General features: G+C 36.8%; 3 protein-coding genes across 3 annotated transcripts; 2 read left to right on the top strand and 1 right to left on the bottom strand.

The window, feature by feature from the left end:
- The first annotated feature begins 30,841 nt into the window (after positions 1-30,841).
- Positions 30,842-37,647, top strand: LOC107804079 (F-box protein PP2-A15). The gene is made up of 3 exons (XM_016627895.2): positions 30,842-31,413; positions 32,265-32,383; positions 36,819-37,647. The coding sequence occupies exons 1-3, from the start codon at positions 31,105-31,107 to the stop codon at positions 37,273-37,275; spliced, it is 885 nt and encodes a 294-aa protein (XP_016483381.1). The 5' UTR covers positions 30,842-31,104; the 3' UTR covers positions 37,276-37,647.
- A 1,504-nt stretch (positions 37,648-39,151) lies between these two features.
- Positions 39,152-42,656, bottom strand: LOC107804080 (large ribosomal subunit protein eL24-like). The gene is made up of 5 exons (XM_016627896.2): positions 42,516-42,656; positions 40,973-41,048; positions 40,744-40,845; positions 40,318-40,466; positions 39,152-39,624 (listed from the first exon to the last, which is right to left on the bottom strand). The coding sequence occupies exons 1-5, from the start codon at positions 42,524-42,526 to the stop codon at positions 39,468-39,470; spliced, it is 495 nt and encodes a 164-aa protein (XP_016483382.1). The 5' UTR covers positions 42,527-42,656; the 3' UTR covers positions 39,152-39,467.
- Positions 42,657-57,664: 15,008 nt separating this feature from the next.
- LOC142178285 (uncharacterized) lies at positions 57,665-58,306 on the top strand. Its single transcript, XM_075247614.1, has one exon. It carries the CDS (start codon positions 57,665-57,667, stop codon positions 58,304-58,306), a length of 642 nt encoding a protein of 213 aa, XP_075103715.1.
- Positions 58,307-72,089: the final 13,783 nt, after the last annotated feature.

Below are 72,089 nucleotides of genomic sequence, written 5' to 3'. Positions count from 1 at the left end.
TTTTTTTAAAAAAAAAAATACTTTTACTTATTTTTTTTTTCTAAAAGAAAAGAGAAAGTAAAATGTATAGCTAAAAATATTAGTGAACTACTTTTAGACTTAAATATTATATACATAAGAAAAATAAATATTTACACTGTCGTTTAAATTATACTAAGAAAAAAAAATATTATAGCTTACATTTAAAATTAGAAGAAACCAAATATATATTTTATTCTTCTATTTAAAAATAGGAACAAAAGTTATACTCTAAGAATGTAAATATTTTTTGTAGTTTTTAATTTTCTTAAATAAAACCTATTAAGAGTAAGATAAAAGTTTACAATATCAAAATTATACGTGAAAGAAATATTTACACTAAAATAGTATAGAATTTGGGTGTGGTAAAAAATTAGTTGTTCACAACATGCCCCTCTTTGCTTGAAAACATAAAGAGTTTTCATGCAAAGAAAATGAACAAAGTGACTTTTTGACCTCACAATTATTTAAAAAGGAAAAGAAGATAAACAAAAAAGTTGCGACCGAGCCTTGGTTTTAAGCAACCTACATATCTCGGGTTATAAGGGAATCAGGTCATGTGTAGTTCAAGTGAAAGAAGAGTGATGAAGTATGCTTAAAGGGAGAGTCGAGTGAAATTCCGTCGAGATTCCGATCTGCGGTTCCTACTATTACATCAAAATGAAAAGAAAATTACATACTCTTTAAATCTAAGAGTTACAAAATTTCTATCTAAATGCCATCGGGAGTCTTGTCTTGATTCTTGACTTGCTTCCCCTGTTGAATTTTAGACTGAACTTGAAGCTCTCTATGTAACAAACTATGAAATATTCCCATAGCTTGTTTCTTGATCAGATGATGAGAAGATGGATCTTGAGATCCTATGTCTCTGCATGCATTAAGTCAAAGTTGGTTCGGCTAGTATTTGAGATCAAACGTTCTACTTTCTCTGGCGAGAGATAGAATTTTATTCTTGCACATCCAATCCGTACTTTGCAGAAAAACCTACAAGCCATCACAAACAAACAAAACGAACAAAAATGTTCTGCCCCAGTTTGCACTAGAAAAGTTTTGTGAGTTATTGAAAACACAATAAACTATCTTTGCTATTGCAGAATAAAGAATTGAAAAAGAAATGGAATTTGCTTCTTTTTTTTTTTTAATAATAAGGGATGTCGTACCTTATGTTAACAAGAAGGAAGGCAACCAGGGGATGTAGTACTCTGTGTTGACAATAAGATGAGTCTCGTGGCACTCTAGGATGCTACTAGGGAATGTAATACCCTATGTTGGTAAAAGTAATGCAGCCAGGGGATGCAGTACCCTTTGTTGGCAATAATATGAGGCTCGAGGCACTCATAAGATGCTACTAGGGAATGTCGTACCCTATGTTTGCAATAAAATGAGGCTCGTGGCGCTCTGAGATGCTATTAGGGAATGTCGTACCCTATGTTTGCAATAAGAAATGTAACTAGGGGATATATTACCTTGTGTTGGCAATAAGGTGAGGCTTTTGGCACTCTAGGATGCTACTAGGGAATGTCGTACCCTATGTTTGCAATAACAAATGCAACCAGGGGATATAGTACCCTGTGTTGGCAATACGGTGAGGCTTTTGGCTCTTTAAGATCCTACTAGGGGATGTCGTACCCTATGTAGGCAAAAAATAATGTGACCAGAGGATGTAGTACCCTGTGTTGACAATAAGATGAGGCTCGTGACACTCTAAGATGTTACTAGGGAATGTCGTACCCTATGTTGGAAGGAAGTAATGCAGCCATGGGATGTAGTACCCTGTATTGGCAATAAGGTGAGTCTCTTGGCACTCTGGGATACTACTAGGGAATGTAGTACCTTCTGTTGGCAGAAAGTAATGCAGCCAGTGGATGTAGTGCCATGTGTTAGCAATAGGATGAGGATCTTGGCACTCTAAGATTCTACTAGGGAATGACGTACTCTATGTAGGCAGAACAATGAGGCTCGTGGCACTTTAAGATGCTACTAGGGAATGTCGTACTCTATGTTGGCAATAAAATGCAACCAGGGAATGTAGTACCCTGTGTTGGTAGATAGTAATGCAGCCAGGGGATGTAGAACCTTGTGTTGGCAATAAGATAAGGCTCGTGGCGCTCTGATATGCTATTAGGGAATGTCGTACCCAATGTTGGCAATACATATGAGGCTCGTGGCACTCTGTGATATTACTAGGGAATGTCGTACCCTATGTTGGTAGAAAGTAATGCAGCCAGGGGATGTAGTACCCTGTGTTGGCAATATGATGAGGCTCGTCGCACTCTAGGATGCTACTAGGGAAATCGTACCCTATGTTGGAAATAAAATGAGGCTCGTGATACTCTGAGATGATACTAGGGAATGTCATACCCTATGTTGGCAACAAGTAATGCAACCAGGGGATGTAGTACCATGTATTGGTAATAAGGTGAGGCTGGTGGCACTCTGAGATGCTACTTGGGAATGTCGTACCATATGTTGGCAGAAAGTAATGCAGCCAGGCGATGTAGTACCCTATGTTGACAAAAAGAGGAGGCATTGTGGTGCTATGAGATGTTATTAGGGAATTTATGTTGGCAGAACATGAGGCTCGAGGTACTCTGAGATGCTACTAGGGAATGTCGTACCCTATGTTAGCAATAAGAAATGAGGCTCGTGGCACTCTGAGATGCTACTAGGGAATATCGTACCCTATGTCAGCAATAAGAAATACAACCAGGGTATGTAGTACCCCGTGTTGGCAATAAGGTGAGGCTCTTAGCTCTCTGTGATGCTACTAGGGAATGTCGTACCCTATGTTGGCAATAAAATATAATCAGGGGATGCAGCACCCTGTATTGAAGATAGGGTATTGGTTCCCTATAATGAACCTAAAAATAATACGATTACATGTATATTGGAAGAAAATCAGGGATTTGAGAACTTCACTTAGTGATGTTCGTCTTTTCACGAATTATTTCTTAAAATTGTTGTGTTCCTATTCTGAACAAAGAAAGATTTGTTAGTTTTACAATGGAGGTCGGTTTGTGACCTTGATTATTTCAATCTCTTGATCTCGGCTCATCTTCTTTAATGATTTCAACTGCAACTGATTATTTCCTGAATTTCAACTGTATTTTTTACCCTAGAAAACCTTTGGCTTTTCCAAACTTTGCCATGACGGTTGGTCACGTAGGACTTAACCTTTTTCAACTTTATTTTGCCTTTGTGAGCACTTCGCTTTTGGCTTCTTTCAAAGTTTTCCATTTCAACGCATCGGCCAATTATGGCCAGTCAGAGTCGACTTGATGCCCTTACCGAGGCTGGGCGCCTTTTAAATATATCAGCTCACTTCAAACGAGAACCTTGTAAATCGGCCTTGCCATCTTTTCTTTGCCTTATTTTTAGAACAAAGTTAGACCAAAAGGGATTCAAAGAAAAAAACAAACAATGGAATAGATAATGAGTTTAAAACAAGAGGTGTCCCTTTTGGGGAATAGAAAAACGGACTTATCTGGGAGTACATGCGGATTTCAATGAACATGACATGCCTTTTGGACTGGAAGCCTGATCTGTGTAAACTGTCTGTCTCTCAAAAACTCATCACAACTTTTGACTTGAAACCGAAAAGCCTTGCTCATGACTGTGTTGATGTCATGGTTGTGTGGATCCTCTTTTCGATCAACAGTGCCCTTTGTGGGTTTTCATTAGTTGACCTCTCTCATTTCTTTTCTTGACATCGCCTTATAGTGCCCTTTGTGGGTTTTCACTAACGAGACTCTCTCATTTTTTTGTTTTATACTAAAAGTGAAATGTTTTATATAGTGCAGTGTGTGAGTAGTGGAGGAAAAGTGTAACTAGTGCACTGTGTGTGCATTGTATCGTGTATGTTTGTCCGCAAAGTGAGTGAGACGTGAGGGGTTGAGGGGAAGGGACGTGATGTAACTAAGATTAAGAGAAAAAATTTTGTATTACTTATTTTGTTACCTTTTGTTTTTTGTATTTTCGTTAGTTGCTTCTTTCTTCTTTTTTTTTAAAACACTTTTACTTATTATTTTTTTTTCTAAATGAAGAAAAGAGAAAGTAAAATGTATAGCTAAAAATATTAGTCAGCTACTTTTAGACTTAAATATTATATCCATAAGAAAACTAAATATTTATATTGTAGTTTAAATTATACTAAAAAAAGAATACTATAGCTTACATTTAAAATTAGAAGAAACCAAATATATATTGTATTCTTCTATTTAAAAATAGGAACAAAAGTTATACTCTAAGAATGTGAATATTTTTTGTAGTTTTTAATTTTCTTAAATAAAACCTATTAAAAGTAAGATAAAAGTTTACAATATCAAAATTATACCTAAAGAAAATATTTACACTAAAATAATATAGAATTTAGATGTGGTAAAAAATTAGTTGTTCACAACCTGCTATTCGAAAACTCCTGCCTCGGCCTTCTATCCGCTCGTAGGGAAAAAATCGGCCCCTCTAAGTCTGTCTATCTATGTCAATATCATCTTTTATTTTTTCTCTATTCTTCTCCGGTCCTTTGGTCGACGATGGGAAGCCAACCTGATCGTCTTCGATCCTTATTTTGACTCGTACTGGTAGTGGACATTCTCCCAAGTCGTCGCTTGGAACTCGAGCAGACTTTCCTTCAACTTCCGGGACATGTCTGAACTTCTCGGATTTAAACCTTTGGTGAATGCTTCAGTTGCCCCTTCATCCGGGACCGCAGGTAGTAACATCTTTTCCTTCTAGAACCGAGTGACGTACTCTCGTAATAACTCGGACTCTCCCTACGCAATCCTGAATATGTCGATCTTTCGGGCCTACACCTTTCTGGAACCGGCATGAGCATTGGTGAAAGAATCCGTGAGCACCTCAAAGGAATCTATGGAATGCTCGGGCAATGGTGAATACCACGTTAGAGCTCCCCTCGTGAGAGTCTCACCAAATTTCTTCAGCAACACAGACTCAATTTCGTGAGGAGCCAAATCATTTCCTTTTAGTGTTGTTTTATATGTGGTAATGTGCTCCGGCGGATCTGAAGTCTCATCATACTTCGGTACTTCGGGCATTTTGAACCGATTCGGGATTAGTTCCGGAGCCGCACTCGGCTTGTACGGTAACTGAATATACTTCTTCGAGTCCGCGCCCTTCTATACTGGTGGTGCACCCTGGATTTGATCCATGCGGACGTTTACTTCCTTCATGAACCGCAAAAGTTCCTCCTTGAACAGATCGTTATCATTGTTGAGGCCGGATCTACTCCCTGCGGCCCAATCGGAGCCAACTTCGCCCCTGAGAGTGTTGTTGTCGACTCTTCGCGTCATTTCGTTTGCGGGAACCTCGGGATGAATTGGATCTCGCCTGTTTGTATTATTTGAAGCACCTGATAGCGTCTGCTTTAGTTCCGTCATAACATGATCCTACCGCGTGAGATGCCCTAGAATGATTGCTTGTTGCTCTTGCAAGACCCTCATTGCACCCGCTACATGCTTCCCATCAGCATCGTCAGGAGTCCTCTCCCGAACCTGTCGAGGGTATCACCCGTCATGCGTCGGTGTGGCGTTGTTCTCCTCATTGCCAATGTCACTGATTGTGTCCTCGAAATGAGGTTGCTCCCTTTGAATTTCAGGGTTGCGTGTGCGGTTAATAGTGTTATCTGCCATTTATTTTGTGATTTTTGCTAAGACAAAAATAATCAAACTTGTTAGTACAAAAAGGCAAGGAGCAATTTAATTGCACGGCTGTCTAGGCCCCACGGTGGGCGCCAAACTGTTTACCCGAAAAATGGTACAGTTAAATTTATTCGTGATTTCTAGGCAAGTGAATTAATTTGATCCAAAAAATAATGAAATAACTAATGAAATATGAAATACTTAGCCTTAGAATGTAGATGAAACATCAGAGCTAATGAGTTCGGGAACAAGGTTTCCGAGCACAACAATAATAAGATCAAAAGCGAGAGAATCAAATTGTATTAAAATGCTGTATAGAATGTAACATAAGTTAGCCAGAAAATTTGCGTCCTTACAATGATAATTGGACTCTCTATTTATAGTTATGCCTAGGGAAGGAAGTCCTAGAATCATACCCTCTTTAATGTCAATTATGAGAGTCATTGATAAAGATGTAAAGTTAGACATAAATGCCAAATTCCTTATAACGGGTCATCATCCTTAATGCTGCAAAATATTCCGTATTAAATGTTACCGGGCGCAAAACATTTAATACTCCTTTTATAATCGTGATTCCTTCCGGTGATAAGCGGAATAGTTATGTTCGGTGGCCATCTCCATCTTGTGTTCCACGTGTCATTCCTTTAAGCGGCCACGTGTCATATCGTATTTTTCCCTATACACCTCGGTGATCATTAATCTTCCAATTTAATAATATATTATACCAAGGGCATCATAAGATATTTTTCATTTTTGTTTTATATTCATGGATATCATAAGTTATTTCATCGTTCTAAAACGAAAATGTGGTCATCACAGCCGAAGCATCTGTTCTCCGCCTAGTTACGGTGCCACATGTATTTAAGGGATATCGGAAAATTACACCGTATAAATAGATATAAATATATTTTTTATGTATATATATTTTATGTTGACTCATCTCGTTTTTTTATGGATTTACTTTTTTATATTTTAACTTTTTTAGTAAAAATTCTGACTCCGATATTGCTTCCGTCCTTTGCTATTTTTGATGTGCCGTATCCGCCATTGTTCTAGTAGTTACAATTAATTTTTCTTTCTATTTAATTTTGAGGATAAATAAAACCCATAATTATCCTCGGTTGGAGATTTGGAGTTACCGTGGATCCGTTTCAGTCTTTTCAATGGAAATCGCTAGATTTTGTTTAATTGAAGGTTATTAAATTAAATAAAACAAGGATTAAACCGAAATAAAAATTACTTCGAAACACAAATTCATGTTGTTCTCTTGTTACAAAGTATAATTATAATGAATTAAAGTGAAATAGTATTTTTCAGAAAATTTTAAGTATCAAAAGGTAGAAGTAAGGGCCAAAAGTAAGAGAGCAGATAATGGAAGAATGGATCTAATACAACGAAAGTACAAGATGAATTGGAGAGAGAGAGAAAGACACACAACCTTCTTTAATAGCTAACTCAAACCTACGTTAATTAGCTTCGTTAACCACCCTTATTTTCCCGAAAAGGGAAAAAAAACTTAAATTTAATGGATTTAGCTTTTACATATTTTAATATTGAACCTGTTGTATTTAAAATTATGAATTCAAATTTAATATTTCATCCGTTTCAAATTTGATGAGATACTTTCCTTTTTAATCTGTTCCAAAATAAATGACACATTTCTAAATTTGGAAATAATTCAATTTTAAACTCATCATTTTATCCATTTTACCCTTAATGAGAAGATTTTATAACCACACAAATATCATGGCCCCACAAAGCTTTTACCCTTTAAGCTTTTAAGACCACAAGTTTCAAAAGTCTTTTTTTCTTAAATTCTGTGTTGAGTCAAACCACCCCATCTAAATTGAAACGGAGAGAGTAGTTGTTTGAAATTTTAATAGGTTTGTACATATAAGTTCATGCTACGTAACGAAATAAAAGCTACATCCGCCCCACCCTTATTCCCAACTAACTATGTAACAAATGCCCAACTAATTTCCACCTATATAATGACTAATATAACCTTATGTATCTACAATGACAATTTTTTTTTTCCAGGGAACATAGTATGCATTAATCAAACCCAATAATCAACGGTACAAAATAAGATGAAGCCTCATTGACTATCCAAACAGGAAAGCTCTCAAATGTCAAACCAAGAGACTTCACTGCGTAGTGACAAAGAAAACTTAGCTAACTTATGATTACAAGTATTAAAACATCTACTTAGATACTTAAAAGCTACATCAGTCAAATATTTCTTAAGAGTACAAACATCTTCGCAAACAATATTAACCTTCCATGAAGGACCTATGCATCTATTAAGCATTTGAATCATTATTAAGGAATCGAACAAGATATGTATATTCTTCCAACCATACTTCACCGTCAGTGGCGGATGCACGCTCACCGAAGCGGTGTCACGCGACACTGCTTTATCGAAAAATTTTACTAAATATATGTATTAATACTGTACGTAGACGGATAAGTAGAAAAAAATGACATCACTTAGAATAAATTGTGTCTTGGTGTGTTAGTTATATTCTTGATTTTGGTCTAGGAAGTCAAAGGTTCAAACCTCAACTAGCACATTTTTCTTTTGCAAATAGTTGAGAGAGCCTTTGTGGTTAAAAGTTATGATAATATGGAATTGAACTCAAGAGCTTTTCTAATTTAAGACTCAACAAAACCAATAGACTAAAGTTATTTCTTGTCTAAAATTATGATAATCAAAGTTATATTCCAGTTCTTCTATAAATTTCGACACTACTTACAAAAATTCTTGTGTACGCCTCTATTCACTGTCATTTGAATTGCTTTACTTATTGCCAACGCTTAAGTTATTTTGACTTTTCCAACAAAATAGATTGGAATATCATAAGTACGAAGCACATCACCATTAGCCTTTTAAGACTAGTATCCCAATACTCACAAACTTGCATTTACATAAAGCAAGACATTTTCGGGAGAAAAAGTTAGTAAAGGCATGTTAGCAGAAATGTCTATCATAGTGTTAACATGTTCTTTTGCAACTGTAAATTCATTAAAATCAAATAATGCTTTAGATAAAACATCATTTTTACTCCATATCACAGAATTAAAAATTTAATCATACAATGACTAGTTTACCATCCTTATCAGTAGTAATTGGCACGAACTCTCCACTAGCTATTTTTTTCCTCATCACATTGGATTGTTCTCAAGATTCCAAAAACACAAAGAATTTGCAATATATATGAATCTTTTTTTTTAAAACTTTTATCTTCTGTATAAAAGTGAAGTTCTCATCTCTAAATATGTCACAATATACTGTCATGTCATAGAAGAAATTAAAAAATGAGAGAACTAATGTAGTAACTTGAGGTAGACATCCGAGGCGGAGTCAAAATTTTAAGTTTATGGGTTCGAGATTTTAATCGTTTGAAGTTACTGTGTTCTATATTAGTAATTTATACATATTTAATGAAAATTTTAAGACAAATACATTATTCGAACTAAAACTACTGGGTTCGGCCGAACCCGCTCCCACTCTAACTCCGCCTCTGTTAGACATGCACCTTGCTTTCAAGAATTGATTCTGTCTTTTTTAAAAAGCTCTAACTGGAAATATAAAGTTCTTTATTAGCAGAGTCTATGTTTATAGTTTTTACTTCTTTTTCTTTTATATTTTTGTTGTCAAATAGTCCCGTATAGAAAAAAAAAATACAACGGTTTCCCTGTTTTGTAGTTCTGGCTGATTGGAGAGATTAGAAGTACAACAAGAACTGGGAAGGTTTCTCAATCTTCATCAAAGCAAATTTCCAGCTTAAGAAATAAAATAAAAATATAAAACAGCTGGGTTGTAATTTAAACACTTATTTCGTCTCTTTCAACGTTTTGGGGCATTTCTGAAAAATCTTCCAATGTTAAATATAAAAATTGATTTTGAAATAGTAGTAAACTAAATCCTGTTAATCTAAGCATAGTAATTAGTAAAGACTGACAGAACGACACTCTTTTGCGTCCCATATCGAGAATATACATCATAGAAAAATTCTTTATAAGCACAAACGGCGATATCAGTAGTCTGAGGAAATTAGGGTGTATATTTTGTCGGCTGCTTCGTTTTGAATTAATTTGGTTTGCTTTACAAAAATTTTTGGTGCATAAATTAATACATGATACCTAAACTGAAAATGTTTGGTCCTTTCAAGGAAAAAATATTAACTAGATAAAAAGAAAAAATGATTAAAAGCCTATTCAAATTTTAAAAAAAAATTGAGATCTAGAACAAGTAAACACAAGCAAATATACTTTTGTAATATAAGTAACTAATAAAATGAGATTGAGCAGAGAGAAAAAATACAAAGATGGAAATAAAAGAAATTAAGAAAAAGAGAAGTAAAGAAATTTTTTTTGGAAAGAGTGAAAACAGAAAGGTAAAATTAGCTTTGTTTTATGAGTGGACTGAGGGTCGTTCTTGGGCCTTGGACATAGCAAAGAGCAGTTTGACAATGGCACCTAAAGGCAAGTTATGAGTTAGAGTGCCACTTTTTCATTATATACGTTTCTTACATAAATTGCTAGTGGAATACATGAAATTATATCCGAACGACCAGGTCTCCACATAAAAAAAAAATTATATTTTTAGTTACTTCTAAAAATAATAGCTGATAATATATATATATATATAATAAAAAAAACAAATGCAATTAGTTTCAGAACGGCCAATTTTTTATTTTGCCCATTGGTAGAGCCATGAGTTTCAGACTTCATTTCAGGGTCCATGAGTTTCAGGTGTTTGCTTGGGTGTATTGAACCAAGCTAACAATTCAGCTCGCCAGATTAATGGTGCTTGTGCTAAATTCTTCCCTCTTGGAACTTCGAGAAATGTATTTTCAATCTCAAAATGCTAAGAATGACCATTTATTTTATGGATTTATGAAAGTCAGAAGATTTAATCTAAATAGATGCTCACCAACAGCTTGAATTATAAATAGCCAGTAAATATATAATATATGTATAATTCATATATTATATGTATATAACCATATATAATCAGTATATAACCTATGTATACAGATTAAGAAAAAATAAACGGTGAATCCAACCGGCTATTTGTGTCAAAATTCTTTAAGTTATATATACTATTAGTATATACATTTTTTTACACAGTACATTTTAATCTGTAATAGCAGGTAATTGCCATTTTTATCACACTAATGCTTATCAAGAAATTTATCAATAATTATCTAATAAATGACCTAATTTTATAAATATTTTTTATAATGTCAGGCACAGAACGACACTTTCGAAATGCAGCCTTGTATTTAAAAACAATAGTTTCAATTCCATTTGACTCGCGAAGTCAGAAACTCTCAAGCAGAAACCTCATCTTTTTTATCGTAGATATATTATACCTCAGAGTTCTACAATACGTTAGAAATATTGTATTAAAAGAATACTCTCATGGTATTTTACTCAGGTTTTTTTTGTTTGAGGAATTGTAATTTTTGCATAACTGATAAAGTTGATGTCATGTGACTAGGAGGTCACGGGTTCGAGCCGTGAAAATAACCTCTTGCAAAAATACAGGATAAGACTCCATACAATAGGAGCTTGTAATCCGGCCCTTCCGTGAACCTCGCGCATAGCGGAACTTAGTGCATCGGGCTGCCTTTTTCTTTTGAGACGTGGAGAAACCCAAAACCTACCCGGGAGGCCCCGTAATTACAGCTCAAGGCAACTTGCACAGGAATATAATTGGAGTGACTAGTGGAATGTGTTGTATTATCAAATATTCAAAAAACAACAACATACCCACTATAATTCTATATGTGTGATCTGGGGAGGGTAATGTGTATGCAGACCTTATCCCTGTCTGGAGAGATAGAGAGATTATTTCTGATAGACCTCCGGGCTCAAGATAAGGTGAAAAGGAAGAAAAGGAAAAAAGAAAAGAAGAAAGAGGGGAGAAAGAAGGAAGAGGGAGACAAAAGACCCTAAGGAGAAAGAGGATTGCATTATCAAATATTCAAATGCAATAATTTTAGTGGGTATCTTGAAAATGAAGTAATGCAACGAAAAGGAATTTGCATGAGAAATAAACGTGAGTGACATATGCTTCTTAAATAGGATATCAATGGACCCAATATTTTGGAGCAGAGGTCGATCCAGAATTTGAAGGTGTATTTTTACATGCAATCAAAATTTGCTTTGTATGTAAGATGTCACTATCAAAATATCAATATACTTTGCATATAGGATGTCACTACTAATATATCAATATTTTCTAAAAACATATACATGGATTCATGAAAATTTGTCGAACTTTTCGGTTGTCGGTGAACCCTCTCTTAATAACATAGGTCCATATCTTGGGAGGATTGTGTTACTTCACCACAGATTTTCACTACAAACAAACATCGTACAGACATGTTTTTGTCTAACGTAGTAGGGGTGTTCATGGTTCGGTTTGGGTCGATTTTTCCCTAAAAAGAAACCAAACCAAGTAAGTCGATTTTTCGGAACCAAATCAAACCAATTAAGTCGGTTTTTTATCGATTCGGTTTTTGTCGGTTTTTCGGTTTTTTCGATTATTTATCGGTTTTTTCTTAAATATGAGACATACACTACCAAATGCATATTCCGGCGACTACATTTATAACGTAACGCTATCAAACCAATTGCTCTTTGAGAAATCTATCATTTACCAAGATATTTTGATGATAATTGATTCAAATAGTGATGAATAACTTAAGTACTCAATTAAAAAACGATTATTTTTAACATAAAATAAATTTTTGTACTTAGTAAAAGAAAACTACCAATCAAACTAGAAGGCAAAGAATTAGATTATTATAATAGCAAAGAACTAGACTAAAAATACAAATGACTAATATGTACCATAAAATTTTAGAAATTTTATATAAAAATATACATATATAAATATATAGGTGTAATAATAAATTTAAACAGCTACTTTTATAGTCGGTTTGGTTCGGGTTTTTTCGATTATTTTTTGATTAAAACCAAAACCAAACCAAATTTGATCGGTTTTTAAAATTTAAAACCAAAACCAAACCAAACTTAAAAATATCAGTTTTTTTGATCGGTTTGGTTTGATTTTTTGGGTTTTTATGAACACCCCTACGTAGGTCCAAGGAAGAATAAAATAGACAAAACCTTACCCACTTTGATTATAGCAATCCCATCATTTGACACCAATATAATAAAATTATAACAACTTCTTTTTTCCAAGTCATTATATATGCAAATGAATATAACATAACCGGAAAACCCAATATTCTTAAGTTTTTCTCCTTCCATTTCTCTGTTTTTTGTCAAAATATTCGTAAAACTTGTCAGTTGTCATATTGCAGCAATCTGTCTGCTTTTAAAACGTAAACACAACTCCATTGTAGGTAGCTTAATTTAACAATATTTATTGATACCCAAATCAATAAAGATAAAAAATTAATACTAAAGGAGTTCAACGTGTATTTTACATGACTAAAATCAGTAAATTTAAGATGCCTAGCAAGTAAAGAAGCATTATTCAATGGCATGTTTCATGCATATTTAGAGGAAGTTAGTGAAATTACTAGTCCATTCCAAAAAAAAATGTCTGTTTTATATTATGAAATAATATATATAGTTTTGAAATTTTCATTTTACTCTTAGTAACATACTTTAATGGGCATAATAATTTCATGATATGCGTAAAACTAGTGTTAACTTCATCTTCGATGAACTACCAGTCACATATACTGCCATTTCTCCCACCATGTTTTTCACATTACACATGTCCAATCTCTTCGTTATTGATTTGCATGCAAAGAGAGCAATATATGGTACTAATTGGGTTTTAACAGTCGGCAACTATTATTTGTAAATCATCTCATTTTATCACTTATACTACGGGTATTACTTAAGAAGATCCATTCTTTTATTAATTCCTTAGCACCAAGGGAGACATTCATCTCCGTAATTCAAAATAAATTTTAAATTACAACTATTTACAAGAGGCCATGGTAAAAATTATACGGAGTATATTCTTTTTTGGGAAAACTATACACTCTAAAAATTAAAATAGCCCGCAATTTTTTTTTTGTATATTAATATATACTCTATAATATAAAAAATATGCATATTTTATGCATAATCAATATATATTTTTTGCGTATTAGTTAGCGGATATAATTTATTTTTGACCGACCGGCGGCCAAATGGGTAACTTGGCCTTCTTTTTTGTAAGTTTCTTTTGTCGCCGGTCCAAATCAGGTGATTTAAATCAGATTGTATAATAACAGATTTTCCTTGAACTCAACGTGTATCAGTCATTGCTCTCCAGTTTTGGGACGTGATCGTATTTTTGGGCCTCAAAATACATTTTTTCCAAAAAAGAGAGGAAATATAACGGCAAAAAAATAAAATGAGAATATCAATTTCCACAAAACATACTGTTTCATTTGCGGTGGCGTACAATGGTGGCATACAAATTTATATACGTAACTTTCTTGGTTGGGTAGAAAGCTTATGTGAAAGCAACAATTAAATTGACAAACTATCTGCCATTGTTAAGTCCATCCTACAAGGTTTAGAATTAAAGGCAAAAATGCAATTGAAAAATTTTAGAAGTCGGCACTTGAAAATTTTCAATAATAAGTATATAACTACATTTGGCACAAATCACAATCCCAATTAACAAACCTTTCCCTTTTCTTAATACCGTAATAGAACACGTACCCTAACAGACTCTAGCTTTAGACTGCCATTATTGTGAGACCATAATTATTTTTAAATAAAAGGACCACAATTAGTCTTAATCGGTTAACATAAAAATGTAATTTAAAAAAAAAAGATTACGTGATTGGTCAACTTTTATAAAAGTAGGATAAAGTCCAAAGGTTCATGTGCATTCCGTGAAATGTAGTCACAAATAATCGAGGAACAAAGTTTAGTACTAGATCTAATAATTAAAAAGTTTAATTCGAAACAAAAAAAGGTGCAATTTATTCTTTGGCATATATATATATATATATATATATATATATATATATATATTTACTTGGCTAATTGTTTTTTTTTAAATAATTAAAGTAATTGGTTTTTTTGATTTATTTGGCTAATTGGTTTCTTTTATCTTCTAAAATAATTTACAACGTTCATCGCGTGAAAATAACATGTCTGCATTAAAAATTAGAGCCTATCAAACATGCTTTATTCTCAATTGAAAAATATAACAAATATCTTTACATTAGAAGTTTTTTGGTGCATATATCCCTGAAAAGCATGTGGAATAAGAACTTTGTGGTGATTGGAGAATAGTAATGTGTTAATTTTCTTATAATTTCATTTTCATTAATCTTAAGTGTAACTTCTGCCCAATATTTTCCTTCAACTCCCTAGCACACTATTCAATCCAAAAAGTCCGAACCACTATTATTAACCTCTACGCCTACTTCGGTATCACGGAATCCGGGTTTTTAGGAAAAATTTTACGGTGCCTTACACTACCCCAACTGGCGGGGCTGCTGGAGTCTGATACTGGGGAGCCATCTGCTCTGGAGTGTGAGTAGTGGGAGTCTGTTATCCTCCCCAGCCTGAGAGATGGCTGGTGCCACAGGAAATGCACCGGCCTGGGCCACACTCTCCATAAGGCCCACCAAACAGACTAGAGCATCCTGAAGAAGTTGAGCCCAAGATTTATAGGTCCATTTGAGGTGTTGAGACGAGTTGGGGAGGTTGCTTATGAGCTTGCATTGCCTCCCAGTCTATCGGGAGTTCATCCGGTTTCCATGTATCTATGCTCCGGAAGTATCATGCCGACCTGTCACATGTGTTGGACTTCAGCACAGCTCAGCTAGATAAGAGTTTGGGTTATGAAGAGGAGCCAATTACCATTGTTGATAAATAGGTTCGCCATTTGAGGTCCAAAAGGATTTTTGCAGTAAAAGTATAGTGGAGGGGCCAACCAGTCGAGGAAGCGACTTGGGAGGCCGAGAAAAATATGCGGAGCAGATATCCATACTTATTCGGCACTCCAGGTACAATTCTAAACTCGTTCGAGGACGAACGTTTGTTTAAGAGGTGGAGAATGTAATGACCCAACCGGTCATTTTAACTTTTAGAACCCCGTTTCCTAAAATAAAACTTCTCGTATGTGCTTTTATTAATTTATGACTTGCGGGGATGGTTGGTTCGGGATTTGAAAGTGTTTGGGCTGAAATCGGAACACTTGGTTCCTTAAGTTAGCCTTAAAAGGCCAAGTTTGACTTCGGTCAACATTTTGAGAAAACGACCCCGGAATCGGGATTTGACTGTTCCAAAAGGTTCGTATGATGATTTCGGACTTGAGCGTATGTTTGAATCGGATTTTGGATAACCCGAGAGTATTTTAGCGCCTAATAGTGAAAACTCAACTATTTGAAGGTTTAAAGTTCTTTAAATTTGGTTTGAAGTAGGTTTTTGAGTAATTGAATTCCGTTTGGAATTCCGAGTTTGGGAATAATCCCGTATAGTAATTTAAGACTTGCACGCAAACTTTCGTGTCATTCCGAGTAGTTTAAGTATGTTTCGGCGCGTTGGTAGTAAATTGAAGAACTTGAAGTTCTTAAATTTGAATTAATTTGGTTTGGGGTATGATTCTTAAATTTGATATTGTTTTACACGTTCTGAGAGTTCGAGTGAGTCCGCTTTATGATTTTAAACTTGTTGGTATGTTCGGGCGGGGCACCGGGGGCCCCGAGTATTAACCGGACGAGGAGCGGACCAAGTTAGAAATTTGGAGCCAAAGCTTAAGCTTTCAGTTTCTGCTGCAACCGCATCTGCGCTTGGGAAGCCGCAGATGCGAAAAAAGGGAAAGGCTGGCACTGACCGCAGAAGCGACCAAGGAAGCGCACCTGTGAGCCCGCATGTGCGAAGACCATGACCGCAGAAGCAGAAAGGGCGCAGGTGCGATGGGCGTAGCCGCAGAAGCGGGACCGCATATGCGATCACAGCTCCGCAAGTGCGAAAATTACTGTTGGGCAGAACCTTAAAATGGACGAATCTCAGTCCATTTTTATTCATTTTTCTTCTATGTTTGGGCAATTTCAGAGCTCTTTGAGAGGAGATTTCAACTAGCAATTTGGAGGTAAGTTAATTCTACACACCTCGAGTTAAATACATAGATTATGGGTATATTATAACTAGTAAATCTTAGAAATCAAGGGTTTAGGTGAAAACCCTAGTTTTTTATAAAAATGAGATTTTAACCACGAAAATGGTTATGGAATTGGATAGAAATTATATATTTGAGTTCTTGAGATTATGGGTAATGTTTTCATCTAAAATTTTTCGAAATCCGGTCACGTGGGCCCGGGATAAATTTTTAGAATTTTACCATTTTGGATAGGGTAATTTATTTAATAGATGAATTTTGAATTATTGAACATATATTAATTATTGTGTATAATATTTGGATAGCTTCAGATTTTTCGGCATCGAATCGAGAATTTTACGCGACGCGGTAATCAGAAAGTGGACTTTGAGACAAGGTAAGTCTCTTGTCTAATCTTGTGAGGGAGAAATTACCTCATAGGTGATTAAATTAAATAATTATTGCTAATTGTGGGGGTTACGTACGCACGAGGCAACGAGAGTCCGTGCGTAGCTACTATTAGTGCTAAAGTCCGGGTAGTTTGGGACTCAAAGCATGAATTACTTGTGTAAATTGTATTCTTTGTTTAATTAATATTAATTGATATATATGAATATATTGTGAATTATTATTTTTTATTTTTTTTTAATAAAAATATTAAAGGATGAAAATCTCATACGCTTAATTTTCTGTTTAAATTAATTAATTGTTAAGAGAAATTGTTCTTCCTCCCGAATTTATCTTATAATAAATATACTCTCCTTTCAGAGGTACATAAGAAAATGTTCTCCTTTCTTGTGGAGCGGGCCGAACGTCTCGGCAGGATAGATGCATCTATGGATCGTGCCACACGTCCCTCGGCAGTGTACACGAAACTCTGGATCGGGTCGTACGACCTCGGCAGAAATCGTGCTTAATAATAATAATTACACGATACTTTGATAGTTTATTTCAGGTTGCGAAGCTAATTGATAAATTGGAGAATCCTTGGAATTTAAAGAATTATTATTTCTGCTTGCTAAGGAATTATTGGTTATTCCTGTAAATGAGATTAATTGATAAATCGAAAATTATTTGAATTGAAGAAATTTAATTAATATATTGAGAATTGTTGCATTTGAATGAATTTGATTATTTCTACTGGTTAAATAAATTATTGTAAATACTGTAAATCATGCTGATTTAGATATTCTAGTTTTATTTCAATTATTATTATTGACCCATAGTGAGTGTCAAAGTCGGCCATCTCGTCTCTACCACTTCGAGATTAGGCTTGATACTTACTAGGTACACGTTGTTTACGTACTCATACTACACTTGCTGCACTTTTTGTGCAGGATCTGAGGCAAGTACTAGTGGAGGGGCCTATCGTCTTACACCCACGTTATCCAGGGGCATAGTGGTGAGCTGCCTTTCTGAGTCGTTCTGCAGCTACCAGTGTCTCTCCGTAATTAAGATGAATAGATTTTTCCTTCCCCAACATACCATGCTTGAATTGCCCATCTTTTTAGTTTAGTTGGATCTACCAATTCAGTGCATGATATTATGTATTTTTGTTCAATTTCATTTAACAGGAAAAATGAATATTTCTTTTGTGTAATGGAAATATAAAAACTTGTATATGTGAAATTTAAGAGAATTAGTTTTAAATATAGAATGTGCTATAAGTGCTCAAATTATGGTTTAATATGAGATGAAATGGAGAAGGTGGGTGCAGACTTCATTTATGTGCGAAATGGGTAAGGATGCAACAACAACAACAACAACAACAACAACAACCCAGTAGAATCCCACTAGTGAGGTCTGGGGAGGGTAGAGTGTACGCAGACCTTACCCCTACCCCGAAGGGATAGTATATATATATATATATATATATATATATATATATATATATATATATATATATATATATATATGTGTGTGTGTGTGTGTGTGTGTGTGTGTGTGTGTGTGTGTGTGTGTGTAACAGAGGTACTTGTGAGTGCCGACTAGCGGCGGTGGTTGGTGGTATTTTTGGTTGATGGTGGTGGTTCTAGGTAGTATCTAGTGGTGATTGGCAGCGATAGCGATTATGGTTGAGGATGGTGGTGGTGAGTGGTGATAGTTAATAATGGTGGGTGGTAGCTGGTTGGGGTTGTGATTGAGAAATATGATGGTGGGTGGTTGTAGTTTATATTGGTGGTCGGTGTCGGGTATGGTTATTGATGGTGATAGGGTGGTTGGTGATATGGTAGTTGAGGTGAGTGAGTGTGTAGTTATGGTTGAGGATGATGGTGGTGGGTCATGGTAGGGTGGCAGCTATGGTTGGGGATAGTGGTAGTTAATAATGGTAGGCGGTAGCAGCAGTTAATAATGAATGTGGATGATAGCATCTTAATGAAATTAAGTCCTTATTATAGATCTTAATCATACAGACCTATTCAGACCCATTAAGTGGTTGTGAAGTAAAAAAAAATAAACACACTTAATAATTAAGATCTGAATGATTAAGATTCAGATTATAAAAACATACACACTTTATGTCTCAGATCTGAATGATTAAGATTCAGACCTCCATTAAGTACAAACAAATGAGGCATAAATCTATAACATTTTATTTCTTATAATGAAAGTAAACCCAAAAAAATCATGAAAAGGGCATGAGGTGATTTTCAGAATTATTTGCACTATTACAATGTTTATGTATAACAAAGAAAAAGTAACTTATACAATGGGGAATTACTTGCATTATTACAAGGTTTATGTATAACAAAGAAAAAATAATTTATAATACCTCTTAAAGTTTATGTGAACTCACATGTTGTACTTACTCTATGTATACGGGTAAAACCGAGCTCGATATTCGATCGAGCTTCCGAACTCCCTGATTAGGCCAGGGTCGAAATATCTGTGATTGGGTGAAGTCGAGCTCGAAGATCGATCTGACGTCTAACACCATCGGCCAAGATCGGCACATGGTGATTATGATCGAACCTAAAGCATTGTCAAAGTTAGCCATCGAAACCATCAGATTTGCCTTCGAGTTTACCGAAGGCGTAACCGGTACTACTTCTAACGGCTTCGAAGAAAGATTTGCCAACTCATCCAACAGGGGTCCGTAATTCTCGCCAATAACCAGTCGTTATGGCAAAAATTACGGAACAACTCAAAAAGGGAACTAACGGTCAACAAGTCAAGGACTTTTGCCTTTTATAGAACAATAAAATAATACCTTAACAGGCAGATCTCTCTTAATATATAAAGGGGACTTGACAATTCATTAGCAATATGGTAACATACTCTCATAAGCAATACATTACCATTAAACTTATTTCTTTGCTATCTCGGTGTCAATCAAAGTGCGTTCAACTCAAGGGTGACTTGCATTCTTAAGCTGAAATCATCCAATTCCTGTGGTTTGTAGTTATTTTATCGCTATTTAGTTTAATTGCAATCTAATTTATCGCTTTGTATCAAGTTAATCCATATGTCCTTATGACCACTAACAAATTCAATTGTTATCCGATTTTTAGGGTAAACAGTTTGGCGCCCACTCTGGAGCTAAGGATAATAGTAATTATTTGATACAAATCTCTATAACACACACTACTTTATACTAGGGTTGTTCATTTGGATCGGATATCCGAAATCCGAACCGATCCGCTCAATTTCGGATTTCGGATATTTGGATCGGATTTAGAATTGTGTTTATTAAAATCTTGGATATTCGAATCTGATTCGGATTGGTATAATAGTAACCCGATCCGATCCGAAATCCGAATTTGTTAGGGCATGTATAAATAATAAACTTTAACTTCGGATAGTGAGTACTTCCTTTACATCTTCCTCCAAGTTATTACCTTTACAATTGCTGGATTTAGCTATATTGACACCATAGTACTCTTATAATTGCAGAAACGTGAATGTTTCTTACTGTATTGCCTCTTTTACAAAGAAAATATACATACGAGTTTGCAACTTTGAGGCATAATAATTCGATCCGAAATCCAAAAATCCAATCCGATCCAAACTTTAAAATCCGATCTGATTCGATATTAATTCGGATCATATTTGGATTGCATTTTGTAGAATCCGAAATCTGAAATCCGAATCTGAAATGTGCTAAATCTGATTCGATTCGATCCATGCACAACCCTACTTTACACTTGCTCTTCGAAGTGTCTTTGATTTCGGGCTAAAAATGACAAACTCTCAATTAGCACCCCCTACATAGCGACAACAAATCCGGTCATCAAGGTGAGAATAACAACATGGCACCCGGGAATATTGGGCCACCCACTGATCCCGTTGGAATTTGGACCGAGGATCCGATTGATGTTAATTCTCATGTGGCTATCGAAGCAAACCTGCCTACCGACCCCGAAAATAGCGTTCGTGATGGGGCCCGATCGACAGCTCGAAACACACAAAACAATGAAGAAGACGGAATTAGACTACGGATGATTTTCGAAATACTGCAAGGTCAACAGGTGGCGATAGCTCAGTTACAGAACCAAAGCCAGGCATCGAGCAGTGTTAAACCCGATCCGCCCCGTGAAATCACCCGCAGAAATGAACCGGGCGCAGTAAGTTTAAATGAACAAGAATCAGGTACTAACCCTGAGATTATAAAGATGCTCGAGGAGTTGACAAGGCGGATAGAATCAAGGAAAAATAAAATCGAAGCGAACAATAAAAAGGTGGAAACCTACAATTCCAGGATAGATCAAATCCAGGAGCACCTCCGATATTAAAAGGACTGGATTCCAAGAAGTTCGTGCAAAAACCTTTTCCTACGAGCGCGGCTCCGAAGTCGATCCCCAAGAAATCTTGTATGCCCGAACTACCTAAGTATATGAAGAAGAAAAACATGTTCATTTCCAATGTCTCTTATTAGTGCTCTTCCTGCTCTATCTTTAGTACGGATTTCCCTTCTTCTTTTCACATTGTCAGGTCACTCCTCAATTGTCTGTCTGCTATTGCAAGTACTATTCTTTTTCCTTTTATAAATTTCCTTTTTGTTTTGTGAGGGAAGGGGAAAGGAACGAATCAAGTTATTGCATGGCAATAACACAGTTAACCCGAATCAATTAGGGCACGAATATAAATACAGTATACCGAGTAGGAAAAAAGGAAGATAACTATAAAAAAAAAAAACTAAAATGTCACATCTAAAATTCAAGGACGTTTATATTATTTTTTGAGTTAACATTGAGCTACATTGAAAGTTTCACTTATGTCAAAGAGATTCAACTATATACACAAAATCTATATTTATTTTTGTCCGATTTGCATATAATTTTTCGATATACATTTTTGTTATATTTGGACCGTATAATTTTCTGAGTTTCATATATATAAACCCCTTTGAATCATGTAGAAGAAGGCTAGATGAGTCTTTGGAGCAACGATAAAGTTGTCTACGTGTGACCTATAAGTCAAAGGTTCGAGCGGTGAAAACAGTCACTAATGTTTGTATTAATTAGGATAGATTATCTATATCACACCTCTTGAATGCGACCCTTCTCCAAATCTTATGTGAATACGTAATGCTTTGTGCATCGCAGTGTCCTCCACTTTGAATCATGTAGAAGCTAATGGAAGCGTTTTCTTTTGTAACTATATTGTGGTCGCACGCATGGCTACTTTGGTCCCCATTGTTTTAACTTTTTTAGCTAGGGCTCCTTTTTCCTGTACTTATGTTTTTTATTTAAGTCTTTCCTAATTCAAAGATTTGATGATAGCTAGTAGCACAAGCACTAGCCAAAAGAAAGAAAGAAAGAAAAGAAAAACCTATATTAAAATGGAAGCTCCCTCTCCTTTGTTTGTGGGGATTATTATGACATCAGTCTCATGCTGTCATGACGTTTGTTCTCCCTAAGCAACAAGTGATTAATATTTAATTAGTCTTGAGAAACCAACTCCTCGTGTCTTGGCTAATTACGAGCATGTAACCTCTTATACATGTGCCATCAAAGGGAACGACTTTGAAGATGATGAGATCGAATTTATCTTGCTAAAAAGGTTCGAAGAGACCCTGTCAAAAGGAGCTATGATATGGTATAAAAACCTTCCTCCTAATTATATTGATTAGTTTGCTATGCTTGCAAATTCCTTCCTAAAAGCACACGCTGGTGCTATAAAGGTCGAGACTAGGAAGTCAGACCTTTTCAAAGTGAAGCAGAAGGACAACGAGATTCTCAGAGAATTCGTGTCTCGATTCCAGATGGAACGGATGAATTTTTCCCCGGTCACGGATGATTGGGCCGTTCAAGCTTTCACTCAAGGACTCAACATTCTAAGCTCATTGGCTTCACAGCAGTTGAAGCAAAACCTGGTAGAATATCCAGCCGTCACTTGGATTGACGTCCATAACCGGTACCAATCAAAAATCAGGGTTGAGGATTATCAACTTGGGACCCCTTCCGGGTCCGTACACCCCATTAGGAACATTGACCGAACCAAAAGAGATATCGGTCATGAACCTCGGTCGAACAGGGAACGGTATCAGTCGTACGATAAGGATCGAAGAAGCAGCTGATCCGAACGGTGAACAACTACCAAACAACTGGAATGTAACTCACTTAAAGCGATATTACTGCTAAGGTACGACCTCGATCACCTTATTTTTCTCATTTACATTTTAAACTAATATTTATAGGTACCAAGGAATAAATTCCTAGACCTGAAAGTACGCGTTACACTCTTTTTTCCTTAATCCAATTTTTTCCCAACAAAGGATTTTTTTACGGCACGGTTTTTAATGAGGTAACAGTAGATCGTGCTAACTTAGAATCGGAGTTAACAATGTTCGAGGCTTCTCTACGACAAACCTCGAACACTAGTAGGCATAACTCATAGGGAATGATTTAATCTATGATGGCAAGGATGGCAATGATTTGATCTATTTTGAAAAAAATGGAAACTTCGAACTCAGATAATTCTAGGCTTGATTGATAGGATTCTCTGTAAAGGCCAAACGGTTAAATGAACCGTGCCCACACAGACCGCTCGATCCCTGGCACAAAATATGTATACATGTACAACTATTGCGCACAAGAATATAAAAGAATATTCTTCCTTGCACATAAACATCTTGTCCTTTAAAATATTTTTTTACATCTTTCAAGGAATTTCCTAAAGCTATCAAGCCCAAGGGCCACCTTAATCCGAGTTCGAACATTCACTCTCACTCGGGGACTGCCGACCGTACATCCTTCAAGGAATTTCCTAAAGCTATCGAGCCCAAGGGCCACCCTAATCCGAGTTCGAACATTCACTCTCACTCGGGGACTGCCAACCGTGCATCCTTCAAGGAATTTCCTAAAGAAAAAAAGCACAAGAGCCACCCTAATCCGAGTTCGAACATTCACTCTCACTCGGGGACTGCTGCTTAGGCATTGCCTAAATTAAAAGGCTAAGGCTATTCCGGGTTAACGAACCCTGAGGGCACAAAGTTTATTTAGCATTTCCCGAATTAAAAGGCTAAGGCCGTTCTGGGTCAACAAAACTCGAGGGCATGAAGCTTATTTGGCATTGCCCGAACTAAAGGCTAAGGCCATTCCGAGTTAACGAAACCCGAGGGCATGAAGCTTATTTGGCATTGCCCGATTAAAAGGATAAGGCCATTCCGGGTTAATGAAACCTGAGGGCATAAAGCTTATTTGGCATTGCCCGAATTAAAAGGCTAAGTCCATTCCAAGTTAATAACACTCGAGGGCATGAAGATTATTTGGCATTGCACAAACTAAAGGCTAAGGCCATTCCGGGTTAACGAACCCCAAGGGCACAAAGCTTATTTGGCATTGCCCGAATTAAAAGGCTAAGGCCGTTCCGGTTCAACAAAATCCGAGGGCATGAAGCTTATTTCGCATTGCCCGAACTAAAGGCTAAGGCCATTCCGGGTTAACGAAATCCGAGGGCATGGAGTTTATTTGATATTGTCTGAATTAAAAGGCTAAGGCCATTCCGGGTTAACGAAACCTGAGGGCATAAAGCTCAGTTGGCATTGCCTGAATTAAAAGGCTAAGGCCATTCCGAGTTAATAACACTCGAGGGCATGAAGCTTATTTGGCATTTCCCGAACTAAAGGATAAGGTCATTCCGGGTTAATGAAACCCGAGGGCATGAAGCTTATTTGGCATTGCCCGAAATAAAAGGCTAAGGCCATTCCGAGTTAATAACACTCGAGGGCATGAAGCTTATTTAGCATTGCCCGAACTAAAGGCTAAGGTCATTCTCGAGTTAACAAAACCCGAGGGAACAAAAGATTATTTGGCATTTCCCGAACTAAAAAGGCTACGACCATATTAACACGACTCGGAGACGTCCGAGACTCGTAACAAACACAAGGCCTTCGAAAATTCTCATAAACCGGTTCTAAAGGCTACTCTCGCCAAGCTATAAACCTAAATTATTTTGGGGAAAAGTTTTCGGTAACACTGAATCCCTACAATGCCTTCAAGTAACGTTAAAGGCAAGGTTTATTCGAATCTTTGAACATAACCTAATAATTTCATGCTAAGGCATTTCGACCTTTGCGAATACAAATAAAAAAGCAAAGGAAAAATTCAAAAATTATCAAAAAATAGAGAATTTGTATTTATAAATTGTTGTTTTTACAAAGGCCAAGCATACTCAACATAGAGTACTAAGTACAGAAAGAAACAAAATCAAACAGAAGCTGCCTGATCTTGGCCGGGGCCCGCCTCATCATCAGGATTCTCGGGGTCTTCTCAATCCTCGGATCTGCTTGTTTCCTCGGAATCCTCCTCCTCGGGATAGGCCAACTTCCTGGCCTCGGCTTCGAACACCTTGGCATCCTTGATATATCTCGACCGATAAGTCAAAGCCCCGAGCGTGAACTTCCTCGAGGGCTTGCCTTCGGGATTGCCACTTTATATGCTTGGCCATATTCGTTGTTTGGTCTTAAGCAGCTTCGGCATCAGCCTTGTATTGGGCCACCATTTCAGCAGCTTCGAACTTGGCCACGACGACCTCCGGCTTGGCTGTTTTTAGCTCCTTGACCAGATTATCTCGATCAGAGACGACCAAACCAAGCCGAGATTGGAGCTCCTTAACCTTTTTTGTTTGAACCTCGGCCTTTTCCTTTGTCGCTCTTAGCTGGATTTTGGCCGAAGTTAGTTGTGCCCGAACAACCTCTTTTTTCGAGGCCAAGTGATCCATTTTGCCTCTCTATTCATCGGTCTCAGCTTTGATTATGTCCATTTTAGCTCGTAGCTGAGCAATCCGATCGAGTTTTTGATGGACCTGTGGATTTTGACCATCAATCACCGAATCAAATTCATCATCACTTACTTCGAAAACTTTTACCTGCTCGACCAAGTCAGCATGATCCTTCTGGGCCACTTCTAGCTTGGCACCGAGGTTCTTAGTCTCCCCTTCGAGCTGCTCACTAAGAAGTTTAAAGGCATCTCTCTTCTCGGTAAGCTCTTGAACTCCGGCTTCGAGTCATTTCAGGTCATCACGGTACCTCAAAAAAGCCTCGTGATGAAGCACTGATGCCTACGAGCAAAATGGGAAATGCTAAAACATCTGCGAAATAATCTAAGTATAAATAAAAAAATCACTTAGGAAAGCAAGAAGTTACCCGGTTCAGCGCCTGTTGTGCTTCGTTGAAAAGACAGGGTGCATCCATCTCGTTCATCTTAGCTTGATCATCCTCGATCACCAGGCACCGAAGATAGTTGGCCACCCCTACGGGGGCGGAGAGAACCCAGGAATCCTCCGCAAGTGAAAAAACAATGGTGCACTTCCGATCAGGATATGCACTCGGGGCAGGGAATCGATCGACCAATTTCCGGCTCGAGGAAGGCCCGCTTGCTTATGAGGGAGAGCTCTTACTCGGTATCTCTAAATCGCCAAATCCAATTGCATCCTCCGTGGCCGTCGAATCCACACCGTCGAAAAAACCACGGAAGGGATCGTTCGATATATGAACCCCCTCAAGGGGATATTCTTTTGCGACTTGGGCCTCGTTAAACATAGACTCTGTGAACGAGGGCGAGTCAGCAATCTCTATAGGGTCGAGTGCTTCCTGCGGGGCTTTGCCAGCATCTCGGGGAGCCTCAGCTCCTGCCTCCACCTCGGTCTCCCTGACATGATGAAATTCGGCCTCGCCTCCCCCTGGTTCAGAAGCCCCTTGCCCTTCGAGCTGCGACGGCATACTGGCCACGAGATCAAAAGCCTCTCCTTCAACCTCAGACTCATCCCTCAGTCGATGGAGTGAATCCAGGGACAATGCTCGACCATTGGTGCTTCCCTTGGGTTAACGAGCCAATCTTTTCTTTGGCCTCTTCTTCTCAGGGCCTGGGGAACTCTGAGCCTTTTTCCTTTTCTTCTCTTTATCCTGCCCCGAGGCAGAGGGCTCAGTGAAGATATCATCATCACTAGACGGAGGCCTCATTTCAACGTCTTTTGGCAAACCTGCAAAAGAAAAGTAAAACAAGTTAAAAATCGACGGCGTGAAAGTAAGGTCGAATGTAACTTAAAGAAAAAATCTCACCATGAGAACGGGCCTCCCATTGCCCCTTCGAAAGCTCACGCCATGAGCGCTCAGAGATCTCTGTGTTGCGATACCCTCGACCCACTCCTTGAGTCAAGATACTACATCAGGCATCCGAGCAGTAGCTGCACCATCACAAAATATCGATGAGAAGGAAAGAAAAGGAAAAGCTATAAAATAAATCTTGAAGGCAAGGTTTTACTTACGTTTCATGTTCCATTTTTCAGGAAATGGCATATCCTTGGCAGGGATTAAATTCGAGGTCTTCACTCTAACAAATCGGCCCAACCAGCCTCGGTCCCGATCCTCGTCGATGCTCGAGAATGGGGCCTTACTGGCCCGACGTGCAAGCTTGATTAATCCCCTCGATAAAGTCGGGGACTATACAAACGCATTAAATGATCGATGGTGAAGGGACACCCCTCGATCTTGCTCACGAAGAAATGAAGAAGAATTACTATACTCCAAAATGAGGGGTGAATTTGACCAAGGGTCACCTCGTACCTCTTACAAAAGGCGACGATGACCGGTCCAAGGGGTCCAACGTGAAGGGATAAGTGTAAACACTCAAAAAACCCTCCACGTGGGTGGTAATGGCTTCCTCGGGCTTGGGTACCACCACATGATTGCCATCCCAGTTACAATCTTTTTTGACCTCAGAGAGGACGTCCTCGATGACCAAGCAGATATATCTCGAGACCGGCTCACACCGACCCGGCACCAAGGAGGTTTTCTCGACCTTAAAATCAGCATCGGTTGGGCACCCCGTAGGTACGAACAATTTTAGAGGGGGTGTCGGTGTTGGTTCCTCAGTAGCAGCAGGCGAAACATTTTCAGATGGTTTCGAGGAAGAAGGGGTTTCATTTTTAGGAGCTGATTTTGAAGTCTTTGCCATTTCTTATAAATAGTGGAGAAAAGAAAGTGTTGGTAAAAGAGGAGGCGAACTTAGCAGATAACTTATGTAAATTTTCAAAGAACTAGAAGAGAAGAAGTTTTGAGGCTAAGCTAGAAAACCAGAAGATGAAGGTGATGAAGCTTTCTTAAAACATAAGAGAAGAGTTTAAATGTAAAAGTTCTAATGAATGGATTAAAGGATATTTATAGGTTTCTCAAATGACGGTTCACATCTCAAAGTGGCCGACCATTAATTGACACACATTTAATGCCTTGAAGACTGGGCCGATGGGACATTTTAACTATTCTTGTCACTTATGTCATGAATTCGTCGTCATGATTTATCGGAATGGAAATCGGAAGCTCGTATCATTTCTCATCAATTGCTCTCCAAAAAACAAAGGGATTTTGACGTCATGTTTTTGTCACTTGCATCATGATATATCGAAGTGACAATCTGAGGCTCATGTCGTTCCTCGTCAGCTACTCTCCGAAGAACTAGGGGACTATCTGTATACTGGTAAAACCGAGCTCGATATTCGATCGAGCTTCCGAACTCCCTGATTAGGCCAGGGTCGAAAAATCTGTGATCATGTGAAGTCGAGCTCGAAGATTGATCTGACGTCTAACACCATCAGCCAAGATCGACACATGGTGATTATGATCGAACCCAAAACATTGTCAAAGTTAGCCATCGAAACCATCAGATTTGCCCTCGAGTTTACCGAAGGCGTAACCGGTCCTGCTTCCAACGGCCTCGAAGAAAGCTTTGCTAACTTATCCAATAGGGATCCGTTATTCTCGCCATTAACCCGTCATTATGGCAGAAATTATAGAACAACTCAAAAAGGGAACTAACGGTCAACAAAACAAGGACTTTTGCCTTTTATAGAACAATAAAATAATACCTTAAAAGGGAGATCTACCCTAATATATAAAGGGGACTTGAGAATTCATTAGCAACATGGTAACATACACTCATAAGCAATATTACCGTTATACGTATTTCTTTGCTATCTCGGTGTCAATCAAAGTGCATTCAACTCAAGGATGGCTTGCATTCTTAAGCTGAAATCATCTAATTCATGTGGTTTGTAGTTATTTTATCGCTATTTATTTTAATTACAATCTAATTTATCGCTTTATATCAAGTTAATCCATATATCCTTAAAATCAATAACAAATTCAATTGTTATCTGATTAGGTCAAGTATAACATTCCTTTTATATTTACATATAATTGATGGTTGCAAATTATTTGTTTTTGATCTAGACATGTGGAAGATCAACCGCGTCTCTTTACCAAAGAGGCCAACAAAGTTGTCGACGGCTCACACAATGTGAAAGTTTAAATTTTTGTAATGATACTATATTCGCCAAACTCTTTGGTAGCTAAAAGTACTTTTATTTTCTTTTGACCAATGCAATTTTTTTTGGAGATTCAATATGTTAATTACCGGGAAAAGGAAAAGTGATTTTGAGCTGCAAGAGAAATAACTTTACCGATATGGAAAAGAAATCACAAATTACTCAGAAGCATAAGAAGAAAATTAGGACCCGTTTGGCTATAGATTTTATCAAAATAAATTTGGGTTTTATTTGGCAAACACATGTTTGGCCATAAATTTTGCTTATATTTTTTGCCAAATTCCAAATCCCGCCAAAATATCACTAGTATATTTTTTAAAAATTGTCCCAAACTTTTGTATTTTATAAAAGAGCCCACCATTTATTATTTTGTAACGATGTTGCTTCGTCTTCTCGGTCATCTGATAGTGTATCATGTAGTTCATTATAAATATGATAATTTTGTATCAAATTTATTTATGTTCAGGACTATGATTTGCGATAATATAATGAATGTTATTGATAATGGTATTGTTGAGTATTTGTGATAATTTTTAAAACTTGTGGGTATAAGTCATGTTTCATGTTTTTCTAAACCAAACTTCACCCAAAATAGATGTCCAAACACATTTTCATCTTCAAACCAAATTTCACCCAAATCAAATTTTTCAGAATAAATTTGGGAATCTATGGTCAATCGCTAGCTTAATTTCAAAACCAGAATATGCTAATAGCAATTTTATTTATAATACTACCACTTATTGATGTCTAAAGGGAAATAAACCATTACAATATTGTTCTCTTCTCCTTCTTCAACCATGGTTGTTTTTCCATTATCTTCCCAACTCTTTCTTTGTGTATATCTAACCAAATCTCAAATAAAAAATGAAACACTTTAATTATATAAATTGAAAATTTTAATTAACGTCTCAAATAATAAATAAGTAAAGTCATTATTCTTTTAAACTAATATTACTTGCAAGGTAAATATATACATGTCCATTTTTTCATAATTTGATGATTAAAATTACATTTGAAAAAAAATAGTCAAACATAAATTGTTTTTCTAATACTGACAAAAATTAGCTTGTTAATGATTTGACCAAATACAATATATTAGAATCATTTCAAATAATTTTTGTTATTTGGTTGTTGGATAAGGATGACACTACTGGTAGTAGCCTACAACTTAAGTGTCCCTTTTTTAAAATAGCAATATTTTATCAGATAAATATTACTCATACATGTATTATATTATATAAAAAACAAATAAATTTATACATTATACCCATCTGAAAAATATCGGAAAGATATTTAGGCAGAGTTCTCTGTTATAATATTCTTAAAAGAGTAATAAAAGGGAGAAAGCAAATTCTAAACTGCGGAAATCTTCCACATCACGAAACCGGGTTGTTAAGAAAATTCTCACGCAGATCTCTTCCTTACTGATCACCACCGACTAAGCCATTCCCCGCCTTTGCTCCGCCACTTTACCTCACCGGCGACCACCGCATCACCACCGGGACAAACCATGAATTGATACAATTGCCCCTCCTCTCAAAACAAAAACTGCCAAATCGCATGGGCGCATCATTATCTAACCTGACGGAAAACGGGTCAGCCGACGGCAGACCAGGGCTTGGTGACATACCGGAAAGTTGCGTGGCGTGCGTTTTCATGTACCTAACGCCGCCGGAGATTTGTAACCTTGCTCGGCTTAATCGTGCTTTTCGTGGTGCCGCTTCTTCTGACGCTGTTTGGGAATCTAAACTTCCTTGTAATTATCACCAACTGCTCGACCTTTTGCCTCAACAAAATTACGAGGGTCTCTGTAAGAAAGACATATTTGCTCTCCTCGCTCGTTCCGTCCCGTTTGATGATGGCAATAAGGCATGTAGATTTTTTTGTGATGATGGCAATAAGGCATGTTGAATTTTTTGTGAAGTTCCTTATTTCTGCTGACATTTATTTCTGAAGGATAATTTATAAATGATGGGGTTTTTGGGTCAAAATTGATGCTGGGGCTGCTCCGTAGTTGTCATTTGATGTTTTAGCTGATATATGAAGTATGTAGTATGCAAGTTTAGTTTTCAAGTTGAACTGGAGTAGTACCACCAAAGATTGTGGTGGGGTGGTAGTACCCCTCCGTCCTTAACCAGATTTGGGTTTGAGCCTGGAATGGAGTTGCCTTGGTAGGGATTGCTTTACTCCTAAAAGTGGGACTTCCAGTGCGAATCCAGCTTAGAGTGGTAATATTTGTTCGGTGGTTAGCATTCGTACTTTATGCTGCTCCCTCTACCCTGCTCCGTTTTGAATGTGGAACAGTGTTATCACTAAAGAGTTATTTACACATGTTTTAGTTTTTTGTTAGTTTTTTCCCATTTCTTCCCTGACCAAATGGGTAAGTGGTGTTGGCTAACAATAAGTATGGTTTTCTCTAAATTGATAAAGGTTGTGTCTAGGCCAGCTTGCTATGACTATGAGTTTTTGGGTGCATTCTGTTCATTTGCTTGTATGGGGAGGGATTATAAAATGTGAAGTCACCACTGCTTAATTTCTCTGTGTGTACTGTTCACCTCACTCTTGCTCTTGAGGTCTGGGAAAGAAAGTTTGAGGAATAAGTTGATATTCTTGTTCCAGTTGAATTTGGTATATTTTATGAGTTCATTTTTAGCTACAATGTTTTGGAGTGATGTTTGATCTCACTAAGATGTATGTTTTTTATGGGGGAGAAAATGCAGGAAGTATGGTTGGACAGAATAAGTGGAAGGATTTGCATGTCGATATCCTCAAAAGCGATGTCGATAACTGGTATGGAAGACAGGAGACACTGGAACTGGTTTCCTACAGAAGAATCAAGGTTAGAATAATCGGTTGAAACCATGTGTAACAATGTCGTTTAAGCTTATTGCTGCAGTGATAAAATGATTTTGAAGTTTTGAACTGCTTGGATATCCGCTTCTGAAATGATTTTAGTAACTAGTTTTTTCCCAATCAATTGGGCTATGTACGTATTTTGGGATTTCCCCATGCATCACAAGATAAAATTATTATGAGCAACAACAAAAACTACAACAAACCCAGCTTAATCCCATACGCGAGGTTTGGGGAGCGTAGTGTGTACACAGCCTTACCCCTACCCTATAAAGGCAGAGAAGTTGTTTCCGATAGACCCTCGACTTAAGGAACGGTAAAAATAAAGCAACAAGCAATAACAACAGTAATATAATAAGGTAATGGAAACGAGTGACATAACAAGTAATAAAGAACTAAGAATAAAAGAATACAAGAATAGTATTAGTACTATTGGTAACAACAACAACAACATACTCAGTGTAGTCCCACAAGTGAGGTCTGGGGAGGGTAGAGTGTACGCAGACCCTACCCCTGCTTTTAAAAAGACAGATGTTGTTTCCGGAAGACCCTCGGCTCAGGAAGGGGAGAGGGGAGGGGCAATAACAAGCAAACCGACTAGTACTACTGGTAAACCTAGGAGAAACTCACAACTACCTGTCAACTCACCACTTTAATCATCGATCTCCACACCTTCCTATTGCGAGTCATGTCCTCGGTTAGGTGAAGCAATGACATGTCTTGTCTTATCACCTCTCCCCAATACTTCTTTGACCTATCTCTGTCCTTCCTCAGGCCCGCCATGGTCAACCTTTCATACCTCCTGACCGGGGCATCTATGTCTCTCCTCTTCACATGCCCAAACCATCGCAGCCTCGATTCCCGCAACTTGTCTTCCGCAGATGCCACCCCCATCTTGTCCCTAATAACTTCATTCCTAATCTTGTCTTTCCTGGTATGTCCGAATATTCATCCCAACATACTCATTTCAGTTGCTTTCATCTTCTGGACATGGGACTTCTTGACGGGTCAACACTCAGTTCCATACAACATAGCCGGTCTTACCCTGTAGAATTTGCCCTTAAGTTTAGGCGGCACATTCTTATCGCATAAAACCCCCGAAGCTAGCCTCCATCTCATCCACCCCACTCCAATGCGGTGAGTAACATTCTCGTCAATCTCCCTGTTGCCTTGGATTATAGACCCAAGATACTTGAAACTATCTCTTTTGGGAATGACTTGAGTATCAATCTTCACTTCCACTTCTTCTTCATCTCTCTCGTCACTGAGCTTGCACTCCAAGTATTCAATTTTCGACCTACTCAACTTGAAACCTTTAGACTCCAGCGTTTGTCTCCAAACTTTCAACCTAGCGTTAACACCCCCGTGCGTCTCGTCAATCAGTACTATGTCATCAGCAAATAACATACACCATGACACACTCCCTTGTATGTGTCGTGTCAGCACATCCAACGCTAGGACAAACAAAAACTGGTTAAGGGTCGATCCCTGATGCAACTCCATCTCCATAGGGAAATGTTCCGAATCTCCTTCCGCAGTCCTCACCCGAGTCTTAGCTCCTTTGTACATGTCCTTAATCACCCTAATGTACGCTACCATGACTCCGCTAACCTCCAAACATCTCCATAGCACCTCTCTCGGGACTTTGTCATAAACCTTCTCAAGGTCAATGAACACCATGTGCAAGTCCTTTTTCCCCTCCCGATACTGCTCCACCAATCGTCTTACAAGGTGAATGGTTTATGTAGTTGACCGTCCCGGCATAAATCCGAACTGGTTCTCAGAGATAGATACACTTGTCCGCACTCTCCTCTTCACCACCCTCTCCCGAACTTTCATAGTGTGACTCAGCAACTTGATACCCCTATAGTTGTTGCAGTTCTGGATATCACCTTTGTTTTTGTACAACGGAATCATCAAACTCCACCGCCAATCTTCGGGCATCTTCTTCGTCCTGAAAATGACGTTAAACAAGCTAGTAAGCCACTCCAAGCCTACCCTGCCTGCTTCTTTCCAAAATTCCACCGGAATCTCGTCAGGCCCAGTCGCCTTACCCCTGCTCATCTTCTGTATTGCCACATCAACTTCCTCACACTTAATACGCCTACAAAACCGAAAATCTGTCCAACTCTCTGAGCTCTCCAACTCACCCAGCACAATGTTCCTATCCCCTTACTCGTTCAAGAGTCTATGGAAGTATTCCTGCCATCTACGCCTGATACACGCTTCTTCCACCAATACCTTACCATCTTCGTCTTTGATGCACCTCACTCGATCCAGGTCCCGAGCCTTCCTCTCCCTAATCTTGGCTAACTTGTACAGCTTTCTATCCCCTCCTTTACCCCCCAAGATCCTCTTATAATCTTTCAAAAGTTGCAGTCTTAGCCGCCGTGACCGCGAGCTTCGTCTCTCTCCTTGCCTTCTTATAACACTCCTTACACGTCCTATGCTCTTCCGCTTTCTTAGTATTGCTCATAACATGTATTATGAGCAATACATGTTAAAATAAGTTTAAGTTTTTTTTTTTTAATGTTTTATTTGATTTTTGAAAATATTGGTGGTATTTGGCCAGCTTATGCAGACCTCGACTAATCCAATGTCCTAATCCACTGACCACTGCACAAGCATAGGCTGCCAATGTAACCATGCCTACTAAGGTTGGAGCAGACCAAGTGTTGTAGAAGGAATTCGGACCTAAAATTTCCAAGTTGTTCCTCCCTTGCCTCAATCACTAGGCCATTCTCTTGGGGACATGTGAAAGAGGTCTATGTATTCACCAAGAGGCAAAAATGGACAAAACAAACTCAATTGGAGTAGTCATTATTTAGCTTCACTTTCAGCCTTCTCTCTAAACCCGAGTGCTGGAGCGGATTTTTAAGTGGAAAATTTTCTGATTTACTTCCCAGTGTATGGTGTTGACACCGCTTGACTTACAATACCCTTAGCTTTTATGTCTGATTAGAGTTATTAGTGGGTTGCTTTCGACATCTTTTTCTACCAGATGAGGTTGTACTTGGAAGAGCAAAATTTGACTGATTTAGCATCTTTTTCGGACAACTCATGGCAAATGCGATAAAGTATTTTCCATTTTAATTAATGATACCTCTTCCAGTTCTGGTTAGAACGAGGTATCTGATGTGTATTAGTTGCATCTATGGGGAAATGGCTGTTATGTTGTCATATTTAGATTTATTTTATTGAATATGTCATTGTGTTGAAAATCCATAACTGAGAATCAGATAAATTAAGAACATTAAGATTTTAATGGAAGTGTCTTATTTAATGTTCATAGTCTGGAAGTGTGCCTGGTGGTTTGGCAACTCATTTCTGTGGCAATTGAAGCCTTTAACTTGTCAGGCCTGCTCTGTGGTATAAAGTACCAAATCAATCCCTTAATAATCTTTTCTAGCAAATATACGATCAGCTTTAACTCGTTATCTTATTTACTTACTGGTGTAGCTAGAAGCAGTAATGGATTTGAATGCTCAAGGCTTTAACACTTCCCTTTGCGTCTTCTTTGCATCCAATATCCATGGTATATTCCTAAATGAACTGGAACATGAAATGAAGTTATAAGAACGCCAGTTGTTCATCCATTTGAGAAATTGTTGAAGCAATGTTCTTAAAGGATCTGAAAGCGTTTTTTCCCCTGAAGAGACAAGAAGACAGCAGACCCATGCAATGAACTGGTCTTGTAAAGTATTTCCTTTTTCCCTCTTTAAAGAAGTCATGCAGCCTTGATGCTGAGTGCATTTACATGGATTTTCTTCATCAATTGATAGGTTGAAGTAGTTAGAACTGAGATAGAATTGTAGATAATAGGGAAAAGAAAGGAAAAAATAAGATCGAATTGTGGACCTAGGGTAGTTGGGACGTTTTTTCTGTTTTCGTAGCTACATGACTTTTTGACTTAGCTGTGTTAGGATTTTATTGGAGCATTTGCCTGTTCAAATCAAAATGTCAAATATTATTTTTCTGGTTAAAATTTAAAACTGAAGTTAACTTACATATTATTTTTTTTGCTAATTTTGATTCATACTAGCTGACTGGATAATGGCAACAATTGCCTTCTTATGACTCAACCTTTCGACAATGAACTCACTTTCTTGAAAGTATAAACCGAACCACTAGTACCAGATTGTGGTACTACCTGCTGTTGCATGCTAATTCCTTTTTATTCTCTTCGTTGCAATATGTGATAGTTCATGAACTCCAAACTTTTTTCTCGGTTAACCATTCATGCAATCTCTCCCTTTGTGTGTGTGTGCGCGCACGCGCGAGGGGGTGGACCTGCCCAAGTCTCCTCCTTTTCTCCATTGAATTATACATGAAAGTACTAGTTTTTCCTCCTCCTTACTTTTGCACAACTGACCATTGCTGGTGATGAGGGATATCACAAACTTTGACACTTTTTCTTGCAGGTTCCATGTTGTGGCATATTGCCAGCAGGTATGGTGGTTTGAATTAAGCGGCAAGGTGAAGTTTCCTTTTCCTCCTGATATATACACACTAACATTTAGAGTTCACCTTGGGAAAATTTTCAAAAGACTCGGCCGACGTGCTTGCAACTTTGAGCATACTCATGGATGGGATTTGGGGCCAGTACGGTTTGAACTGTCTACTTCTGATGGGCAACATGCAGTTAGTGAGTGCTTTCTAGATGACATTGGGCAAGACGATGCAAATGGGAATATCAAGCGTGGGAGCTGGATTGAGTACAAGGTGGGTGAATTTGTTGTCAGTTCGTCAGATCCTGTGACTGAAGTTAGATTTTCAATGAAACAGATTGACTGCACACATTCCAAAGGTGGGCTTTGTGTAGATTCTGTATCAATTACCCCCAGTGATCTGAAAGTCCATACGAGCAAAGGGGTTTGAAGTATCTGTAAGTGACATGTTTTCTTGCCAACGCTCCCAGAAAATTTAGTTGGGTTTGCTGCCTTACAACATCTATGTTGTGGAGAATGTCATTGTAATTTTTTTTGCCTTAGGTGTCTTCTTTCTCCATGTAAATGTTACTGTTATGATCCAGTTTTGTTGCATAGAATACTTTTTGCAGAAGATCAAGAAAATATAGTTTGCTCATTTTCCATTAGAGAAAAGTTCTAACTATTTAGTCATTTTATGTACAGAAAAATATGGTACAATTCAGCGCTTTAAGCTCTCAACTTTGTAGAACCCTCCTTTCGTTCTCTCTTACTGCTACGCTTATGTTGTATTATTGTTTACTATAGTCTTTCTGTTATGTTATTTTTGGTTATTATGACATCTTGATCATTAACAACCTTTTCTATCTGCTGGATTCACTTGCATTTAATGGTAAGTCAATGTGCTCTCAACTGCAGGAAAGTTGTCTCTGATTGTTACATGCGATGGCCATAGTTTTCTTCTCTTCTTATCATTCTATAGTTGGGACATCTGCTTGGCTAATCCTTGTTCCAATTTAGACTTAATACTAGCTTATCCTCTCCCCCCAACCAAGTCTCTTCCTGTCGCATAATGTATTTACGTGGGACTTTTAAGGGGTTTTGTCAAATACATGAAGAAACATCTAAAGCAGGATTGTAAGATTGGTTTTTCTTGTTTCTGGTGGAGGGTTTATGTCCCAACAATATAATAGACAAATGTAGACAAGATCCATCTATACTTTTTGGCTTGGCGCCTTCAGAACATTCTCTTGAGGTACTGGCATGGCTGTTCGATTTTTGTCTTTTATTAAGCAATCCTACAACTTCAGCATAAAGTCTACCAAAACAGTTGTTCATGCTGATAGGAAAGCAAATATAAGCTGTCACCTACTTCATAATGTAGATTTGTGGTCCTGAACAATGATATACTTCGAATTCCTATAATACTTATTTTGATGCTAGATTTTGCTCCATTGGCGAGAGAACTCAAAAAAGGAGTTTGAGTCATCAAGGAAGCAAAGTCCGAAGAGTCATTGTAAACCCAAAGATGTAGCCTAATAGTCAATGAAGTGGGTTGAAAATCATGAAATTTCAACTTTATATCCCAGCATGAGCAAAAACACTATCGATTTCTTTCTGTCTGTCAATTGAGTATTTAAAAGGCACAAGACTTTTGTTCGTCTTGTGTTCAATTTAGGTGAGGAACCTTGAGTCATTATATCTCGGTCTCGGCGGAGCTTTTCCTCAATCTTATACTGCTCGCACAATCTCATCCCAAAAGAAGAAGAGAAAAAGACCTCTAATCCAAATCAAAATCAATTTTGAGAAACACGCCACCGTTTTCCATACCAAAAACTTGTCTTATCTCTCTTTTTCTGAAATATAGTGTAATGATTGCCTACTCCCACCGGCTGAGATGTAGAAACAAGGGAAGCAACTGCAGTTGTGTCGTTTATGAAAGGGATTGGGATAATGTGATTGAAATTTGAAAGGTCACTTGGGTTGGCCAGAAATTCATTTTTGTGTTTTGAGAATTATTTACCCACATCAAATTTAGGTTATAATTTGAACTAGTAAATTATACAATTAAATTGCAGATGAATTCAATCATCAAATATTCAAATTAAAACGGATGATTCTTGCGTATCAATTTACTAATTGTGAAAGTAATTCTTCCACATACGCATGAAAACAAATGTAGAAGAGTCAACTAAACGTCTCAACCTCACTTTAACTCAAGGCTCGAGCGTAATTATTCTATCAGAGCTTGCTTTAACAAAGTTTGGTTCGCCACAATAATTTAGCAGCTGTGGCTACACTAGCTAAATGGCCAGGAACATAAGAGCTGCAATATATAAAAGGCCGTTATCTGTTTGACAAGGAACATAAGAGCTGCAATATATAAAAATTGCAAGAGTTTTCACACATTTGAAGCAAAGACATTTCGAAAACATAGAGTGAAAAACACAGCCGTAATAGAGAATGCACCCACACAACTGGTCAGCAGTCTACGGGGAATTAATAGCTGCATTTTTAACTAACTGCAAAATCGTCAACGAGTAACTTTTGTCTGCAGATGTAACTATTGTAAATGATGGTCGTTTACAGTGTCTTCAAACAAGCCACTCTAATTGCTAATAAGGAAACAAAAGGAACAGCAGCTTAGCGTTTTCCTCCGCCGCCACCAAGCTTAGGACCTTTTGATGCACCTCCTTTGGGGAGGTTGCCCTTTCCTCCAGCTTTCTGGGACTTGGCCATCACCTCTGCTTTCTTAGCCTTCTTTTCATCCTTTGTCTTCTTAATCCTTTCCTTAATTTCACTGCACAAAAGCCATAGACACAGATCAGTTTACTCCCATCAGCGCCAAAAACATGCATCAGCTTAAACTTCCATGATTAACACCATAATTCATTTTCCCCTTGCACCAGGATGATATACCAGGTATCGCATATACGCTTTAACCTAAGGCTCTATGTGTTTTTAACACTAATTTTTTATCACAAGAAGAAATGTGTCACTTTCATGTTGGGCCCATATGGAGCAGAAGGTGCTTGACTGGTATCAGCACATCTGTAACGATAGACACCATTAATTTCCCAGACTAGTAACTGTATTAACCACAGGATGAAAATGTTAATACCTGACTAAGTCTGGATATCGGATTATCAGATAAGACTGCCAAAAAACACACGAACTAAATGCAAGGCATTGGTATGCACACTGATAAACAAAATCAGGAATGTGTCAGACTTAAACTTTAAGAGAAGAAATGGGTTACTTCATGTTGGGCCCATATGGAACAGAAGGTGCTTTAGTGGTATCAGCACATCTGTAACGATAGACACCATTAATTTCCCAGACTAGTAACTGTATTAACCACATGATGAAAATGTTAATACCTGACTAAGTCTGGTACAAGATATCAGATAAGACTGCCAAAAGCTACACAAACTAGATGCACGCTGTGGGCATGCACCAACATAAACAAAATCAGGAATTAGTATAAACGAACCGAAGAGCAGCCTCCCTGGCAGCATCTCGAACTTCTGGCCTTTCAGTTCTTTTCTTCTGGATAACCTCCAAGGTTGCACCCACAATGGACCTAGAGTAAGGCTTCTTGGTGGCACGTCGCCTCTTCTTAACAGCTTCTTGTGCAATATCCTAATGTAACCAAACACAGGTTGCATAACTATATTAGCATAATATCCAAAAACATAAAAAGCCTAGGAAAATTCAGTAGCTAATGCAAGTTTTTCAAGCAAAACAAGAGGCAACTTATGAAAAGGGCATATTCCCTAGTAATAGTCCAGATTATGAGACAAAACAAAATTACCATCATTCAGAGTTAGAGGGAACTTAAAAGTAAAACGGCAAAAAAAGGGAGCTTGGGTAAGTTCTACATTCTGGTCTGAACTCTGAAGGTTTACTGAAAACTCACCTTCTTGTGTTGCTTCCTATACATAGCTGTCCAAGTAAGTTTTGATGGCTTCAGCCTGTTGTGGAAGTATCTTTTGCATTTTGAATTGAGGAATAGGAACACCTAAAAGTGTCAAAATATCATAAAGTGATAATGGAAACTAGCTTGGAATTTCCTCCTGTTCCTAAGAATACAAACAAATTAATCATAACCGACTAGAAATATGGCAGGTTATCTATTGAAAGAATACCTGAGAATCTGAACGAATAAATCTGATGCCCCTCCCGGGGTAAATCTTGCCGCCACTGAAACGACAGAGTTCTGTCCTGCAATTAATGTAAGAAAACAATTATGATTCATCACTTCGAATTTATGTTGTACGATTACCAGGGGAATAGCCAAACTAAAGGAAATGAGCAAGCTCCAACAAATTCATATGAAATAAAACTGGTGGTTACTAATCTCTCAGGAGCAATACCCATTCTGAAATTACAACACGATTTCATATAGGATTTAGTAGAACATAGAATGAAATTACCCTACTATTTTGTGTAAGCCTAGTAGAAACATCACAGATGACCAAGAAAATAACTGCAGAGTGCTGTCTGCCAGCAATGATGTTCACACCTAATGCAGGTTCATAAGCAGCATAAAAGTCAAGTACTACAATTTAGAGTACCTCATAAATAATTAAAAAAGAACTATGGAATATCATGTTCAATGGATAATGAGAAGCAATATACTGAAAATTAGAAGACCAAATCACCAGTCTCTATGCATGAGTAAGCATTCAAATAAGAAAATAAATTGCAGGTAAAACTAATCCTTCAAGAGCAAGCTTCAACCTTGTCGAATCTAGCTATGAATTAGGGTGTTTGATATGATAACTTGGGAAATATCAAATTTTAGAAAATGTTCTCCACTGTAGTTTATTTCCCCTAAAGTTGAACACTGCAAATATCTCAACTTTTATCCATATTACATGCACCAGTTGTCATATAAAATTGTTACAAACCTCTTTTTGTTTGTTTGATAACCATGGTGTCCGGGTCTCGCATGCTCGCATCTCGACTAATTCTATGACATACCTGCTACCTCACATGCACCAGGTAACTCTATCCACACATCTGGGGAAAAACACCTAGTGGTTTTTGTCTCAGAATTGAATCTAAAACCTCATAATTCTCCTCCCACTTTATTGACCAACGGGCCACACCCTTGGTCGCGACATTGTTGCAAACCTTTAATACTCATACATTATAATCAACCCACTAACCTTGTACCTTATGCTATTCCTATTTCTATACCTAAGCAACATTTTCTCCATAAGCTCTCTCCATGAGAATATTTTCCCCTAAAAGTCAAAATTACAAATACCTCAAACTCTTACCCATATCAATTGCTCCAATCGACATTTAGATTTTGTTACAGACCTTCAATAATCAAAAATATCACCGAAATCACTACGCTTACACCTTATTCTGCTCCTCGTATGACTATATATATCTCCTATTTGTACATCCGAGCAACAATTTCCCCAAAGTTACAGATTCCCATCTACATTAATATGCATATAAATATGGATTTTAAACCGTTTCCGAAAATAGTTGATTCTTCTCCATAAGCTAAATCTAGGTAAATGTAAAGGAGCATAAGATATCATTTGTAAAAAACAACCAAGTTTTATCAACGACAAACAGTAGAATAAGAAATCATGGCATGTATTAGAGGTTTTTAAAAATACACACAGAAAATACAAACAAGAGCGTAAAAGAGACGGGCAAAAAATTTACTTGAGAACCATGGCTGATGCTGTTGCGTGCCCTCCCTCTCGACGAAGAGAAACCCTAAGGACAATCCTATCTTTATACAAGGAAAATAGAGCTCAAATAGCCCAACCGGTCCAATTCATCTGCCCAACTATTCGTGGGCTTCACGGGATTAGAAGATTGATTGGAATGAGAAAATGACACTGTATAGCCGCTATAAAAATAATAACCGAAAAAATATATAAAATTTGTATATTTTTTGTATGTAAATACATTATGTATGTTATATATAAAAATTATACAAGTTTTATATACTTTTTCGGCTATCAAATATAAATAATTTCTAACGCGGGGTAAAAATGATAATACTCCCTTAGATTGCTTATAAGATGAAAAGTCTTCACGCATTGGGTCTCTCCATAAATCTTGAGGCCCAATAAAATATATGAGGAGATTCTACGGTGGAAATAAATGTCTTGAATTGTCATGAAATTAAGATTTTAAGTTTAAATTTTCAGGATCAAAAATAATGATTAATCTCTAAATAGAAGTCCTAAAAATGATTGTTTGTGTACTTTCCCCCTATTCTATGTTTCCGACTCTGAAGGGCCGTTTGGTTCGAAAATGTAGATTATAATAATATAGGGATTACTATTACACGGATTGTAATACAAAAATTATTTCTTTGTTTGGTGTTTGGATCACTGCACTCAAATTGGGTATACGATAAACTGCACCCGATTCACTTTAATTGATTTTTTAGCTTTTTTTTTGCGGTCCAAAATATTTAATTTTTCAAGATATCAAGAAGGAATTAACTTCTTTTTTCCTAAGTTGCCCTTAGAATAAAGAGCATAGGAGTATTTGTTGTATTTCCAATAGACAAATTAAGGTTAATATGGTCAATTTCATTGTTAATTAATGTTAAAAAGTGGATTCCTTAATATGTACAAAACAATAACCAAAAAATTAATTAAAGTGGGCCGAAGAAAGTATCCGTTTAAAATATTTATTTATGTTTTAAATTAAAAGTAATGACTTTATAATTGTAACCTTGGATGCTTGAGCTTCATAGGCTTCTCGGAAAAAGACAAGCATGATTTTCTCCTTTAGGGTACATTACCCATGTATAAAATAATAATATCAAAACTGGCAAAACCTTATATGCTGATTAACTAGAGAAAACTACCCTCTATAACCCCTCAAAATTTTAATAGCTCGTATTTTTTCTTATTGACACGAAATGGCCCTTCGGCCCAAACATATTGCATCTAGTAGCCCGAAATGTCTATTTTGTATATTTTTCGTATATTGACAGTCTACTTTGTATATATTTTGTTGAGTGATAATTTATTTTGTATATTTTTTGTATAGTAACAGTTTATTTTGTATATATTTTGTATAATGACACTCTATTGTATACAAACTGTATAGTGGCAGTCTATTTAGTATATTTTTTATATAATGACATTCTATTTTTGTATATATTTTGTATAGTGACACTCTATTGTATATAAATTGTATAGTGACAGTATATTTTGTATAATTTTTGTATAGCGACAATCTATTTTGTATAGCGACAGTCTATTTTATATATATTTAAACTTTATGCATACTTATCTCCTCTCATCTTCCTCTCATCGAGGGACCAACCACCGGCGTCCATGGCCTCACAGTCGACGAAAATAGTAACAAGATCACCGGAGTTTTAAATTTTCAGCAAAAGATCTTCAAAATATTAACTTTATATTCACAGAAACTATAAGAGAAAATCAGAAAAAGAAGACAATGCTGTCTCTCTCATTGCCTTATGCTACACCTCTGCCGAAATCCGGTCGGCCAACGATGACCATGACTGCTCCTCTCGCTTTCCTCTTCTTCCCTATAGGTTGTTGCTACTGATTTTTACTAGTCACCGCCGGAATTGACCACTGGCTGGCGACGGTATTACCCCCATCGACGGCGACTGTTCCACGCTATTAATATGTCATCCCTCTCCTCCTTCATCTCTATTTCTTTTATTTTGTTGTTGTTTTAACGGGTAAAAGTCCAGATCTTCTTAGATCTGGCCGGTTTTAGAATTTTTCGACGAGGTATCTAAATGAAAAGAATTCGGTCAGTGAGGTTTCCGGCTAGCAGTTGTTAGTGTTTTTAGGCTATGACTTGTATGGGTCAATTTGTGGCTACCGAATGATATATGTTTGGCCCGATGGGCTATAAATGAATTTCTCTCGATTAACTATACATGAATATGATGTATAAAACCAAATTTAAATAACTATTACGACTTCTATATACCATGATTATTTATTTGTGAACATTAAACCAAACATGTTCTCAATAAATGAGGTATGCCGCACAGGCTGATTTGCACAAATAGCCACTTTTTAAAGCATAATATTTAGAAATGGCTAATTTGTCAAAAGTAGATCATGAATTCTGAATGTGACCTCCTTATCTCAAATTTAAAATGCAAAACTATTATTCAAACCACAAGTCTAATTTTGAAAGTGTGGATATCTGGTGTAAATAACACTGTCGATTCAACGTCTTTTTGGATCAATGGTTTGCGATTTTTAGGCTAGGCATATATCAACATTTGAATGTGATTAAACTTTGAGTAATAGTTGAATCCTTCAATCATCACATAGCATCTTTTACTATCAGACTATATGTGGATGGATGAAATTCTTCGTGTGAATTGTTTACCAAAAAGATATATACACATAAAGCCTTGAGTGATTGGTATGTAGTGATTGGTATGCAGTGTGGTCCAAGTGTAGTTCAGAACAAGTACTTGAAACTTGAAACTTGAAAGGAAGATTCCTACTTCCTCGACAAAAGGAAGGTTCCTACCACACTACATAACATATTATACATATATGTAATAGTATATATCACATTATATCTATGTGATTTATGAGAAACTTACGCGACACAACAATTATTTACATTGTATTTATCATTTGTAACTATACTTTCAACAAATTTATCATTATTCGTAGCTATATTTGAATTTTATATCAAATTCATGAAATAATAGATTAATTCTTTTGAACTGAAACAAAAAAGAAACAAGCTCTTATAGCTAAGTTGGTTAGAGCGCTTGCTTAGCTAGACATGGGCGGATCCACATAGAGAATATATATATATATATATATATATATATATATATATATATATATATATATATATATATAGAGAGAGAGAGAGAGAGAGAGAGAGAGAGAGAGAGAGAGAGAGAGAGAGAGAGAGAGAGAGAGAGGTGGGTGCTACTGGTTAATGAAATATAAGTATGTTTTCTGTGTGATCCGGACTTCGATTCTTACGTAGTGCACTCTTTAACTTTCTTTTTCGTGTCCCTTTTACATTGTTTTCCCTTTGGTTCTTCTTAACTTTACCGTTTTTGCTTTCTACAATTCATTTATTTCATCGTGGCACAATTTTTTTTTTTAAATTTACCACCACCAAATTGACAACCCATATTATCGTTTGGAATACTCACAATAATGATATCATTTAAGAAAATATCGATATTCATATTTTTCGTCTTTCAATCTATATTTTATATGTATTAAGTATGAGTGGTACAAAAATTTATCTGTGTTGTCTAAAATGTATTCAGTCCGTCCATATCAATCCGACTCCTCCCATCATTTGCTAGTACTAATTAATAGTGAGCACTCATAACCTTAATATGTTGTGGCTGGATATTCTCCGTAGACTCTTTTGACTCCCATGGTGTGGGAAATTTCAATGCCTGGTGCAAGGTCTAGGATATCGCTCTCATGTTGTGGACCTGTGTACTCATCGTCCCACTAAAAAGAAGAATAATTCAACCTTATCCTTACATATGAAAAGAGAGAATGACGATGATTGTTCGCCAATTGGACTTCCATTTAGAAGGGGCAAATAGGCAAATGTCAAGATATACTCGGTGCAAGCTAGAGAAGCGTGAGAAGTGGGGAAGAATGTAATATGATTGATAGCCAATAATAATGAGTGAGTTTGAGATCTATGCATGTGATAATGTAAAAGTATTTATATAAGGAAAAAGGGTCAGATATGCTCCGAAATATTGAAAACAGAGCAATTATTCCTTCCGTTTGTATTTGGGTACAAAATTGCCCTTGCCATTAATAAAGTGATTCACTTTTGCCCATCCCCATTAACAGACTGCACATTAAGTATAATTTTGTACCCAAATACAGACGGATAACATAATTGCTCTATTTTCAATAGTTTAGAGGCATATTTGACTCTTTTCCTTATAAAATAATACTTTTTTGCTGAGTTGAAAATTCATATTGGAGAAAAAGTCTTCTCTGTAAAAATAAAAAAAATAAAAAAATAAAAAGAGGGAAAGGAATGTCTTGCCATATTTTTTACATAGTAATTACTACAATAACGAGAAATCTCACTGAAAAATTCCTCCGGCCAGTTGATCACAACCTCCTGCTTCACTTTTTTTACTTATTATTTTTTTTTACTGGATCAAATTCGTGTGATTAGATTTTATATTCTTTCAACTCCTAATATCTAGCATATAAGATAACCAAACAATACCCCATTAGAGGGACTCGAATCCGGATCTGTAATTTTTTTCGTTTCGTCTTCCTATTTTAATATGCAACCGCATATGCCCCTGAAGACGTTTCGATATGCGGTTGCCAATTAAAACGGGAAGACGAAACGAAAAAAATTCACCATTAATTACTCGGTACTCTAATAATAAAATTTTACATTAAGAATTGATATTACAATGTAAAAGGTTATTTTATTACGGATACATCAATGATGAACAATGGCATTGTATCCTTTGAGCAGATCCAAATTCGAGTTCCTATAATGGGGTATTGTTTGGTTATCTTACATGCTAGGACTTAGGAGTTCAAAGAATATAAAAATTAAATTACACGAATTTGATCGAGTAAGAAAATAATAAGTAAAAAAAAGTGAAGCAGGAGGTTGTGATCAGTTGGCCGGAGGGATTTTCCGGTGAGATTTCTCGTCATTGTAGTAATTACTACACAAAAAATATGGCAAGACATTCCTTTCCCTCTTTTTTTTATTTACAAAGAAAACTTTTTCTCCAACATAATTTTCAACTCAGCAAAAAAGTATTATTTTATACGAAAAAGAGTCAAATATGCCCCTGAACTATTAAAAATAGAGCAATTATGCCCTCCGTTTGTATTTGGGTACAAAATTATCCTTGATGTGGAGTCTGTTAATGGGGAGGGGCAAAAGTGAACCACTTTATTAACGGCAAGGGAAATTTTGTACCCAAATAAAAATGGAGGGCATAAATGCTCTATTTTCAATAGTTCAGGAGCATATTTGACCCTTTTTTCGTTTATATAATTGGGTCATTTACTAGATAATAACAAAGGTAGTAGAAATGAGAATGTTGAGATAGATGTGCGGGTATACCAGGTTAGATAAAATAAGGAATGGGGTTATTTGGGACAAGGTGGGTGTGACCTCTGCGGAGGACAAGATGTGGGAAGCCAGACTTAGATGGTATAGACATGTGAAAGGGAGATGTCTTAGTAAGGAGATGTGCGAGGTTGGTCTTGGAGGGCCTAAGGGGAGGTAGAGGTAGGCCGAATAAGTATTGGGGAGAGGTGATTAGGCAAGACATGTCGATTCTCCTGCTTACCGAGGACATGACCTTGGATAGGAAGGTGTGGAGGTTGAGAATTAAGATAGAAGGCTATGTAGCCGATGATTCGTTAGCTTTTTAGCTAATTGTTCTTATGTTTTAATAGAGTTTAATGTCCCATTTGTTGGAATAAATTGGATAATTGTACTTTGAATGGTGTATTTTCAGGTTTTGAAGTTGTGTGAGAACAGAATTGGAGAATATCAAAATGGACAAGAAGTCATCACTTTGGAGCTAAAATTGGAGAAAAGTTGAAGCAAAAAGACTTTTAGCTAGGCAGACCGTTGGACACGGTTCAACAAAAGCCGGAAGAGTTGAAGAAATGAAGCTTCTAGAATTCGTTACGGTTCAGCTGCATCTCACGGTTGGCCTGACATGGTAATTTTGTCCACTTTGGGACTTAGTATAAATAGCTATTTTAAGTCATTCTAGGGCATCTTTTTGGCAAGGAGACTTGTGGAGCAACTTTTGGGATTTCTTCTTGGAGATTTTGGGTGACTTCACCATTATTCTACACAATCTTTCTTTCCTCTTTAGCTATTATGTTTAGTTTTTCATCTCTTTTTTGTATTTTTCTTCCTTAATATGTATAGCTAAGTTTATTAAGCTAGGATTGTGAACCCCAAGTATGGTTATATTTTTGGGTTATTAATATTAGTTCTATATTTGATTAAGCTTTGTGTTATCTAATTACTTCATGCTTTATTGATCGATTATGTGGTTGCAAACACTAAATTCATGCCTATTTTGCTTGTTCTAACTTGGAAGAGTGGAACTTAGCTTAGGTACAAGATAATTAATAAGGAATTAAGTGGGCTAATCACTTGATTAATGAAATCTAACTAGGAATGGTGTGATTTCTATTTGGGCTAATCAATTGTTCATCATTGAGCCTTAGTTGACTTGGAAGAGTAATTTGGGGTAAAAATCTCTTAAGTGTTGGAAGATATTAAGTTGGTGGAATAGAAATTGAGGCCATAACACATGCTTAATTAACTAGAATTGAATATTTATATACCCAAAAGCATAGCCTACATAAAGGAGAAGCAATCCTAGCGCCTTTCTTTTATTTGTTACAACTACATCTTTACTCGCACTCCAAGTATTTGATAAAATTGCTAGATTAGTTTTCATAGTAAGCTTAGAAGTAATTGAACAACCACTCTTTGTTTGAAGATTACATTAAGAACCACTGAGTTTGCATATATTTGGACACTCTAACATGCACCTACTCCTTGTGGGATTCGACCTCAACCTTTGTTGGGTTTATTATTGATAATGACCGTGCTACGTTTCATTAAGAGGTGTAGGATTGGACGTACCAGCCGACCGTGTCCTTGCTTGTTCCAGTAGTTTTAATGCATTACTGAGTGTTAGTCTTGTATTTTCTTATTATTATATTTCTGTTATTACTTATTGTTTCTTTCACTTCAGTTATTTGTTTGGTTTTCTAGTGTTGTTGCTTGATGTTACTCCTTGTTAGTAATCTGTATTCGAAATATATTCAAAAACAATAACAAGTAAAAGTGAGAAATGTAGAAGAAGCAGAAAAGCGTTCACTAAATTCAATGTGTTTTCTTAAGGAACTTAATCTCTTCCTAATACCCGAGGTTTAGGATTATTTTTTCTTAGGATAGAACAGATTACCCTCACTAGTGTAGCGATACTTCAAATCCTAGTGACTAACGAACTCAAAGATCGGTAGCAAATCACACTTACTATTATTTTCTTTATGTTAAAAACAATGTAGAAGGAAGAAGGAGAATTCAGAATTTTCGTAAGAAAAATTTGATAGAAAGATCATGTATTCATAGCCAAAAATTTAGGTAATACCGAAGAGCTGCAACTCTTCCATGTAAGGCTGCAATTCAAAGTGGTTGTTTTGTAAAACGACTATTTACGCAAACTACCAAATTCAAATTTTAGTGGGAAAATCAAAACTGAGAAAAATCAAATTACCGTTATATAAATGATTGATTTGAATTAAAATAATATTAATTTAATCTTAATATTAACAAATAAATTTGTTCCAAAAACTTAATCAATCAAATCAGATCATTTGACCAAATCCGAATTCAGATCTGTAGCCGAAGAGCTAGAAGAAATGCAATTGCCTTCTTCTCAACTCTTTAAGATCTAGAAGAAGTGCAATTGTATTTATACCCATCAAAAATATTTTCCTCCTCCAATATGAAACAATGTCCCTTTGTAAAAGAGAAAAATTCAAAAATTTCAAAATTTTCAAAATTTCCCACATTTCCCATCTATTTTAAGCTATTTAAGCTTAAACCCAACACTCCTTCCTCTCAATCTTTTCTGAGCCGAGGCTTTTTCGAAAATAGTCTCTTTACCTCCTTAAGGTATGTATAAGGTATGTGTACACTCTACTTTCTCAAACCTCACTAGTGAGATTATATTGAATTTGTCATTGTTATTGGTCATTTATTAGATAATGACAAATAAATTAATAATGCTTATTGATTAATAATATAATAAAAATAATAATTAATCTGCTATCACATATGTTAAATTTACTGTTTAGTATAAAATAACTTAACTGTTTTTTGGTAGAATAGAAAGTATTAAGCAAAATCCTTAAAATCTTTCGTAAGCTACATGACTTAAGTCAGATCGGAGAAGAAACTCCATATTCTGAAGCGCAACTTCCTAGATCTTTTTTTTTCGAGGAACAAAGTATTTATTAATCAAACCAACAGTCAATGGTACAAAACCACATGAAGCCTCGTTGACAGTCCAAACAGGAAAATTGTCAAACCAAGAGACTTCCCAGATCGACAAATCGTCTTAATGTTTGTGCATTATGTTTGCCACAAAATCGGCACATTAGTTCACCTCCTCCAAATATGTGTAATTGTGGCCTTGTTACCTTTTCAGCAAATATTTATAATTTTTATTATAGGCAGAATACATCGATAACCTCGTAAAATTATTTATATTTATCAATTAAACACTCCATCTTAAGTCAAATTAATTTAAACACTCCAATCATATCTCAAAAATGTCATTTAGACACACTTGGTGATATGGCATAGTGCGTGTATTACACCATTTTCCAGAACGTGAGAGACCAGTATTTCTTTTTTTAATTTTTTTCACTTTCTTTGTCCACCTATTCTTTGGCACACTACTGTCCACGTCACCATGTTTCTTGTCACGACCTAAAACTATGTGACCGACACCCGGGCATATTACCTAATCTGGGTGGACCAACCCGTACAAGAATACCCATCTATATGCCTAATAGATGCATGCAGAAGCCATTTTGAAAACACAATCATTTTAAATGATTAACACAATATATGAAATGTAATCTTTAAATCCATTATTTTCAATAATTGAAAATACATAAAGATAACGATATATAGTTCATGCATGCAATACGAATAACTCTCAGTTATAACCCCAAAAAATGATATATGTCTATGAAATCTCTATGACACAAGGATAGAATAAACACTTGGGACAAACCCCAACCAGAAGAACGTAATATTAACACGACAACTACCACAAAATAGAAGTGGTGCCTCACTATATACCTTGAAAATAGAGTCATCCTAGCCTCATCCGCTCATCATATGCCACATCTTATCCTGAAAATATGTAAAGAAAGCGGGACCCTAGAGAGGGGGCCTTAAGGACTGAGTACACCATCATGGTACTCAATAAATGCCATAGACTCTCTATAACTCAAGTTCATGGGACAAGGCTTTACAAAATATATGCAACCAACACTTTATATAAAGCGATAAACCATTACACCAGTTCATACTCTTTCATTTTAAATAAAAAGACTAGTAAAATATAAATCATGATACAAACTTTTAAAATATTTATATCAACCCATAATTCTTATAAAAATCATGCAAAATCATTTCAACTCTATTAAGTCATTGAAATCACTTTCGGCTCCTTAGGCCTATACATAACAAAATTATCTTTTACCTTTCACCGGGAGTACTATACCATCACCGACACAAGAAGGTCAACTAGGTTATGTACCTAGCGACAAATATCATATACCCTACTTGCTCAGGTCATCTCATCGTAGTGCCATACGAATCAACTCCATGCTAGTAATAGTACAAAATAGCACCCTCTTAAGGAGGATGCTATGTCGTAGTCTATACCACAAAGTGGTCATCTACGCCTACACCGACACGTGTAGTTTCATGACGACAAACAAGATATATTCGAAGCCAATCTCGGTGAACACAAATAACTCCCAAAACATTTAATACTCCAAAAATATATTTAACCAAATAGCCTCAAAGTATCTATTTTTATAAATCATGACGTACATAGTCAATCCAAATCGTTTGAACAAAGTCAAATGAGTATCCTTTCTCATTTTATATTAAGCAATTAAAAATATGAGATTTCAATCTTTAAAGGTTTAACAAGTGCTACTTCAAAATATAAAGATTTTAGAAATATTGCATTTCTCGTTTTATAAAACAAAGGTAACAATAGAACTCAAATGTTTAATCTCTTTATCATCAACATAATTTTTTAATAAAACTTATAACGTTTGCCTCAAGTGCAATTTGCTAACAAGTTTTTGAAAATAAGATTTTTCAAAATAACATGACACCACTTCATATGCAGCACGACTCAAAATACATGGTGGCATCCTTTCCGTTTGTTCCCACGAGTACATATACAAATTTACGAACAATCTCATGAACTAAGTCAAAATACATGTTCAGAGAAAATCCCTCAAGTAGAGTAAATTTTAATCAACTTACCTTAAGTCCAAACTCCAAAATAGTAATATAAGACTCCAATTCATTTATAACTCTCAAACGTCGCCAACAAGCCAATATCTACATAACAACTCATATTCATCAACGACATGCTACGATAACACCAACTAAGTCAACTAAGTGTTCAACACTTAGGTCCAACTTTATAAGTCTAGTAAAAAATTGATATTCCCAACATAGAAGTCGGTTCTTGAGTTTTTAACTCTAAATCTCTCATTGCATACACAACAATATGATATTCAATAATTGAATTGCTCACAAGATTATAAAGAATATCATTTAACTCATTTTCACCAAATACACTATTCATCGTCTCTACCCACTAGTCATTCTTATTCACAATACACATTTCTAGGGTTCATCTCCCAACTCAGCAAAATCATAATTTTTATTCCAAATCACCTTTTATATACTTATTTATACACAATAGATGAACATTGAGTAATGAGATTACCTCTTGAAGACAAATCTTAAAAATATCTATTTGTTGTTCTTTGAGGATTTGGAAGAATCTAACGAATTTTATGGTTGAATCTTGTTACTAGTGGTATTAATCAACTTAAATTAACATAAAACTTGGATAAAAACTCACCTTGTATGATCTAAGTGAAGCCTTGGTCGAAATCCTCTTCAAAAGAACCAAATCATCTCTCCCTGACCTAGGGGTTATTTACAATATTTTCAGGTGCGATGCCGCGCATCTGGGACTTAAATGCGCATCTGGGCGCGCACTTAGGGCAACCGACTTCTTAAGGTGCGCAGCCGCGCAGTCGGGTGCGTATCACATAATGCTTAGAAAATTAGTCATAACTTTGTGTATAAAAGTCCAAATAACAAACGGTTTAAACTGTTGGAAACTAGATTCAAAGTTCTTTAATCTGATAGGTTGAACCTAGTGCAAGTGATTATACACATGGATATATGATTATTTGAAGATAGGTCATGTGTGACTTTGGTCGCCTTCTTCCTTATAACAATTTCAACTTGTTCCAAACTACTCTCTCCCACTTTTAAATGTCCTTATAACCCTTCAAACCATGTCCAACATATGTTAACATATCAAATGGATTTTATTCATACCTTTTGTCATTTAGCTCTTAATGACCTTCTAGTGAGGCCTTTAATATTTGAAAATTTTTCGGAGTGCTACAATACCTTATTGTCTTAATTTTTATTGCCAAAAAAATGAGAGATCGTCGGGAAAACCCCAAATATTTTATTCTTTTTTGTTTCTTTCCTCTTATCTCAATTCAGGTTTTTTCTTCTCCAATTAGTTAGAAGAAGGAATTTTTAACCACACAAAAAAAAAAGAGAAAAAAATTGACATAAAATTCTCCCTTCCCTAGATCTGAAAATCTAAAGAGGATAGTTTGAGGTTGGAGGAACACTAATGGTGGTAGTTTACTATTACCCTGTTCCATTTCATTTGATCTTCAAAACACCTGATTTAAAGATCATCGTTTTATTAGATTGTCATTTGTTTTGTCACTATGGTTATTGCTGCAAAAGTCTTAGCAACATTATTAAGAGAATGCCATTAATTATTGTACTTTGGTGGTGGAGATTAGGAGAATGAAAAATGGTGGTAGGTGTGAGTCAGTGGAGAAGAGGACATGTGGGTACCTTTGATATTTACCTTTGGTAGATGAAGACGGGGTGTCGGGGAAGATGACTAAGGGTGGGGTAGGGTTGTAAAAATTACATGGGGCGCCCTATTTGGTCGCCCTTTTTTAACTTGTACCCGTTTTATTTTTCTGTTTGCATCCGTACCCTTTTTTTGTTAAAAGCGTTTTAAAAAAATAATTTTGCCCTTCTTTAATAAAAGACTATGGACAAAACTGTAGACTACAGGACAAAACTTCAGCATGTTTTGGTATGAAATTTTAGCAAATGAACTAAATAACTTCAGCATGCATTAGCAAAAACTCATTAGAAAATTACATATTGCAAGACAAAAACTTAAGCATGTTTAGTCTAAAATTTTAGCAAATAAACTAAAAAACTTGGGCTTGTTTAGACTGAAATTTCGGATAAAACTCATGACAAAATTGCAGACTGCAGGACAAAACTTCAGCATGTTTTGGTATGAAGTTTTAACAAATGAACTAAATAATTTCAGCATGCATTAGCAAAAACTCATTAGAAAATTACATACTGCAAGACAAAAACTTAAGCATGTTTAGTCTGAAATTTTAGTAAATGAGCTAAAAAACATCAGCTTGTTTAGACTGAAGTTTTGGATAAAACTCATGACAAAACTGTAGACTGCAGGACAAAATTTCAGCATGTTTTGGTATGAAATTTTAGCAAATGAACTAAATAACTTCAACATGCATTAGCAAAAACTCATTAGAAAATTACATACCGCAGGACAAAAACTTAAGCATGTTTAGTCTGAAATTTTAGCAAATGAACTAAAAAATTTCAACATGTTTAGACTGAAGTTTCGGATAAAACTCATGACACAACTGTAGACTGCAGGATAAATAACTTCAGCATGAAGTTTTAGCTTCAATCTGAAACAATTTCATGTTATATTAGCATGAAATTTTAGTTTCAATGTGAAACAATTTCATGCTACATTAGCATGGAGTTTTAGCTTGTATTTGATTAAAATTTCAGACTTCAACATGAAACAACTTTTTTCTATATCCTTCACGCATTAAATTTGAAGTTTTGAAAAGTTTTTGAAGATCTATAAGTGAAAACTTCATGCTATATCCGTCAAACAATTTCATGCAACTGTGATTCTGAAGATGAAACTGGTTCAAGTTTCTGATTTTTTGATAAGGCTGCTGAGAGGAGAGGAAGAGATCTTTTTTCACGAATGAGGTTGCAGATCACGCGATTAATGTGTGATGCAGGTTTTATATCTTTTGTCAGGGGTATAATTGTCATATTATTACTGATTTTTTGTGAGCTGACTACCAAATCAAAAAATTTTAAAAATAGGGTACAAGTTAAAAGGTGGCACAAATATAGGGTACGACTGCAAATCCCCGATAGGGTTCTTGTTTTTCTTTTTAACTTTTTTTTTTCAAAAGGTTTATTTTATTACTTTGTTCAAGTTAAATCCACGAGTCCTCTTTTTATTCGTCACTCTGACGAATGAATTACATGCATTTTTTATGCTTGGTTGCTTATGAATTTTGTGATTAAATGACATATTTGAGATATGATTGGAGTATTCAAATAAACCGAATTTAATATGAAGTGTCTAAGTGAAAAATATGAACAACTTTAAAGATTTATCGATGACTTCTGCCTTTTAATAATAACCATCGATTGGTGATTGTATGTCTTCCTCATCGATAAGCTTGACGGCTAATAGGCAATCTGTTTCCACTTCAAAAATTTTATATCTCGTGTCTTTGCTAGTTTTAACCGTTCTTTGATGCTACATAATTGGTAACAAGTCTGGAAGTTGGCTGCAACTTACTTAAGTAATCCAATATCCATTCTCCTTGATTATTTCTAAAGAGCCTTCCAAAATAGAATCGCCGATTCGCGTTTTGATACTACCATCCGTATTCAATTTTATGTTCCCTGCACAACGTGAAAACCAAATTATTCTTCCTCCGATTACTTTTATTTGTCTATTATACTAAAATATATTTTTACTTTTACTTATTCATTTTAGCAAATCAAGATAAAGATAATTTTTTTCTTTCTGTTATACTCTTATCATGAACTATTTATTCTCCAACTTATTTATCGATACTTTTTAAAATGCTATTATTATAATGAGTAAAATTTTAAAATACACACTTCATTTACTTTTTCTTGAAGAGAGTATAAAGTCAAAAGTCAATAACGAAAAATGAACGGAGTGTTATGAATACATTGAATTTGTGAATGTCCAATAACTCATCCATGAACCATTTTAGATATACATGAATATGTTTATTACATTCATTTAATATTTTGTAACTCTCAAGTAAATTGTACACTATATATACGGTATTTCTAATTCTACAAAAGATATCAATAAGATAGACTTGAATACAACTTGATAGAAGAAAAGTTTTATTTATATTTCTTGGCTTATATTACCATAATTTTATAATACATTATCAGCACGAGTCTCTAACCAATTGAAGTTATCTGCTTCGTCTGAGTTTTATCTTCTTCCTAAAGAGTAAGCTTTAATTTTACATTGTCATGCCGGTATGTCTACTTTTAAGTTTACTTTTATGAAATAGAACAATATGCTATCAATTCTTTGCCATGATATTAAAAGAACCTTGTGATATTATGCTTTTGAACGAGTTCCATTTAATATGGTAGATAATTATATAGAGTAAGGAATATTTTCTGTCTATGTTAGAGCTATTATTTGGTTAGAAATATGAACTTTGAAAACTATCAATTAGATATTGACGTGTCTTTTGCTGGAAATTAGAAATAGTGATATCATTAAGATTTATGCCTAACTACACTATTGAGAGATACAATAAGTGTCGGAACATGATATACTTACTTTAATTTTGTAACTCTCTGATTATTGTCTATTGAGTAAACGTATTTGGCTTCTCATGTATACATAGGGTAATGATTGTGTGCTAATTTACAGTCAAGCACATCCACTAATTTATTATCGCATTACACATAATTATTTGTTTGATAATTTTACATATAAAATATTAATACATGATTATGTACTGCACTGAATTGATAATAATTCTTGTCATTCTAATTCACTTATTTCTATGATAGTTTTTACTATGTCGAATTTGTCAAAGCTTGAATTTATGGCACTTGACATCTCTGGGAATAACTATTTGCCATGGGTACTTGATGCTGAAATTCACCTTGGCGCTAAAGGTCTTGGTGACACTATTAAAGAAGTAAATGAAGCATCAAGCCAGGATAAGGCGAAAGCCATGATTTTCCTTCTCCATCATCTCGATGAAGGGTTAAGAAATGAATATTTAACCTTGAAATGTCCATTTCAATTATGGACTAGTTTGAAGGAACGATATGACCACCTAAAGGCCATGGTATTGCCAAGAGCTCGTCGTGAGTGGATGCACTTACGGCTACAAGATTATAAGACCATAAGTGAATATAATTCAGCTGTATATAGAATAATTTCCCAACTAAAATTATGTGGGGAACCTATGAATGATGAGGACATGCTGGAAAAGGCTCTTTTCACTTTTCATGCCTCAAATATGGTTTTACAGCAGCAATATCATGAAAAGGGCTTTAAGAAATATTCTGAGTTAATTTCATGCCTTTTGGTGGCTGAACAGCATAATGCCCTTTTAATGAAAAATCATGAAGCCCACCCCACTGGATCAGCTCCATTTCGAGAAGCAAATCTGGGAACGATAGATCCAAAGTCTGAAAAAAAAACAAAATAATTATCGTGGCCATATAAATATACGTGGGCGTGGCAAAGGGGCGAAATAATAATCGCCATGGTGGTGGTCGTTATAAACAAGACAACAATAAGGGTTCTCAGAATAATCCTTCAAAAGGCAAATGTAATGTTTGCCACCGATGTGGTATGAAAAATTATTGGGCACTAATTTGTCGTACACCTGAATATTTTGTCAAACTTTATCAAGCATCTATAAAAGGGAAACAAAATAAAGTTGCGACTCGTTTGACTTTTCAAAATGATGTTGAGGCAGACCCTATCAATAATCATGATAAAGTTGAAGCAAACCTTGCTTATAAGGATGATATTTTTGGAGGCCTTGCAGATATTACTCATTTAAAAGCTGGAGACTTCTTTGAGCATCATAACTGAAGATTTATTATTGGGAAAACTTATAAGAATAAATGTATTTATTTTTATGAAGTTCATATTTTGAATAAAACTTTTTATATTGTCAGTATTTAATTTCATAAATGTAGTTTCTTTTATTCTTAAATTTTTCAATATTACTTATGATGTATTTCTTTTTCTTCTTGAGGATTATGAAAACTTCCCAATCTTCAGTTGTCCATATGAATAATAAAGAAGAAATATGTCTTATGGATAGTGCTACAACGCACACCATATTAAAAGATAAGAGATATTTTTCTTATTTAATTATGAAAGAAGCCAATATCATAACAATATCTGGTAGTACAAAATTAATTGAGGGCTCTGGAAGAGCGACTGTATTACTACCAGGAGGAACTATATTGGTTGTTAATGATGCATTATATTGTAGTAGGTCTCAAAGAAACTTGTTGAGTTTCAAAGATATTCGCCAAAATGGCTATCATATTGATACCACCAATGAAGGAAAGGTTGAATACCTTTATATTACTACAATAAAAGCAAAAATGAAGTATGTGCTTGAAAAGCTTCCCGCATTTTCCTCTGGATTATACTACACTAATATTAGTGTAGTTGAATCACATGCTATAGTAAACAAGGAGTTTACTAATGATTTTATTATTTCGCATGACCGGTTAGGCCATCCCGGTTATAATATGATGTGCAAAATAATTGAGAATTCACATGGTCATTCATTGAAGAACCAGAAGATTCTTCAAACAAAAGAATTCTCTTGTGCTGCATGTTCTCAAGGAAAACTAATTATTAGACCATCTGTAATTAAAGTTGGAGTTGAATCTCCTGCATTTTAGGAACGTATACATGGTGATATATGTGGGCCCATACACCCTCCATGTAGACCATTCAGATATTATATGATTTTGATAGATGCATTTACAAGATGGTCACATGTGTGCTTGTTATCAACCCGCAATTTGGCCTTTGCGAGGTTACTAGCTCAATTAATAAGATTAAGAGCACAGTTTCTAGATTATGCAATTAAGACACTTCGTCTTGATAATGCTGGTAAATTTACGTCCCAGGCCTTTAATGATTATTGCATATCAATTGGGATAACAATTGAGCATCCAGTTGCTCATGTTCATACTCAAAATGGTCTAGCAGAATCATTGATCAAACGCCTCCAATTAATTGTTAGGCCAATGCTTATGATAACAAAACTTCCCATTTCGGCATGGGGCCATGCTATTTTGCATGCAACAGCTTTTGTGCGGATCAGACCCACAAGTTATTATAAAGTCTCCCCAATACAATTGGCTTTTGGTTAGGAGCCAAATATTTTCCATCTTAGAATATTTGGATGTGCAGTATATGTTCCAATAGCTCCACCACAACGCACAAAGATAAGACCCCAAAGAATATTGGGAATATATGTTGCGTATGAATCTCCTTCTATTATAAAATATTTGGAACCTATAACTGAGGATTTATTTACGGCAAGATTTGCTAATTATCATTTTGATGAATTAGTATACCCAATATTAGGGGGAGAAAATAAGCAGTTGCAAAAGGAGATAGATTGAAATGAATTATTACTATCTCATTTAGATCCTCGAATAAATCAATGTGAACACGAGGTTCAAAAGATAATTTATTGGCAAAATATTGCAAATCAACTACCTGATGCATTCACTAACCTACCAAGGGTGACTTGTGATGACCCAAAAGGTCATCTTATCTTTTAGAACTTGAATTTGAGCTCTTAAGCCTTACAAATCTCATTTTACCCTCCTCGATTTGCATGCACAGTCCGGGCAGGTTTTCGGAAAGCTTTTATGTAGAAAACTAATGAAAATAAGAAATTTTACCTTAAAAGTTGATTTTTGTTGATTTCGGTCAACATTTTTGATAAACGGGCCCAGATTCATGCTTTGACGGTCCCGGTAGGTCCGTATCAAATTATGGGACTAAGGCGTATGCCCGGAATTGAATTCGGAGGTCCCTAGATTGAGTTATGAATTTTTGATGAAAATTAAAAGTCTCGAAATTATTTATTTTTAAGAATTGATTGATATTTGGCATTGTTAGTATCGGGTCCGTATTTTGGTTCCGGTGCCCGATATATGTTCATTATGATATTTAAGACTTGTCTGTAAAATTTGGTATGAAACGGAGTTGATTTGACGTGATTCGGACGTCTAGTTGAGAAGACATGAATTTTAAAGTGTTCTTGAGAATTTCATTTGATTTGGTGCTAAATTCGTAGTTCTAGGTGTTATTTTGGCAATTTGATCGCGCGAACAAGTTCGTATGATGTTTTTAAACTTGTGTGCATGTTTGGTTTGGATCCCCGAGGGTTCGAGTGAGTTTCGAATAGGCCACGGGATGTTTTGAACTTAGAAAATTTTGCTGGTATAGCTTAACCTATTGCAGGCCTCTGATCTCGCAATTGCGAGATTAGGCATCGCAAATGCGAATATAACAAGGTCCACAATTGCGAGGCTTTCATCGCAATTGTGATCAGAAGCCTGGGCCAGCAGTTCTCGCATTTGCGAGGTTACCTTCGCAATTGCGAAGGGAGTCTGGGAAGGGCAGGTTCGCAAATGCGAACATCTACTCGCATTTGCGAAGTTCAGTGGTCGCAAGTGCGACACTTTCCTCACATTTGCGAAGGCAGCGAGATTGTGAAGGGCATCACAATTGCGATTGTTCCTTAGCATTTGCGAAGCTCAGGTCGCAATTGCGACACCTGCAGCTGAGTAAAAGGGGCTTAGACGGGATTTTTTATTTTTTATATTTTCAAAACCCTAAACCTTAAGAGGCGATTTTCCAAAGACCAAATGTTCCCCAAATCATAGGTAAGTGATTCCTAACTCTTTTCTTTCAATCTTTTACATCTTATAACAAGATTTCATTTCCACCTCTAAAACAAACGTTTGTCCTCGAACGGAGTTAGAAAAAGTACCTGAGCTGGAGAAAAGATGTGGATATTTACTCCTCATGTCCGACTCGGACTCCCAGGTAGATGCCTCTACCGGCTGACTTCTCTATTGCACTCGAACTGAAGGATAACTCTTTAACCTCAACTATCGGACCTGCCGGGCTAGAGTAGCCACCGGCTCCTCCTCGTAAGTCAAATCTTTGTCCAATTGGACTGAGCTGAAATCTAACACATGGGACAGATCACCATGATATTTTTGGAGCATAGACACATGGAACACCGGATGAACCACTGATAAACTTAGGTGGTAATGCAAGCATGTAGGCTACTTCACCCACCCTTTCAAGAATTTCAAAGGGTCCGATATACCTAGGGCTCAACTTACCATTCTTTACGAACCTCATTACACCTTTCATAGGTGAAACCCGTAGCAATATTCGTTCTCCAACTATGAATGCAATATCACGAACTTTATGACCGGCATAACTCTTTTGCCTAGACTGAGCTGTGCGAAGTCGATCCTGAATAATCTTGACCTTATCCAAGGCATCCTGTACCAAATCGGTACCTAACAACCGAGCCTCTCCCGGTTCAAACCAACCAACTGGCGATCGGCATCGCCTTCCATTTAATGCCTCATATGGAGCCATCTGAATGCTCGATTGGTAGCTATTAATATAAGAAAACTCCTCAAGTGGTAAAAAATGATCCTAAGAACCTCCAAAGTCTATTACACAAGCGCGAAGCATATCTTCCAATATCTGAATAGTGCGCTCTGACTGTCCGTCTGTCTATGGATGAAATGTTGTACTCAACTCCACCCGCGTGCCTGACTCACGCTGTACAGCCCTCCAGAAATGTGAGGTAAACTGCGTACCTCGATCTGAAATAATAGACACGGGCACACCGTGAAGGCGGACAATCTCACGAATGTAAATTTCAGCTAACCTCTCTGAAGAATAGGTAACTGCCACTGGAATGAAATGGGCTGACTTGGTCAACCTGTCCACAATGACCCAAACTGCGTCAAATTTTCTTTGTGTTCATGGGAGCCCAATAACAAAATCCATAGTGATACGCTCCCACTTCCACTCAGGAATTTCTAACTTCTGAAGCAAACCACCAGGTCTTTGATGCTCGTACTTAACTTGCTGACAATTCAGACACCGAGCTACATGTGCAACTATATCCTTTTTCATTCTCCTCCATCAATAATGTTCCCGCAAATCTTGATACATTTTAGCGGTACCTGGATGAATAGAATACCTGGAACTGTGTGCTTCTTCAAGAATTAATTCACAAAGTCCATCCACATTAGGCACACAAATACGGCCCTGCATTCGCAGAACTCCATCTTCCCCCACAGCAACCTGTTTGGCATCACCGTACCGCACCGTGTCCTTAAGGACAAGTAAATGAGGATCATCATACTGTCTCTCTCTGATGCGATCATATAAAGAAGACCGAGCGATTGTACAAGCTAGAACCCAACTGGGTTTTGAAACATCTAACCTCACGAACTGATTAGCCAAAGGCTGAACATCTGCAGCTAATGGTCTCTCACCCACCGAAATATATGCAAGACTGTCCATACTCACAGCCTTTCTACACAAAGCATCGACCACCTCATTGGCCTTTCCGGGGTGATACAAAATGGTGATATCATAGTCTTTCAACAACTCCAACCATCTTATCTGCCTCAAATTAAGATCCTTTTGTTTGAACAGATACTTGAGGCTACGATGATCGGTAAATACCTCACACCAGACACCGTAGAGGTAATGTCTTCAAATCTTCAGCGCATGAATAATGGCTACCAATTCTAAGTCATGAACATGATAATTCTTCTCATGAACATTCAACTGCCACAACGCATATGCAATTACCTTGCCATCTTGCATTAGTACTGCACCAAGCCCAATGTGAGATGCATCACAATATACCGTATACGATCCTGAGCCTGTGGGTAATACGAATACTGGCGCCGTAGTCAAAGCGGTCTTGAGCTTCTGAAAGCTCAACTCATACTCGTCTGACCATCTGAATGGAACACCCTTCTAGGTTAGTCTGGTCAATATACTTGCTATAGATGAAAACCCTTCCACGAACCGACGATAATAACCTGCCAAACCCAGGAAACTCCGGATCTCTGTAACCGAAGTAGGTCTAGGCCAATTCTGAACAGTCTCAATCTTCTTAGGATCCACCTTTATGCCTTTTGCCGATACAACATGTCCCAAAAAGGTAACTGAGTCTAACCAAAACTCACATTTTGAAAATTTGGCATATAACTGATTATTCTTCAAGGTGTGAAGCACACTTCGAAGATGCTGCTCATGCTCCTCTCGACTGCTGGAGTAAATCAAGATATCATAAATGAATACAATCACAAAAGAATCCAAATAATGCTTGAACACCCGATTCATCAAATCCATAAATGTTGCTGGAGCATTTTTCAACCCAAATGACATCACTAGGAATTCGTAATGCCCATACCGAGTCCAAAAAGCTGTCTTAGGGACATCAGATGCCCTAATCTTCAACTGATGGTAACCAGATCTCAAATCAATTTTCGAAAATACCTTGGCACCCTGAAGCTGATCAAATAAGTCATCAATTCTTGGCAGCGGATATTTGTTTTTGATAGTGGCCTTGTTCAACTGCCGATAGTCTATACACATCCGCATCGAGCCATCTTTCTTCTTTACAAATAATACTGGTGCACCCCAGGGTGAGACACTGGGTCTAATGGATCCCTGATCAAGCAAGTCTTGTAACTGCTCTTTCAATTCTTTCAACTCTGGCAGGAACATACGGTATGGTGGAATAGAAATGGGCTGAGTGCTCGAAGCCAAATCAATACAGAAGTCAATATCTCTGTCGGGTGGCATCCCTGACAGATATGTAGGAAATACTTCTGAAAATTCACGAACAACTGGCACTGAGTCCATAGAAGGGACATACGCATTGGGATCGCGAATATAAGCCAAATAGGCTAGACATCCTTTCTCTACCATACGCCGAGCTTTCATATAAGAAATAACCATGCTGGCAGAATGGCCAGGAGTTCCTTTCCACTCTAACCGAGGTAACCCCGACATAGCTAGGGTCACTGTCTTGGCATGACAATCCAATATAGCATGATAAGGAGACAGCCAATCCATACCCAAGATGACATTAAAATCTACCATATCAAGAAGTAGAAGATCTACACTAGTTTCAAGATTACCAATAGTAACCACACACGAACGGTGGACATGATCTACTACCACAGAGTCTCCCACCGGTGTAGATACACACACAGAAGCACTCAGAGAAGCACAAGGCACAACCAAATATGAAGCAAAATAGGAGGACACATAGGAATAAGTAGATCCTGGATCAAATAGAACTGAAACATCTCTATGGAAAACTGGAATAATACCTGTGATCACAACATCAGATGACTTGGCTTCAAGCTTAGATGGAAAAGCATAAAATCGGGGCTAGGCCCCACCACTCTGAACTGCATCTCTGGGACGGCTTCTAACTGGATGGCCTCCACCTCTAACGGTCTCATCTCCACCTCTAACTGCCTGACCCCTACCTCTAGCTGGCTGAGCAGGCGGTGAAGCAACCGGTGCCGGTACGATGGCACGAGAATCTTGCCGAGATGTGTTACTCGCCAATCTAGGGCAATACATCCTGATGTGACCAATGTTCCCACACTCATAACACGCATCCTGATGCCGTGGCTGCTGAAGCTAAAGCTGACCCAGATGGGCCGGATAACCACTATAGTAACTCTGGAGTGGTGGTGCACTGATAGGAGCTGAATGTGCACTGAATACTGGTTGCCCAGAGTAAGGCATAATAGGACCGTGACTCCTTGAAGCACTTGGAGATACATGAAGTGCTGAATGAAACGGTCTGGGAGGATGACCCCTACCAAAATTACCTCGGCGGGGCTGCTGGAGCCTGATTCTGGGGAGCCATCTACTTCGGGGCGGGAGTAGTGGGAGTTTGTGCTCCTCCCCCAGTCTATGAGATGACTGGTTCCACTAGAAATGTACCATTCTGGGCCACACCCTCCATATGACTCACCAATTGGACTAGAGCGTCCTGAAGCACTAGAGTGGTTATGAATCCTTCCCGGATCTGAACTGGTCCAACTGGTATATTCTGAACTGGGACCTCCTCCTCAAGGTCTATCTGAGGTTCTTCAACAGGTGCAGTTGCTCGAGCTATGGACTGAGCTCTACCTCGGCCTCTGCTTCTGCTTCTAGCACGACCTCGGCCTCGACCTCTACCCCTGGCCATAGTTGCCACCGGGGGTTCTGGTCCCTGTCCATCGGTATAACTATTACGCGTTCTCACCATCTGCGAGAGAATAAGAGTAGAATGGTTCAATCATCGATGAAAGAATAAAATCGCACGATAGAATAAGAAAGAAGTGATATTATTCCTAAACTTCATAGCCTCTGAGAGATAAGTACAGACGTTTTCGTACCGATCCTTCAGACTCTACTAAGTTTGCTCGTGACTCGTAAGACTTATGTAACCTAGTTCTTTGATACCAACTGTCACGACCCGAAATTCCCACCTCTGGACCGTGATGGCGCCTAACATTTCACTTGCTAGGCAAGCTAACGTTAGAATAACACTATCTATTTTTAAAATAATTTTTAAATTTATTAATAACAAGGAAGCAAATGCGGAAGTAATTTTGAAATAATCAATAATAATAATGGTGTCTAAATACCACCCCAGAATTGGTGTCACAAGTGCACGAGCTTCTAGAATAAATACAAATAAAGGTCTAAATAAAATAAAGCTGTCTGGAAATAAACACACAACTAAAGTACAATAGACGGGGACTTTAGAACTGCGAACACCATGCAGTTATACCTCAAGTCTCCTTTGATAGCTAAAATCCGAGCAAGTCTATGGTACGCCGCTGGGACCACCTCCAAAATCTGCACAAGAAGTGTAGAGTGTAGTATCAGTACAACCGACCCCATGTACTGGTAAGTGCTGAGCCTAACCTCGACAAAGTAGTGACGAGGCTAAGGCGATTCACTTACATTAACCAGTACACATTATTAGTAACAACAACAATAATAGGAATAAATAAGGTAATTTATTTATAATAATTGAAGGCAACTCAGCAGTCATAACCAATTATCATTTCCATTATTTCTGTTGCAGCGTGCAACCCGCTCTCACAATATATCCACATTCAGTTCTGTTGTGGCGTGCAACCCGCTCCTCCAACATATTCATTTTAATCAAGTCTATTGCGGCGTGCAACCCGATCCTCCAATATTGACTTTTAATAAGTCTGTTGCGGTGTGCAACCCGATCCTCCAATATGGACTTTTAATAAGTTTGTTGCGGCGTGCAACCCGATCCTCCAATATTTATTCATTTCTATCAATTTTGTTGCGGCGTGCAACCCGCTGCTCCAATATAGACTTTTCATAAGTCTGTTGCGGCGTGCAACCCGATCCTCTAATATATTCATTATAATCAATCATGTTGCGGCGTGCAACCCGCTCTTCCAACATTTTCATTTACCAATTCTTATAGAAGAAATTTTCCCAATAAATGTAACAATTAATATAAAATTTCAAGACAACAAGCATACAATAATTATGGTTTAATTATGAAGCAAACAATGACAAATAGCAAATTATTATGGAAATCAGGGAGCAAATAGGCAGTTTAATATTTATTATGCTAAATGTCAAATAACATTTAAGGCACATAATTCAAATAACATGTAACAATTAATGAAGGAATTCAAGAATTCATATTTGCAAAGAATAAGAGAGAAACAATTATTATAATAATTAATTTATGATTAAAAATAATTTATGATTTTTCAGGTTAGCAGGCAAACAATTAATTTAACGACGTATAGACACTCATCACCTCGCCTATACGTCGTTTACATGCAATTCACATAACAAACAATTTAAGGGTTCTATTCCCTCAAGTCAACATTAACCCCAACACTTACCTCGCTTTGCAAATTCCAATCAATTATTCAACCACAACTTTTTCTTTTAAATTTGCCTCCGAAAGCTTCAAATCTATTCACAAATAACTCAATATATTCAATACTAATCATAGGAATTAATTCCATATGAATTTACAAATTTTCCCGATAAAAATCTGAAATTCATTAAAATATTCGGCAGTGGGACCCACATCTCAAATCCTGGAAAAACTCACGAAATCCGAACACCCGTTCTGATACGAGTTCAACCATACCAAATTTGTCCAATTTCGATATCAAATGGACCTTTAAATCTTAATTTTTTATTTTTGCAAGATTTTATAAAAAATTGTTTTTTCTTCCATAAATTCACGGATTCATGATATAAATGAGTATGAAATCATGAAATATAATCAATATAGGATAAGGAACACTTACCCCAATATTTTCCCGTGAAAATCGCCCAAAAATCGCCTTACCCGAGCTCAAAAATGGGAAAGAATTGAAAATGGGTTAAAACCTCATTTCCAGAACTTAAGTTCTGTTTCTGGGATTTTTACCCTTCGCGAACGCAGTCAGTGCCTCGCGTTCGCGAAGCACAATTATGTGCTGTCAAATTTTACTCTTCGTAAATGCGAGGGCTACCTCGTGAACGCGATGCATGCCTGGCTTGGCCTTTGCAAACGCGAGATGCCCTTTGCGAACGCGGAGGCTAATTTTTCCTGGCCAGTCTCTTTCCCTTCGCGAATGCGAGGCTTCTATCGCGAAGGAGAAGCTTTGAACCTCAATCCTTCGCGAACGCGGTCACTATGTCACGAACGCGAAGCATAAAATGTGCCAGCCCAATTTGCTCTTCGCGTTCGCGAAAGTACCTTCGCGAACGCGAAGAAGAACACACTAGAAACCTGAAATCTGCAGAAAACTAGATTTCCTAAGTCCGAAATCATCCAGTAGCCTATCCAAAACTCACCCGAGCCCTCGGGGCTCCAAACCAAACATGTATACAAGTTCTAAAACATCATATGAACTTGCTCGCACGATCGAATCGCTAAAATAACACCTAAAACTATGAATCGGACACCAAATCAAAGGAAGTTTTCAAGAAAATTTAAAACTTATATTTTTACAACCGGACGTCCGAATCACGTCAAATCAATTTCGATTCTCACCAAATTCTGCAGACAAGTCAAAAATATTATAGTGGACCTATACCGAGCTCCGAAACCAAAATACGAACCCGAGGTCAATGAATTCAACATCAGTAATTTCTTAGAAATCATTAAGCTTTTAATTTTTCATCAAAATTCCATATCTCGAGCTAGGGACCTCGGAATTTGATTCCAGGCATACGCCCAAGTCCCAAAATATGATACGGACCTACCAAAATTTTCAAAACACTGATCCAGATTCGTTTACTCAAAATATTGACCAAAGTCAACTTAGTTGAGTTTTAAAGCTCTATTTTCTATTTTAATCTATTTTTCACATAAAAACTTTTCGAAAAATTGCACGGACTGCGTACGCAAGTCGAGGAATAATAAATGATACTTTTCGAGGTCTTAGAACATAAAATTATTTATTAAATTTAAAGATGACATTTTTGGATCATCACAGAGAGTTAATGCACGAAGGGTGATGTCGTGTCGTTTCTATTAATTTTATGGTGAGATTGAGAGTAAAAGCACGAAGGGTGATGCCATATATTTTTCCTTACCGTATTCATTATTCCTGTTGTTAGGGGTGTTCAAAACCGAACAGAAATCGAAAACCGAACCGAAACCGAAGCTTAATGGCTTATTGGTATCGGGTTAACGGTTTAACGGACGGGGAACAGATTGAAATTTTTTTATTAACGGCTTATCGGTTTGGGGGCGGATTATTCAATTTTCTTAACGGATAATCCGTTAACCCGTTAAGAATATATATATATATATATATATATATATATATATATATATATATATATATATATATATATATATATATATATATAGTTTGTTTTTATCCATATATATATTAAATATCAAAAACTCTTCCACTTCTTCTGGCTATTAGCTTAGCTTATTCTCCCACCCTACTATAAGATTGTTTAAGCTGCTGTGTATGGTTCACCTCTGCTTTTGTTTTTTTAAAACTAATGCCTGTTGTCTATGTTTAATAGAAGAACAACAGTGTTGTTGCCACAACTTTTATCCCACAATATTGACGATAGTACTGTCTTGAATTATGTTCTGGGGAAATAGCGCATCTGCGTTTCCTGTAAATTGTTTACTACTTATAATCCATCCCTATTTCTATACATAACTGCTTTTTGCTCGGTGTTGTTTGTATGGTTAATGATATAGCGTGAAATGCCTGGTTGAGAGTTTAAGTTAGAAATTTGAAGTTGTTGTTTGAACTTTGAAGCTACATAAATTCAAGCTCTGTTAGGCGTTAGCTGCAGGCCAAACATTTCTGTGTAGTCTGCTCACTTATGGGTTAATCATTTTGAAATATGTATCCTGGACTCACTTTGAATATAGACTGGAATTTCCTATTTTGAATTTGTATGCTAGGCGTTAACAGACATATGTATGTCTGGACTCATGTAATGTAGTCTGCTTTGGGATATAATGGTAGGCGTTAACATACATATGTCTGGACTCATATGTAGTCTGCTTTGGGATGTAATCTAGCCTACAATGTGTTCTACTTTTTTCACTCTACAACACATGACACACTACATCATTCTTATATAGGCGTTAGCAGACATGTTTGTCTGGACTCAATGTGTAATTTTCTATTATGAATTTGTATGCTAGGTGGTCAACAAACAATTAATGCACGCAATATAGATTTAATTAGGCCGATAAACTGCCCGATAACCGCCTGATAAGAGCTAAACCGATACCAATCTGCCCGATATCTTATCGGGTGGCTAGAGGATTAATACATTTAAAAGCCGATAACCGTTAAGCCAAACCATTAAGAGTAATTAACCGCCCAATCCGCCCGATAAGCAGCCCTACCTGTTGTTTCCTGGTATATTTACTGCTCCGGTATTCATTCTATTGTAGTTCTTTATCTTGCATTCCCCTTAGTATGTTCCCATCCCGACATTTCCTGTTTATTTCTTCATTTTTGTGATTTGTATATACTCTATTAAATTGTACATGTTAATTTATAGGTGTCTTTCCTTAGCCTCGTTACTACTTCATCGAGGTTAGGCTCGACACTTACCAGCACATGGGGTCGGTTGTACTGATACTGCACTCTGCACTTTTTGTGCAGATTTTGATACCGACTCGGATTGATCGAGATTTTTGCTATTGGTCTACTGTCACGACCCGAAATTTCCCACCGATGGGACCGTGATGACACCTAACATTTCACTTGCTAGGCAAGCCAATATTAGAGAATCATTAAACCAATTCCTTATTTTCATTCAGTAATTAACAATAATTAACTAAGATGAAATATAATAAGTGCGGAATATCATAAAACTGTATTAATTACTGCCACCCGGATCTGGAGTCATAATTCACGAGCATTCTAGAATTTACTACAAGTAATAGTTTGAAAGAAATACAATTGTCTGAATGAAAGAAACAGTAGAACAGAAAAGAGAGTGATGCCGTGAATTTTTCCTTACTGTATTCATTATTCCTGTTGATTCCTGGTATATTGACTGCTCCGGTGATCATTCTGTTGTAGTTCTTTATCTTGCATTCCCCTCAGTATGTTCCCCTCCCAACATTTCCTGTTTAGTTCTTCATTTCTGTGATTTGTATATACACTGTTAAAGTGTACATGTTGATTTGTAGGTGCCTTGCCTTAGCCTCATCACTACTTCGTCAAGGTTAGGTTTGACACTTACCAGTACATGAGGTCGGTTGTACTGATACTGCACTCTGCACTTTCTGTGCAGATTTTGATATCGGCTCGGGTTGATCGATATTTTTGCTATTGGTCCACTGTCCGGAGACTCAAAGTAGATCTATCGGCGTTCACAGACCTTGAAGTCCCCGTCTATCTTTTCTGTTCTACTGTTTCTTTCATTCAGACAGTTGTATTTCTTTCAGACTATTACTTGTAGTAAATTCTAGAATGCTCGTGATTTTGTGACTCCAGATCCGGGTGGTAGTAATTAATACAGTTTTATGATATTCAGCACTTATTATATTTCATCTTAGTTAATTATTGTTAATTACTGAATGGAAATAAGGAATTGGTTTAATGATTCTCTAACGTTGGCTTGCCTAGCAAGTGAAATGTTAGGCGCCATAACGGTCCCGTCGATAAAAAATTTCGGGTCGTGACAGTTGGTATCAGAGCCAGGTTGCCTAGGTCTCACGATCTACGAGCAAGCTTAGTAGAGTCTGGAGGATCGGTACTGAGACGTCTGTGCATATCTTCCAGAGGCTATGAAGTTTAGGAACAAGTTTCACTTATATTCTTCTATGTCATGTGATTTTGCTCTCTCAATACTTATTGAACTCTTCTACTCTTATT

Source organism: Nicotiana tabacum, chromosome 24 (genome assembly GCF_000715075.1).
Source record: "Nicotiana tabacum cultivar K326 chromosome 24, ASM71507v2, whole genome shotgun sequence".
Taxonomy (NCBI): domain Eukaryota; kingdom Viridiplantae; phylum Streptophyta; class Magnoliopsida; order Solanales; family Solanaceae; genus Nicotiana; species Nicotiana tabacum.
The sequence above is the reverse complement of the archived record's forward strand: the minus strand, read 5'-3'. Positions and strand labels throughout refer to the sequence as shown.

What these genes read in the sequence shown, in the direction of transcription:
- LOC107804079 (XM_016627895.2), top strand. Translation starts at nt 31,105, where the DNA reads ATGGGCGCATCATTATCTAACCTGACGGAAAACGGGTCAGCCGACGGC. An exon ending in CGTTTGATGATGGCAATAAG is followed by an intron (nt 31,414 to 32,264) that starts GCATGTAGATTT and finishes GAGAAAATGCAG; the next exon opens with GAAGTATGGTTGGACAGAAT. An exon ending in TTTCCTACAGAAGAATCAAG is followed by an intron (nt 32,384 to 36,818) that starts GTTAGAATAATC and finishes TTTTTCTTGCAG; the next exon opens with GTTCCATGTTGTGGCATATT.
- LOC107804080 (XM_016627896.2), bottom strand. An exon ending in ATAGGAAGCAACACAAGAAG is followed by an intron (nt 40,467 to 40,743) that starts GTGAGTTTTCAG and finishes TGGTTACATTAG; the next exon opens with GATATTGCACAAGAAGCTGT. An exon ending in GCCAGGGAGGCTGCTCTTCG is followed by an intron (nt 39,625 to 40,317) that starts GTTCGTTTATAC and finishes GCTTTTGTGCAG; the next exon opens with TGAAATTAAGGAAAGGATTA.
- LOC142178285 (XM_075247614.1), top strand. Translation starts at nt 57,665, where the DNA reads ATGTCGAATTTGTCAAAGCTTGAATTTATGGCACTTGACATCTCTGGG.